General features: G+C 46.7%; 1 pseudogene; it reads left to right on the top strand.

Annotated features, from left to right (window-relative positions):
* Positions 1-25,526: 25,526 nt before the first annotated feature.
* LOC125532743 lies at positions 25,527-67,533 on the top strand (annotated as a pseudogene).
* Positions 67,534-72,089: the final 4,556 nt, after the last annotated feature.

Below are 72,089 nucleotides of genomic sequence, written 5' to 3'. Positions count from 1 at the left end.
TCATGGCCTCAAGCCATTTCGTGGAATCTGGGCTCATCATCGCTTCCTCATAGTTCGTAGATTCGTCATGGTCAAGTAACATGACCTCCAGAACATGATTACCGTACCACTCTGGTGCGGATCTCACTATGGTTTACCTACGAGGTTCGGTAGTAACTTGATCTGAAGTTACATGATCATCATCATTAGCTTCCTCACTAATTGGTGTAGGAGTCACAGAAACAGATTTCTGTGATGAACTACTTTCCAATAAGGGAGCAGGTACAGTTACCTCATCAAGTTCTACTTTGCTCCCACTCACTTCTTTCGAGAGAAACTCCTTCTCTAGAAAGGATCCATTCTCAGCAATGAATAAATTGCCTTTGGATCTTTGATAGAAGGTGTACCCAACATTTTGTTTTGGGTATCCTATGAAGATGCACTTCTCCGATTTGGGTTTGAGCTTATCAGGTTGAAACTTTTCCACATAAGCATTGCAACCTCAAACTTTAAGAAACGACAAGTTTGGTTTCTTGCCAAACCACAGTTCATACGGCGTCGCCTCAACGGATTTAGATGATGCCCTTTTTAATGTGAATGCAACTGTCTCTAATGCATAACCCCAAAACTATAGTGATTAATCGGTAAGAAACATCATAGATTGCACTATATCCCATAATAGTACGGTTATGACGTTCGGACACACCATTATGCTGTGGTGTTCCAGGTGGCACTATTTTGTGAAACTATTCCACATTGTTTTAATTGAAGACCAAACTCGTAACTCAAATATTTGTCTCTGTGATCAGATCGTAGAAACTTTATTTTCTTGTCACGATGATTTTCCACTTCACTCTAAAGTTCTTTGAACTTTTCAAATGTTTTAGACTTATGTTTCATCAAGTAGATATACCCATATCTGCTCAAATCATCTGTGAAGGTCAGAAAATAACGATACCCGCCGCGAGCCTCAACACTCATCAGACTGCTTACATCAGTATGTATTATTTCCAATAAGTCAGTTGCTCGCTCCATTGTTCCGGAGAACGGAGTCTTAGTCATCTTGCCCATGAGGCATGGTTCGCAAGCATCAACTGATTCATAATCAAGTGATTCCAAAAGCCCATCGGCATGGGTTTTCTTCATGCGCTTTACACCAATATGACCCAAACGGCAGTGCCACAAATAAGTTGCACTATCATTATTAACTTTGCATCTTTTGGCTTCAATATTATGAATATGTGTATCACTATGATCGAGATCCAACAAACCAATTTCATTGGGTGTATAACCAAAGAAGGTTTTATTCATGTAAATAGAACAACAATTATTCTCTGATTTTAAATGAATAACCGTATTGCAATAAACACGATCAAATCATATTCATGCTCAACGCAAACGCCATATAACATTTATTTAGGTTTAACACTAATCCCGAAAGTATAGGGAGTGTACGATGATGATCGTATCAATCTTGGAACCACTTCCAACACACATCGTTACTTCACCCTTAACTAGTCTCTATTTATTCTGTAACTCCTATTTCAAGTTACTAATTTTTTAGCAACCTAACAAGTGTCAAATACCCAGGGGCTACTATAAATACTAGTAAGGTACACATCAATAACCTGTATATCAAATATACCCTTGTTCACTTTGCCATCCTTCTTATCCACTAAATATTCAGGGCATTTCCGCTTCCAATGACCAGTCCCTTTGCAGTAGAAGCACTTAGTCTCAGGCTTAGGTCCAGACTTCGGCTTCTTCACTTGAGCAACAACTTGCTTGCCGTTCTTCTTGAAGTTCCCTTTCTTTCCCTTTGCCCTTTTCTTGAAACTAGTGGTCTTGTTAATCATCAACACTTGATGCTCTTTTTTTTTATTTCTACCGATTTCATCATCATGAAAAGCTCGGGAATCATTTACGTCATCCCTTGCATACTATAGTTCATCACGAAGTTCTACTAACTTGGTGATGGTGACTAGAGAATTCTATCAATCACTATTTTATTTGGAAGATTAACTCCCACTTGATTCAAGCGATTGTAGTACCCAGACAATCTGAGCACATGCTCACTGCTTGAGCTATTCTCCTCCATCTTTTAGCTATAGAACTTGTTGGATACTTCATATATCTCAACTCGGGTATTTGCTTGAAATATTAATTTCAACTCGTGGAACATCTCATATGGTCCATGACGTTCAAAACGTCTTTGAAATCCCAATTCTAAGCTGTTAAGCATGGTGCACTAAACTATCAAGTAGTCATCATATTGAGCTAGCCAAACGTTCATAACATCTACATCTGTTCCTGCAATAGGTCAGTCACCTAGCGGTGCATCAAGGACATAATTCTTCTGTGCATCAATGAGGATAAACCTCAGATCACGGACCCAGTCCGTATCATTGCTACTATCATCTTTCAACTTAGTTTTCTCTAGGAACACATATAAAACATAGGGAAGCAATAACGCGAGCTATTGATCTACAACATAGATATGCAAATACTATCAGGACTAAGTTCATGATAAATTAAATTTCAATTAATCATATTACTTAAGAACTCCAACTTAGATAGACATCCCTCTAATCATCTAAGTGATCACGTGATCCATATCAACTAAACCATAACCGATCATCACGTGAAATGGAGTAGTTTTCAATGGTGAACATCATTATGTTGATCATATCTACTATATGATTCACGCTCGACCTTTTGGTCTCTAGTGTTCCGAGGCCATATCTGCATATGCTAGGCTCGTCAAGTTTAACCCGAGTATTTCTGCGTGTGCAAAACTGGCTTGCACCCATTGTAGATGGACGTAGAGCTTATCACACCTGATCATCACGTGGTGTCTGGGCACGATGAACTTTGGCAACGGTGCATACTCAGGGAGAACACTTTTATCTTGAAATTTAGTGAGAGATCATCTTATAATGCTACCGTCATAACTAAGCAAAGTAAGATGTAGAAAAGATAAACATCACATGCAATCAAAATATGTGACATGATATGGCCATCATCATCTTGTGCCTTTGATCTCCATCTCCAAATCATCGTCATGATTTCCATCGTCACTGGCATGACACCATGATCTCCATCATCTTGATCTATATCAATGTGTCGTCACATGGTCATCTCGCCAACTATTGCTCTTGCAACTATTGCTATCGCATAGCGATAAAGTAAAGCAATTATTTGGCGCTTGCATCTTATGCAATAAAGAGACAACCATAAGGCTTCTGCCAGTTGCCGATAACTTTCAACAAAACATGATCATCTTATACAACAACGCATAGCTCATCACGTCTTGACCATATCACATCACAACATGCCCTGCAAAAACAAGTTAGACGTCCTCTACTTTGTTGTTGCAAGTTTTGCGTGGCTGCTACGGGCTGAGCAAGAACCGTTCTTACCTACGCATCAAAACCACAATGATAGTTTGTCAAGTTAGTGTTGTTTTAACCTTCTCAAGGACCGGGCGTAGCCATACTCGGTTCAACTAAAGTTGGAGAAACTGACACCCGCTAGTCACCTGTGTGCATAGCACGGCAGTAAAACCAGTCTCGCTTAAGCGTACGCGTAATGTCGGTCCGGGCCGCTTCATCCAACAATACCGCTAAACCAAAGTGTGGCATGCTGGTAAGCAGTATGACTTATATCACCCACAACTCACTTGTGTCTACTCGTGCATATTACATCAACGCGTAAAACCAGGCTCGAGATGCCACTGTTGGGGAACGTAGTAATTTCAAAAATTCCTACGCACACGCAAGATCATGGTGATGCATAGCAACGAGAGGGGAGAGTGTTGTCCACGTATCGTAGACCGAAAGCGGAAGCGTTAGCACAACGCAGTTGATGTAGTCGTACGTCTTCACGATCCGACCGATCAAGTACCGAACGCACGGCACCTCCGAGTTCTGCACATGTTCAACTCGATGACGTCCCTCGAACTCCGATCCAGCCGAGCTTTGAGGGAGATTTCCATCAGCACAACGGCATGGTGACGATGTTGATGTTCTACCGACGCAGGGCTTCGCCTAAGCACCGCTACAGTATTATCGAGGTGGACTATGGTGGAGGGGGGCACCGCACACGGCTAAGAGATCCAAGGGATCAATTGTTGTGTCTATGGGGTGCCCCCTGGCCACGTATATAAAGGAGTGGAGGAGGGGTGGGGCCGGCCCTCTCTATGGCGCGCCCTAGGGGAGTCCTACTCCCACCGGGAGTAGGATTCCCCCTTTCCTAGTAGAACTAGGAGCCCTTCCAAGTAGTAGGATTAGGAGGGAAGGAAAGGGAAGGGAAAAGGAGAAGGAAGGAAGGGGGCGCCCCCCTCCCTAGTCCAATTCGGACCAGCCCATGGGGAGGGGTGCGGCCACCCTTTGAGGCCTTTCTCTCCTTTCCCGTATGGCCCATTAAGGCCCAATACGAATTCCCTTAACTCCCTGGTACTCCCGAAAATACCCGAATCACTCAGAACCTTTCCGATGTCCGAATATAGTCGTCCAATATATCGATTTTTATGTCTCGACCATTTCGAGACTCCTCGTCATGTCCCTGATCTCATCTGGCACTCCTAACTCCTTCGGTACATCAAAACACATAAACTCATAATATAACCGTCATCGAACTTTAAGCGTGCGGACCCTACGGGTTCGAGAACTATGTAGACATGACCGAGACACGTCTCCGGTCAATAACCAATAGCGGAACCTGGATGCTCATATTGGCTCCTACATATTCTACAAAGATCTTTATCGGTCAAACCGCATAACAACATACGGTGTTCCCTTTGTCATCGGTATGTTACTTGCCCGAGATTCGATCGTCGGTATCTCAATACCTAGTTCAATCTCGTTACCGGCAAGTCTATTTTTACTCGTTCTGTAACACATCATCCCGCAACTAACTCATTAGTTGCAATGCTTGCAAGGCTTATAGTGATGTGCATTACCGAGTGGGCCCAAAGATACCTCTCCGACAATCAGAGTGACAAATCCTAATCTCGAATACGCCAACCCAACAAGTACCTTCGAAGACACCTGTAGAGCACCTTTATAATCACCCAGTTACGTTGTGACGTTTGGTAGCACACAAAGTGTTCCTCCGATAAACGGGAGTTGCATAATCTCATAGTCATAGGAACATGGATAAGTCATGAAGAAAGCAATAGCAACAAACTAAACGATCAAGTGATAAGCTAACGAAATGGGTCAAGTCAATCACATCATTCTCCTAATGATGTGATCCCGTTAATCAAATGACAACTCATGTCTATGGTTAGGAAACATAACCATCTTTGATCAACGAGCTAGTCATGTAGAGGCATACTAGTGACACTCTGTTTGTCTATGTATTCACATATGTATTATGTTTCTGGTTAATACAATTCTAGCATGAATAATAAACATTTATCATGATATAAGGAAATAAATAATAACTTTATTATTGCCTCTAGGGCATATTTCCTTCAATGCGAACTTGGCAATGAGTGCTGTTGATGCGACTGAGTTTTTCAAAGATCAAGAAGACCACGAAGTCGAGAAGTTGTTCTGGTCGCAGTTCAGTGCTCCGACGCGTCCGCTGCTCTTAAATGAGCAAATTGCCGAGTGGGCAAAGCTCCGTAGGTTGTCCGGGCTTGCTACGAGGTCTGTCGTGGATCATATTTGGTCGGAAGGGCCAAATCCAAATAGTTATTTTGGTTTAGTGCAACGATTCCTTGGTGTTGTGCAGCGTATCGATGTTGTAAAGAGGTCAGCGTGCATAGAGGGTGCGCGGTGGCTCTTGCCCGTGTTAAGACATACTGGGCAGAGATGGATTCTGCCGCTATTGCAACCCAGGGTCCGGCCGTAGGCCAGGTCTCGACCAAGCACTATTTAGGAGAAGTCCTAGAAGGCGCTCGGTTAATAGAGGCGCGGTGCTTGAAGAGTATCATGTTCGAGTGACATGTGTCCCAATTGTAAAAACGATATTCTTTGAATTATAAAGGCTATGTTTATACTTTTGCCTGAAAGTATTATGATGCCTCCTGTGTGGCCGTTTTATGTATGTATATAACCTGAAAGTTTGCAGTCGTCGGCTTCAGCCCCCACGCACATAATGCGGGGGTGTTCTGAAAATCACGTATTCACACTTGATCCAACGTCTTGGTCCGTGAAGGAGGTGATAGCGCGGCGAACAAGGCAATCGGAGTATATTGCTTTAACACTTTCACTTAGCCATAGGAGTTTGACAGTGGGGCTACTATATAGCCCCTGGTACCTCCGCGCTTATCCGAATACGGTGCGCGTACATACATGACCGGGAAACCGGTCCTTAGTTAATGCGGAGGAATCGCAAAGATTCTGCTGAGTCATCGAGTGGTTGACCAGTCCCGCGCTTTATCATGACAGTCAGTTTTCGGCTTTCTCTACTGAGGTGCTCGCCCAGATGAACCGAGGCACAATTGCAGTAGTTCTCCCGGTGCCACCTTAGCCGATAGAGCGGAACGTAAGGTAGCAAAACACGAGAGTCGGGCAAACCCAACATTTGACCAAAGACATGATTCGGAGTTGATGCATATAAGGCCAAACTCGCGATGCCGAACACTCCCTAAGGTATTCGGACTTTACAACATATACCGGGCTGAGGAAAGCCCTTGATAATGAACCCTGAATTTCCAGGTACGTGCATTAGTCTGATGTGGCGAAAATGCCAATAATGTCAGCATCCCTCTCAGTTGTGTTAAGTATCCGGAGGGTTTAAAGCAACAAGAGACGGTGAGAAAGGTTTACACAGGGTCTTAATCTAAAAAGAAACCTTTGAGCGGGGCCCTGCTACACGTCTGTGCCTATGTGTTCGTTGTGTCGTGTCCTAGAAGGGTGTAGCACAATTGTCATCTGCAAGAGAGAAAAAACCCAGGTGAAAGCCTACGTGTGGAAAATTGGTTATTATTAATAGGCCATTGAAATTCAATCTATGTAAGGTCAAACCAAACTATAGTCCTTTTTACATGCGGGAAGCCCCTAGCGCCACCTATGGGGGTATATCCATCGACCCAATATCGGGTTTATCTGAACTGTTACAACGAGGGGGTGCCGGACTCGTCTAGCCGTGTCCGCGGTCTTGACGACCGATCATTTATTCTGGTTGGAGGGGTCGTTCAGTGTTCAGCTGCGAAAGCCACCATACATTCCTCCGCATGTAAGGAACGCTCTGAGTTTCCGCTAACTATGATGATGCCACATGGACCGGGCATCTTGAGCTTAAGATAAGCGTAATGCAGTATTGCGTTAAAACGAGCGAAGGCTATTCTTCTGAGTAGTGCTTGATTGCCGCTTCGGAATGGAGCGATGTCGAAGGTTAATTCTTCGCTCGGAAGTTGTCAGGAGAACCGAATACAACCTCTAGTACTATAGAGCCCGTGCAGCGGGCCTCTGGGCCTGGTACTACTCCTTTAAAGGTAGTATTGCTTTGGATGATTCTTGTTGGGTCTGTCCCCATTTTTCGGACGGTGTCTTGATATATCAGATTAAGACTACTGCCGCCGTCCATAAGGACTCGGGTGAGATGGTATCCGTCAATTATTGGGTCTAGTACCAAGGCAGTCGATCCTCCGTGCCGGATACTAGTCGGGTGATCCCTGCGATCAAAAGTGATTGGGCAGGCTGACCAAGGGTTGAACTTGGGGGTAACGGGCTCTACGGTGCATACGTCTCGGAGCGCGCGTGTGCTCCTCCTCTTCATTACGTGAATCATGTTCACTGTTTTGACTTCTGGTGGGAATTTTTTCTGTCCCCCAGTGTTTTGTTGTTGAGGCTCATCCTCGTCTTCACTTGGTGTCTCCCTCCCCTTGTGTTTGGCGTTTAGCTTGCCGGCCTGCTTAAAGACCCAGCTTCTCTGTTGGTGTGATTTGCAGGTTTATCGGAGGTGCCGTGAATCTGACATAGTCTGTCCAGAATCTTGTTTAGGCTGGACGGTCCATCTCTGCTGCCTTTGAATGGCTTTTTCCGTTGACCGGGTCGAGAGCCCCTGAATCCGGAGTTTACCGCCGTGTTGTCTGGGTTGTCTTCGTTGCTTCGACACTTGGGTTTATTGCGTCGTGGTTTTCCATTGCCATCCCTGACTTCGGATGTGCTTGGGTCGCTGGTGCCGCTGTGGGCCAGCCAACTATCCTTGCCCGCGCAAAAGCGGGTCATAAGGCTTGTTAGGGCTGCCATTGTCCTTGGTTTTTCCTGGCCGAGGTGTTTGGCAAGCCATTCATCCCGAACACTATGTTTGAAAGCCGCTAAGGCTTCGACGTCTGGGCAATCGACAATTTGATTCTTCTTAGTTAGGAATCTGTTCCAAAGCTTTCGGGCTGACTCTCCAGGTTGTTGAATTATGTGACTTAAATCGTCTGCATCCGGAGGTCGGACATAGGTCCCCTGAAATTTAGCCCTGAAAGCGTCCTCGAGCTCTTCCCAACTTCCAATTGAGTTTCCGGGGAGGCTTTTCAACAAGTGCCTAGCTATTCCTTTCAACTTTAAGGGCAAGTATTTGATGGCGTGGAGATCATCTCCATGAGCCATGTGGATGTGAAGGACAAAATCCTCAATCCAGACCCCAGGGTCTGTTGTTCCGTCATATGCCTCTATGTTCATGGGTTTGAATCCTTCTGGGAATTCATGATCCAGTACCTCGTCGGTGAAGCATTGGGGGTGCATGGCACCCCTACATTTGGGTGTGTCTGACGGTTGTAGTGTTCGGTTTTGATTCCGAACCATTATTCTGTCAACATAGTCATTTGGACGGCGATGATTCTGTGCCGGAACGCGCTTCCTAGGTCCGTAAATGGAACTGGTCAAACCGGCTTTTTTGTGTAGGTCCTCACGTAGGTCGTGTGCTAACTTGTGTACGTCATCGTTAGCCGCCCAGTCGCGACCACGGGGTGGCCGGTCCAGTTGATCGGCCGTTTTATTTTCCGGCTGAGTTGGCTCTAAGGCCTTATCGTCGAATTCAGGCAATAGCTTGCGCTTTGGATAGCTTTTTGTGTGGCGATTACCGCCGTACTTTTCTTCCGTGTCAAGCACTTTATTCCATCTGCTGTTGAGTGTATTTTGCGCGGTCTTAAGCCTTTGCTTTTGCTCCTTCACGCTCCGCGTGGTTACAATGAGCCTTTTATGAAGGTTCTCTTGTTCCAAGTGTCTTTGAGGGATGATGTGTGCATCGTCGTCCGGACTATTCATATCTCCGGAGACAAGTTCATAAGTTTTACCCTTGGGGTCGTGGTGACCTGACAGCAGCTCCGTACTATGCTCGCCGTCCGCTGGTTCATCCTGCTCCACCACTGGGTTCATGTGGTCGTTGTCTCCTTTGGGGTCGACCAGGGTGTTACTCTTTCTTGCACTGTTATCGCTGTTTTTGCCGGGCGGGATTTGGAGTGGCGCTTACACCGTCGCTTTGGTTGCTTCTCGAGGGAATTGTCCTTCAATGCTTCCTCCCGTTCCTCGTCATCATTTTCTTGGGGTGTATCCACCATGTATATATCATGTGATGAAGTGCTAGTCCAGCGCCCTGCGGGCGGTGGTTCCAGTTCGTTTCCTGCATCGTCGTCCATACCGTCGATGTCTTCGGAGCCGAAATCAAGCATGTCGGTTAAGTCGTCGACAGTGGCTATTAAGTGGGTGGTGGGTGGGGAACGAATTTCTTCGTCGTCCGCTTCCCACTCGAGCCGAACACAGTTCGGCCAAAGGCCTCCTGACAAGGAGAGAGACCGTAATGAGTTTAGCACGTCGCCTAGGGGCGAGTGCTGAAAGATATCCGCGGAGGTGAACTCCATGATCGGTGCCCAATCAGATTGGATGGGCACGGACGCGAGCGGTTCGGAGCCTGTGGCCGGGTGATATGTCTCCAACGTATCTATAATTTTTGATTGCTACATGCTATATTATCTACTGCTTTGGACTATATTGGGCTTTATTTTCCACTTTTATATTATTTTTGGGACTAACCTATTAACCGGAGGCCCAGCCCAGAATTGTTGTTTTTTGCCTATTTCAGTGTTTCGGAGAAACAGAATATCAAACGAAGTCCAAACGGAATAAAATCTTCGGGAACGTGATTTTCTCACCGAACGTGATCGAGGAGACTTGGACCCTACTCCAGGGAGTCAAAGAGGAGGTCACAAGGGTGGGGGGCGCCCCCCCTAGGGCGCGCCCCCCTGCCTCATGGGCCCCTCAGTGCTCCACCGACGTACTTCTTCCTCCTATATATACCTACGTACCCCCAAACGATCAGAAATGGAGTCAAAAACCTAATTCCACCGCCGCAACTTTCTGTATCCACGAGATCCCATCTTGGGGCCTGTTCCGGAGCTCCGCCGGAAGAGGGCCGTCATCACGGAGGGCTTCTACATCATCCTAGCCCCTCCGATGAAGTGTGAGTAGTTTACCTCAGACCTTTGGGTCCATTGTTAGTAGCTAGATGGCTTCTTCTTCTCTCTCTTTGAATCTCAATACAAAGTTCTCCCCCTCTCTTGTGGAGATCTATTCAATGTAATCTTCTTTTTGCGGTGTGTTTTGTTGAGACCGATGAATTGTGGGTTTATGATCAAGTCTATCTATGAATAATATTTGAATCTTCTCTGAATTATTTTATGTATGATTGGTTATCTTTGCAAGTCTCTTCGAATTATCCGTTTGGTTTGGCCAACTAGATTGGTAGTTCTTGCCATGGGAGAAGTTCTTAGCTTTGGGTTCGATCTTGCGGTGTCCTTACCCAGTGACAGAAGGGGCATCAAGGCACGTATTGCATCGTTGCCATCGAGGATAACAAGATGGGGTTTATTTCATATTGCATAAATTTATCTCTCTACATCATGTCATCTTGCTTAAGGCGTTAGTCTATTTTTAACTTAATACTCTATATGCATGCTGGATAGCGGTCGATGAGTGGAGTAATAGTAGTAGATGCAGAATCGTTTTGGTCTACTTGTCACAGACGTGATGCCTATATACATGATCATGCCTAGATATTCTCATAACTATGCTCAATTCTGTCAATTGCTCAACAGTAATTTGTTCACCCACCGTAGAATACTTATGCTCTTGAGAGAAGCCACTAGTGAAACCTATGGCCCCCAGGTCTATTCTCATCATATCAATCTCCATTACTTTAATATTGCTTTGCTTTTTACTTTGCCTTACTTTTTACTTTGCATCTTTATACCAAAAATATTATATCTATCAGATCTCACTCTCGTAAAGTGACCATGAAGGGATTGACAACCCCTAATCGCGTTGGTTGCGAGTAGCTATCGTTTTGTGCAGGTACGAGGGACTTGAGCGTGGCCTCCTACTGGATTGATACCTTGGTTCTCAAAAACTGAGGGAAATACTTACGCTACTCTGCTGCATCATCCCTTCCTCTTCAGGGAAAACCAACGCAAGCTCAAGACGTAGCAAGAAGGATTTCTGGCGCCGTTGCCGGGGAGTCTATGCAAAAAGTCAACATACAAAGTACCCATCGCAATCCCTATCTCTCACATTACATTATTTTCCATTTGCCTCTTGTTTTCCTCTCCCCCACTTCACCCTTGCCGTTTTATTCGACATCTCTCTCTCTCTCTCTATCCTCCCTCTCTATTTGCCTCTTTTTGCCTGCTTGCCTTTTTGTTTGCTCGTGTGTTAGATTGCTTGTTTGTCGCGATGGCTCAAGATAATACTAAATTGTGCGACTTCACCAATACCAATAATAATGATTTCCTTAGCACTCCGATTGCTCCTCTTACCAATGTTGAATCTTGTGAAATTAATACTGCTTTGTTGAATCTTGTTATGAAAGATCAATTCGCCGGCCTTCCTAGTGAAGATGCCACTACTCATCTGAATAGCTTCGTTGATTTATGTGATATGTAAAAGAAAAAAGATGTCGATAATGATGTCGTTAAATTGAAGCTATTTCCTTTTTCGCTTAGAGATCGTGCTAAAGCTTGGTTTTCGTCTTTGCCTAAGAATAGTATTGATTCATGGAACAAGTGCAAAGATGCTTTTATCTCTAAGTATTTTCCTCTGGCTAAGATCATCTCCCTTAGAAACAATATTATGAACTTTAAACAACTTGATCATGAACATGTTGCACAAGCTTGGGAGAGAATGAAATTAATGATACATAATTGCCCTACTCATGGTTTGAATTTGTGGATGATCATACAAATTTTTTATCCGGATTGATTTTTGCTTCTAGAAATCTTTTAGATTCGGCCGCGGGAGGCACTTTTATGGAAATCACTTTAGGAGATGCTACTAAACTCCTAGATAATATTATGGTTAATTATTCTCAATGGCATACTGAAAGATTTTCTAATAAAAAAGTTTATGTGATAGAAGAAATCAATGTGTTGAGTGGAAAGATGGATGAACTTATGAAATTATTTGCTACTAAGCGTGTTTCTTCTAATCCTAATGATATGCCTTTGTCTACTTTGATTGAGAATAACAATGAATCTATGGGTGTGAATTTTGTTGGTAGGAATAATTTTGGTAACAACGCTTATGGAGGGAATTTTAATCATAGGCCATATCCTAGTAATCCTTCTAATAATTATGGGAATTCCTACAACAACTCTTATGGAAATTATAATAAGATGCCCTCTGAATTTGAGAATAGTGTTAAAGAATTTATGAATTCACAAAAGAATTTTAATGCTTTGCTTGAGGAGAAATTTCTTAAAGTTGATGATTTGGCTAGAAACGTTGATAGAATTTCTCTTGAGGTTGATTCTTTAAAGCTTATATCTATTCCTCCTAAACATGATATCAATGAGTCTCTCAAAGCCATGAGAATTTCCATTGATGAGTGCAAGGAAAGAACCGCTAGGATGCGTGCTTCCAAAGATGCCTTTATTAAAGCGTGTTCCTCCAATTCCTATGAAAATCAAGATGAAGATCTAAAAGTTATTGATGTGTCCCCTATTAAATCTTTGTTTTGCAATATGAATCTTGATGAAACTGAATATGATCTTCCTTTACCTAGAAGGCGTTCTAAAAATTCGGAGTATTTAGATCTTAATGATGAAATTGATGAAAGTGGGATTGAAAGAAATAAAAATCTAGATGTTGCTAAACCCACTATATTGGATTTCAAGGAATTTAATTATGAAAGTTGCTCTTTAATTGATTGTATTTCCTTGTTGCAATCCGTGCTAAATTCTCCACATGCTTATAGTCAAAATAAAGCCTTCACCGAACATATTGTTGATGCCTTGATGCAATCTTATGAAGAAAAACTTGAGTTGAAAGTTTCTATCCCTAGAAAACTCTATGATGAGTGGGAACGAACTATTAAAATTAAAACTAAGGATCATGAGTTTTATGCTTTGTGTGATTTGGGTGCTAGTGTCTCTACTATTCCCAAGACTTTGTGTGATTTGCTAGATTTCCGTAATTTTGATGATTGCTCTCTAAACTTGCATCTTGCGGATTCCACTATTAAGAAACCTATGGGAAGGATTAATGATGTTCTTATTGTTGCAAATAGGAATTATGTGCCCGTAGATTTCATTGTTCTTGATATAGATTGCAATCCTTCTTGCCCTATTATTCTTGGTAGACCTTTCCTTAGAACGGTTGGTGTGATTATTGATATGAAGGAAGGGAATATTAGCTTTCAATTTACATTAAAAAAGGGCATGTAACACTTTCCAAGAAAGAAAATAAAATTACCATATGAAACTATCATGAGAGCCACTTATGGATTGCCTACCAAAGATGGCAATACCTAGATCTATCCTCGCTTTTATGCCTAGCTAGGGGCGTTAAACGATAGCGCTTGTTGGGAGGCAACCCAATTTTATTTTTATTCCTTGCTTTTTGCTCATGGTTAGTAATAAATAAATTATTTAGCCTATGTTTTTTGTGTTTTTTGTGTTTAATTAGTGTTTGTGCCAAGTATAACCGTTGGGAAGACTTGGGGAAAGTCGTGTTGAACTTGCTGTAAAAAACAGAAACTTTAGCACTCACGAGAACTGCTGTAATTTTTATTTGAAAAGTGATATTTAGTTAATTCTTTTTGCAGATGATTAATAGATAAATTCCTCACGTCCAGCAATTTATTTTAGAATTTTTGGTGTTCCAGATCTTGCTCTAGCTACAGATTACTACAGACTGTTCTGTTTTTGACAGATTCTGTTTTTCGTGTGTTGTTTGCTTATTTTGATGAATCTATGGCTAATAAAATAGTTTATAATCCATAGAGAAGTTGGAATACAGTAGGTTTAACACCAATATAAATAAAGAATGATTTCATTACAGTACCTTGAAGTGGTCTTTTGTTTTCTTTCGCTAACGGAGCTCACGAGTTTTCTATTTTGAGTTTTGTGTTGTGAAGTTTTCAAGTTTTGGGTGAATTCTTTTGGATCATGGAACAAGGAGTGGCAAGAGCCTAAGCTTGAGTATTCTATAGTCTCACCTAAATAGCTTGGCGTAATCATGGTCATAGCTGTTTCCTGTGTGAAATTGTTATCCGCTCACAATTCCACACAACATACGAGCCGGAAGCATAAAGTGTAAAGCCTGGGGTGCCTAATGTGTTTTGCTTGGAGCGTCTTGTATTATTTCTGTCTTTGTGTCTTAGTATGCCACAATCATCCTTGCTGTACACACCTTTTGAGAGAGCCATACATGAATTAAAATTTGATAGAATGCTCTATATGCTTCACTTATATCTTTTGAGCTAAGTAGTTTTGCTCTATGTGCTTCACTTATATCTTTTGAGCGTTATAATTTTGCTCTATGTGCTTCACTTATATCTTTTGAGCGTTATAATTTTGCTCTATGTGCTTCACTTATATCTTTTAGAGCACGGTGGTGGATTTGTTTTAAAGAAACTATTGATCTCTCATGCTTCACCTAAATTATTTTGAGAGTCTCCTAATAGCATGGTAATTTGCTTAATAATAATATGCTTGGTATTCAAGATTTGTGAAACTTTCTTTTGAGTGTGTTGAATACTAAGAAAAGATTGAAACATGATAATTGTTTTGAGATATGGAGGTGATAATATTAAAGTCATGCTAGTTGAGTAGTTGTGAATTTAAAGAATACTTGTGTTAAAGTTTGTGATTCCCGTAGCATGCACGTATGGTGAACCGTTATGTGATGAAGTCGGAGCATGATTTATTTATTGATTGTCTTCCTTATGAGTGGCACTCGGGGATGAGCGATGGTCTTTTCCTACCAATCTATCACCCTAGGAGCATGCGCGTAATACTTTGCTTTGATAACTTCTAGATTTTTGCAATAAGTATATGAGTTCTTTATGACTAATGTTGAGTCCATGGATTATACGCACTCTCACCTTTCCACCTTTGCTAGCCTCTCTAATACCGCGCACATTTCGCCGGTATCATACACATACCATATACCTTCCTCAAAACAGCCACCATACCTACCTATTATGGCATTTTCATAGCCATTCCGAGATATATTGCCATGCAACTTTCCACCATCTAGTTCATCATGACACATTCATCATTGTCATATTGCTTAGCATGATCATGTAGTTGACATAGTATTTGTGGCAAAGCCACCGTTCATAATTTTTTCATACTTGTCACTCTTGATTCATTGCATATCCCGGTACACCGCCGGAGGCATCCATATAGAGTCATACTTTGTTTTAGAATCGAGTTGTAATCATTGAGTTGTAAATAAATAAAAGTGTGATGATCATCATTCAATAGAGCATTGTCCCAAAAAAGGGAGAAAGGCCAAAGAAAAAAAAAGAAGGCCCAAAAAATAAAAAAATAAAAAGGGGCAATGCTACTATGCCTTTTTCCACACTTGTGCTTCAAAGTAGCACCATGTTCTTCATATAGAGAGTCTCATATGTTATCACTTTCATATACTAGTGGGAATTTTACATTATAGAACTTGGCTTGTATATTCCAATGATGGGCCTCCTCAAGTGTCCTAGGTCTTCGTGAGCAAGCAAGTTGGATGCACACCCACTAGTTTCTTTTGTTGAGCTTTCATACATTTATAGCTCTAGTGCATTCGTTGCATGGCAATCCCTACTCACTCACATTGATATCTATTGATGGGCATCTCCATAGCCCGTTGATATGCCTAGTTGATGTGAGACTATCTTCTCCTTTTTGTCTTCTCCACAACCACCATTCTATTCCACCTATAGTGCTATATCCATGGCTCACGCTCATGTATTGCGTGAAGATTGAAAAAGTTTTGAAAATGTTAGAGTATGAAACAATTGCTTGGCTTGTCATCGGGGTTGTGCATGATTTAAATACTTTGTGTGGTGAAGATGGAGCATAGCCAGACTATATGATTTTGTAGGGATAACTTTCTTTGGCCATGTTATTTTGAGAAGACATAATTGCTTTGTTAGTATGCTTGAAGTATTATTATTTTTATGTCAATATAAACTTTTGTCTTGAATCTTTCTAATCTGAATATTCATACCACAATTAAGAAGATTTGCATTGAAATTATGCCAAGTAGCACTCCGCGTCAAAAATTCTCTTTTTATCATTTACCTACTCGAGGACGAGCAGGAATTAAGCTTGGGGATGCCTGATACGTCTCCAACGTATCTATAATTTTTTATTGCTCCATGCTATATTATCTACTGTTTTGGACTATATTGGGCTTTATTTCCACATTTATATTATTTTTGGGACTAACCTATTAACTGGAGGCCCAGCCCAGAATTGTTGTTTTTTTGCCTATTTCAGTGTTTCGGAGAAACAGAATATCAAACGGAGTCCAAACGGAATAAAATCTTCGGAAACGTGATTTTCTCACTGAACGTGATCCAGGAGACTTGGACCCTACTCCAGGGAGTCAAAGAGGAGGTCACGAGGGTGGGGGGCGCCCCCCCCCCCTAGGGCGCGCCCCCCTGCCTCGTGGGCCCCTTGGTGCTCCACCGATGTACTTCTTCCTCCTATATATACCTACATACCCCCAAACGATCAGAACTGGAGCCAAAAACCTAATTCCACCGCCGCAACTTTCTATATCCACGAGATCCCATCTTGGGGCCTGTTCTGGAGCTCCGCCGGAAGAGGGTCGTCATCACGGAGGGCTTCTACATCATCCTAGCCCCTCCGATGAAGTGTGAGTAGTTTACCTCACACCTTCAGGTCCATAGTTAGTAGCTAGATGGCTTCTTCTCTCTCTTTGAATCTCAATACAAAGTTCTCCCCCTCTCTTGTGGAGATCTATTCGATGTAATCTTCTTTTTGCCGTGTGTTTGTTGAGACCGATGAATTGTGGGTTTATGATCAAGTCTATCTATGAATAATATTTGAATCTTCTCTGAATTATTTTATGTATGATTGGTTATCTTTGCAAGTCTCTTCGAATTATCCGTTTGGTTTGACCAACTAGATTGGTAGTTCTTGCCATGGGAGAAGTGCTTAGCTTTGGGTTCGATCTTGCGGTGTCCTTACCCAGTGACAGAAGGGGCAGCAAGGCACGTATTGCATCGTTTCCATCGAGGATAACAAGATGGGGTTTATTTCATATTGCATGAATTTATCTCTCTATATCATGTCATCTTGCTTAAGGCGTTACTCTGTTTTTAACTTAATACTCTAGATGCATGCTGGATAGCGGTCGATGAGTGGAGTAATAGTAGTAGATGCAAAATCTTTTAGGTCTACTTGTCACGGACGTGATGCCTATATACATGGTCATGCCTAGATATTCTCATAACTATGCTCAATTCTGTCAATTGCTCAATAGTAATTTGTTCACCCACCGTAGAATACTTATGCTCTTGAGAGAAGCCACTAGTGAAACCTATGGCCCCCGGGTCTATTCTCATCATATCAATCTCCATTACTTTAATCTTGCTTTGGTTTTTTACTTTGCATTTACTTTTTACTTTGCATTTACTTTTTACTTTGCATCTTTATACCAAAAATACCAAAAATATTATATCTATCAGATCTCACTCTCGTAAGTGACCGTGAAGGGATTGACAACCCCTAATCGCGTTGGTTGCGAGTAGCTATCGTTTTGTGCAAGTACGAGGGACTTGAGCGTGGCCTCCTACTGGATTGATACCTTGGTTCTCAAAAACTGAGGGACTTGAGCGTGGAACTCTCAATGAAAGCACCAATGTCGGTCTCAAAACCGGCGGATCTCGGGTAGGGGGTCCCGAACTATGCGTCTAAGGCGGATGGTAACAGGAGGCGGGGGACACAATGTTTACCCATGTTCGGGCCCTCTCGATGGAGGTAATACCCTACTTCTTGCTTGATTGATCTTGATGATATGAGTATTACAAGAGTTGATCTACCACGAGATCGAAGAGGCTAAACCCTAGAAGCAAGCCTATGATATGATTGTTGTTGTCCTACGGACTAAAACCCTCTGGTTTATATAGACACCGGAGGGGCTAGGGTTACACAAAGTCGGTTACAAGGGAGGAGATCTACATATCCGAACGGCCAAGCTTGCCTTCCACGCAAAGGAGAGTCCCACCCAGACACGGGACGAAGTCTTCAATCTTGTATCTTCATAGTCCAACAGTCCGGCCAAGGGATATAGTCCGGCTGTCTGAGGACCCCCTAATCCAGGACTCCCTCAATGTGTCCCTCTGATGTGAACCACCAGGGGAAGCTGAGGAATTACATTGTGCTGCTCCCCTCCTTAAAATACTCAACCCCCCTACGGTCATTATTTCCTACTCCCCTCGCCATCTTGCTCAAACCCTAGCGCCATCGCTAGCTTCCGTCATCACCGGAGATGAGCGCTTTGCTACCACGACTTCTCCGTCGTCGTCGTCACGCCGGCCGCGGACATCTTCCTCCCGCCGCCGCCGTAGGTGTCTTCCGCCACCAAGTTAGGCCGTGGAAGATTGGACTGCTCAGCCTCCATCCACAACTCGTCTAGCAGTCTCATCTGTCTTGAGCGGTAATTAAAAGTCTATTTTTACTACATTTTGATCCACTAAAATTTCTATATATTCGGAAAGTTGTTTCTTCACTTCCAAATCTAGATTGTTACTTCTATGCATCTCATGACTCACAAGTACTTTCACTTATAGTTTATCTTGGGGTATGTCTAGGTGAAAAATTTACCTTGGGTTGCTTTATAATTGTTCATATATTTAGACATGACAATTCCAAGGAGTTGGCACAACAAGCATCTAGCTACTATGTTAATCATGGTGTATTGCATTTCTCTCAATAGCCGATCCTTAGTCTCGTCAACATAGGTAAGGTCGAACCGAAGTCCACAGCTTCGGCCAGTAATGAAATTTTTATGTAGGCAAAAGTAAGGATTGGCGAAAGTTTATTGTTTATCTACAAAATCCTAGCAAAAGGGTGAACAATATGGTTCGAAGGATGACCTTGAAATACATATCTATGGAACTTTATCATCGGATTGTTAATGAAGTTGCGAAGGTTTCGCTCAAGTTTGCATCAAGGATTCAAAAAAATGATGGCCGATATATAATTATCGCCCTAAGCATATAAATGGCTGATGGAGTGTTGACATCTTCCTTAGAACCAACACGGTACAAGTTATTTTTTGGCACGCTAGCTTTGCCGAAAAACAGAGGGGCATGTGTTGACGCTCAAAAGTGACACAATCATAAAGAGTAGCTTGAAGCTATGTCAAGATTAATTCAAACTTATTATTGAAAGTCAGCATGGGATGGCTCTCTTCGAGAAGATCAAAATGGATATGAAGATGGTCTAAAATGGAGCTCGGATGCAAAAGTTATGACAAGTTCAGATATGCTCATGTTGACACCAGATTAAAAAATGGCTTGAAACCTAATTAAGATGGCCTTAAATAGAAAAAGTTTCAACATGAAACTAGTGCGTCTCGTTAAAGCGGTTGATTTTGATATAAAAAACGTCTCAATTGGAGTTCGTATGCAAAAGTTAGAGCCGAAAATGTGCGGCTACATCAGGATGGCCGGACACTCCGGGAATGATCATCTAGGTATTGGATTTCTCCGAGGATGGCTGGACACTCCGGAGATGTTTGTCCGGGTTTTGGAATTTTCTACCGCAGACTTCGGAAAACAGCCGAAAACCCCCTCAAGATGGCCTCTGATGAAAAAATGTTCAACATGAGAGTTGTTCGTCTCATCGAAACGGTCAAATTTGCTTTTCGGATCATCTTCATCCGATATCGTTTGTGGCCTGTGGTACCTAAAAACCGAACTGCTGTCTCAGACTTACCTAAGTCCGAGTTCGGTTAATTTTGGAAAGATTTGTACGTGATTTGGAGTCCTTTTGTTGTACAGGAAGTCCAGCCGCCTCATTAATAGATGAGAGGCGACGACCGATTGAACAACAGATAATCGACAAATCAATCTATCATCTTTTACCTTTACTTTTATCTTCTCCCATGTTCTTCTTCTTCCTCGTTCTTCTTCATTGCAGGGCGGCGAACCTCGAGGCCCTAGGGGCGATCAGGTCGACCTACAGCAGCCCATAGCCGCCGCGCGCCCTGACAGCTTCCCTCCCAGGCATATGGGGTTTTGGGTCCTCAAAAGCACCCGCCGGATTGCTTGTGTTCCGTGCTTGCGGACGGGTCTCCTTCGACGTGAGCTGTGGTGCATCACCCTCGGCATTGAAGGTACACGGTGACGTGTTCGTGTAAGAACAGTGTTTCCCACCCTTTGTTTTCAGTTTTCTGTTTTTCCAGAAGCAGGGAAGGAAGGCAACTGGGCTGGCCCAATTGCAGCAGCGGGTGCGTGCGCTACAGGCGCCCGTTAGCAAAATGTCCTTTAATGCAGCGCCAAATATGGTTTGCCCAACCGAAGGGCCCGAGCGAGGCCAGCCCATCACCGCGAGGCCCAGGGGTGGGGGCACCACCGGTCACCGTCGGAGGTTGATGCAGGGACAACCTGGGATGTCTCAAGGCCGAGGCGACGCAGACTTGGAGGGGAGAGGATCCAAGTGCAACTATGAACGGGTGAGAGGGGGATCGATGGCTGGAGGTCACCTGGAGCGGCATCAGGGATCCGGTAGTCAGCGCAGAAGCCGGAGCTCGGACGGTGGGGCATGCCCTGTTGATTCGCCAAGGGGACTAGGCAGGACCCAGGTTGCATCGGCCGGCCACTCCACATGAGCGGCGACGGCAGCCCCTACCCCCGTGCAAGGCTGATCCTTGTCCCGCTGGCAGCCAAACACTCCGACGGGACCGCGAGATGGCGGCGGAGCCGCCATCCTCGATGGTCTGCACCAGGAGGCTACAGGGTGGAGCGGGTGCGGTCGCGGCGCTAGATGGGGAGGTCCACCTCCCGGTCCGCTGCCTCAGCAAGGTCGGCCTAGAGAACCCTCAAGGGCGTCGGCGAGGCTGCCGGAGGGGTCGGTGAGCAGGTGGCGGAGGGGGCGGCGTTGGTGGTCGAAATCAGGGGGCTCGTCGGCGGGGACGGAGGCGAAGCCCCGACGACGTGGCTGGCGTGGGCGCATCGCCCTCGGAGTCGCCAGATCTCATCACTATCTTTTTCCTAGTACCTTATTATTGCCCTTATCATTCGGTTGTCTTGGATTTTGCTCTCGAAAGGATTCCTACCTTTTCCACTTCGGAGATTTCGCCTTCAAATCTCCACCCTCTCACTTGGAAGCTCTACGAGTTTCCGCCCGCCTCTTCCGTCAGATCCCTCTCTACACCAGATTCTTTACAGATTTTATCTTCATGCTCCAGCCTTATCATGGCCTCATGGGCAATGTATGAATGTTGTGTTGAATTTAGAGTAAACAACAAGACATGATACAACCAGAGAAAGTGATAGATATGATATGCCTATGATAGTTCTATAAGGTAGGCACATTTCCTCCGGTTTTTCTTCTGGAAAGTTATGTATAGAATGTGTCTTCTGCTATATGCAATTTTATTCTTTAAAATAAATTAAACAAACAGTTTGTGTTGGTATCCTCACCTTTTTTATCTATTGAAATCCTATTTTACCTGGAATTTATTTGAAATTCCAGGACACTTTATCTGTTGGTATTGCAACTTACACCTGCAACAATACATTATAAATGAGACTGAATCTGGAAAGTTAAGACATTAGACATCTGCCAACAGGTACCAACATGTCATCTTTGTCCGTCTATACCCGCCGTTGATCTGATTTGAAGTTGGTTTGTTATATTCTTTAGTCATGATACATACAATTATAATGGAAATAATTAAAAGTAGCCCTCACTTATGTGAGGTTTAGTGTTAGGAAACTTCTATATACTGCATTAATGATTCGTGTACAAACTATATAGGATGTTAATTGCGTGCCACGATGAACATGAGTAAAAGGGAAAACATGAACGAACTAGTAATTAGATTGAGAATAAATCAGTAATATAAGAGTAGTATTTATTTGTAATTGTCAGGTATTTATTTTTGTACTACTTTGTGGAGGCGTACTATACGGGATCTTCTGGCCGCTCGTCCAAGTCCCCTCGCGTCGCGTCCCCCTAGGCGACGCCAGGGGCCCCTGAACCCTAGCGCCGTAGGCCGCCCCTTGCGCCTCCTTCCGTCCCCGCTGCCGTCGGTGGGGGCCACGCTGGCGGCGGGCCCGGCGCCGAAGGCACCTTGGCGGGTGGATGCTGCGGGATCCCATCTGAGGCGGCAGGGGCGGCACCTCTTGTGGGAGTCTGAAGGCGGCGGCTAGGGCGGCGACCTCATGCCGTGCGGCGGTGGCCGAAGCACCATAGCCGGTGGAGCAGCGGCCCTGAGATGGACGGCGGCGGTGGCAACGCCCCTTCCGCGCGGGGTTGGTTGATCTGTGCGGAGATGGTGACGGCGGTGGCTGCGGATCCAACGCCCCGATTGGATCCGCCGTGGGGTGGCCTTCCGCCGACCAGTAGTGCGTGGAGGGACTGGTGAGGAGATGATGGATCTCCGCCGGATTACCGACGGCGGCATACGTCTTCGTGGCGACGCTCCGCTCGGTTCCAGCCAGCCGTGAGATCGGGACGACATGGCTTCCGGTGAAAATCGCGCTTGACTGCGGTCATGGCGGACGATGGCGGTGTCTCGGACATCGTTCCCTTCTCGAGGCATTGTCGTTGCAGGTCACGTCAACCCGATCAGGAGGTTCCGGGGAAAACCCTAGATTTGGGTCTACCGGATCGGACGATGACGACGTTTTCGATGTCGTTCTCCCTCGTGGGGGCATCGTTTTGGAGCAAGTGCTGGCTGGAGGGGACAAGAGAAGGAGCGGCGTGGCATCTCGCATATCGACAACAGCGGGTCTCAGCGGCATGGAGCAGCGGGGTCTCGCCGGTGGGCGTGTGATGATGGACGAGCGCGGGATGGTGGCGTTGTCTGGCGTCGTGGTGGCGTCGACGGCAGCTAGACCGGGCAAGGTAGATGCAACAGTACAACACTGAAGATGGATTGGCGGCAGGTGGCTGCGGCGGCCTCATACCCGGCAGGCGTCCTGGTTGAAGAGTGCACCGGACTGGTGGGTGCTCCATACCCGGCAGGCGTCCTGGTTGGGACCTCGGGTCTTAGATGTTAGGTTTGGCTGCAAGGTCTGTTTGGTATTAGGCCCGGACTATCAGGAACCCCTTCATCAACTGGATAGGAGTAGCGACAGATGTTTGCCTAGATGTGACTTTAGTCTTACTGTTGTATGACTTTGTAAGATCTTGTTTGAATAATTAATAAAGTGGTTGCATGCATCATCCAGATGCAGAGGACGGAGTTCTCCTACATTTCTAAAAAAAGTCATACATAAATTGGTGCTTCAGCTGTATTTCTTCACATGTTCTACAATTAAGATTCAAAAATTTGGTGGCATCTGATAGTTTATCCGAATTTACCAGTGGTATTTCCTAACTTTTTCTGTCACTCTTATACCTTCACGCTCCCTAAAGTCAAAAAATATTTGCTTACTTCTTAGTTTATAGTTGACGTATCTTTTCCAGATGGACCACCACTTTGTCTAAGTATTTATTTATTTCATATTGCACAATTTGTTACAAACCAGTACTCAACTAATCCCTATTTTTATTTCCTACATGAGACGGTGTTTTCAGGGAATGGTTTCTGCATTTGGCAAAAACTTGATAGCTATTTTATTTGGATCTAAAAAGTGTACCATGCTATCCACGGAACTTACTTTCAAATATAAATAGATATGAACAGTGAACATATCCTCATATACCACACCAACTTATTCACATTAAATGTTCTTTTCATATTTAATTGATGAGAGCTACGTGTGCATCTAGTTATGATAACTCTCCTGCTAAAAGTACTTCCTTTTTTGCTTTGTGGGTTTTTGTTTCCTGTTGGAACTGGCAGAGCGGGTCTTTTTATTTTGCAACTTGCTGAAATTAATCAGTCGAGCAAAGTATGTTTCTAGGGCAGGTTGATCATCCAGGCCACCAAACACCAGTAGACTATTGTCCATAAAACAATTAAGGTGCCATGTGCATGGACCGATGGTCGCCAACTGAACAAGCCACTTGTAGTCGATATTAGCGATTCGGCCATTGATGGTTGCCCATAAATGCATCCAGGGTGTTCTACTGTAAATAATTTTTTGTTGATATAAACTATCAAACTCCTCTCTAATGATACTAAGCTACCTGCAAAGTGTGCTATTTCGTGCATCAAAGGTGGATTGGATGACTTGGTCCTGTTTGTAAGAGGATGTATGTTGTTTCAGCCACTTGAATCCATAGTGTGTGACTGTGTGTGGCATGCGTGTAGATTTCCCTGGATCATATGTCACCTAGAAGGCCACTCGCGGCTCACACGCGTGCCACGATTAACATCGAATCAAATATCATACATGTAAAATGGAACAACCACAACCGTCCACAACTTCTGCACTCATCGGATCTTCAATCGAAGGACACAAAATCAAATAGCGCAACACACGTAATCCAACTAAAAAAATTACACAAGTAGGCGTGATAGTGAAAATTAGCGCAATGAAGCGTGCATCAGCATCTAGTTAACATCCATGAGCCTCGAACTACGAGGCTGTTCGAGTCCCCAGCAGTCCTGCATAGCCTTTGCACTCTATAGAAACCGCGTGTGTAATAACAAAAAAATGGAAATGCGGAGTAGTGTACATCTAGAACATTTATCATGCTATATCCAAATACACCCTGTACTTAACTGCAAATGATCACGAAGGACGCCAACAAGCGTTCCGTTTCCCCTGAATTTGCGCGCATACCTCCATACGGGCACGAGTGTTGTGCTTCAGCATATGTGTACCGACACGTCTTACCCAACCTGGACCACGCAAACCTCTCCTGAGACTGCGTACTCCCGGTGCACAGGGTCCACATCGAACTTGAAAACCTATAGTCGGAACGCTATTGCCATGTGGGACACCTCTTGGCCGCCTGATGAGGAGTTGGGGGCAAGAGAATGGACGGGCCGATGGGGGCATGGGGCTCCGTCCCCTTCTATATCAGGCGCAGGCCCCTCGATCCGTCTCTGATACAGGCATTTCTCCCGCAGAAGAGCCAGAGACTACTCCCCTGCTTCTTGCTTTCCTTGCCCCATCTCTACTGCAAGCATTCCTGCTGCCATTGTTCTGATCCGACCTTGGAGGCTGCGCTGATGGCTGAAGGGAGTCCTTGTTTGGATTGGGACATGGCGGCCTCGGCGGCTGGGAACCACTACACGAGCTCCGGCCATGGCGGAGTTGCACAACACTTCGTCCATATTGATGGTGGTGCTCCAGCCGGGGTGGTTGTCGTCCCGGGTGCTGGATCAAGGGCTTCTGGTGGGATCAGCAAGATGGATCCCCTGGCTTCCCCGGCTACAGGAGCAGCGACGCCCTACGGCAATCACAGCGGCTACTCGAGCGCTGCCACGTGCCAATCTAGTGGCCAGGGGCTGACACGGTTCAAAGGGTCCTGGAGAGTGGAGGAAGACATGTACGTAAATATCCAACCCTAAATTGCAAACCTTTTTCTTTGTCCTTCATCAGTTGCAGCTTCGTCAGTTTCTTTGTGATTGTGCAGGCTGCTCAGGGAGAAGGTGCGGGAATTTGTCCAAGGGAGTTGGGCGGAGGTCGCGTTGTACCTCCCCGGCCGGAGCGGGAAGCAGTGTCGGGAGAGATGGACTAACCAACTTGACCCCAACATTGAGGTGATTTCGCAAGATTTAAATTTCTTAACTCCCTCTACTAGCAGCTTGATTCTGCAGAATTTCAATTATCTATATTGAGTGTGCTTACGGAAAGAAATTCATCATTGCGTTATCTGATTCGTTACCATTCGGAAGTGGGTATTAACTCCCGGATAAATATTTAGTAGTCTTGCATGTCTTTTGTCTATTCAGTATATGTGGCGATTAATTTCTTCATTTAGGCCACTAAATGATCACCTAAGTGATTTTCTGAAGATTTTTTTTGCGGGGAAGTAATTTTCTAAAATTAATAGGGATTGATGTTCCTGCCCACACATTAGCATTTGAAACATGTTGTGTTCAATCCATAAATAAAAAAAATCTCACTTGCACTTACAAATATGGAAATTTACTACTCCCTCCGTGCACAAAGAGAAGATGTTTTGGATATTTCAATATGGACTACATGGACTGAAATAAGTGAACAAACACGCTAAAAAATCTATATACCTATGTGACACCCTCGATTCAATCGTACACTAATCATAAAGGCAAATGTGTACGATCAAGATCAAGGACTCACGGGAAGATATCACAACACAACTCTAGACACAAATTAAAATAATACAAGCTTTATATTACAAGCCAGGGGCCTCGAGGGCTCGAATACATAAGCTCGAAAACACAAGAGTCAGTGGAAGCAACAATATCTGAGTACATACATAAGTTAGACAAGTTTTGCCTTAAGAAGGCTAGCACAAAAGCAACATTGATCGAAAAGGCAAGGCCTCCTGCCTAGGAGCCTCCTAACTACTCCAGGTCGTCAGCGGCCATCACGTAGTAGTAGGAACCCTCGGGGTAGTAGTAGTCATCACTGGTGTCTTCTGGCTCCTGGGATCCGTCATCTGGTCGCAACAATCGGGTATATGGGAAAAGGAGGTAGCAAAGCAACCGTGAGTACTCATCCAAAGTACTCGTAAGACTTACATCAGATCTAAACTAAGTATGCATCTGTATCAAAGGAAATGGGTTGTATCTGTGGACTAAACTGCAGAATGGCAGAAAAGAAGGGGAAAGCCTAGCCTATCGAAGACTAGCATCTTCAAGCATCTTGCCGCATATAGAAGAGTGCAGATCAACATAATGTAAAGTAGTAGTAGTGTTATCAACCTCGGCCAGAGATCCTTTCTCGACTCCCTGCGAGAAAGCAATCCCAGAGCCATACTATCCATTTCTCATCTCAAGTATCCAATTCTAGTTGTATCGATCGGGATACAACTCCAAGTGTCCGTTACCGCAGGACAGGCTATCGATAGATGTTTTCTTCCGTGCAGGGGTGCACCAACTTACCCACGACGCTTGATTAACTCCGGCCGGACACACTTTCCTTTGTCATGCCCGGCCTTGGCCAAACAATACGCCGCAACCCGACCTAGGCTTAATAGAGAGGTTAGCACACCAGACTAAGCCTATGCCCCCAGGGGTCTTGGGCCATCGCCCTGGGAACTCCTGCACATTGCGTGGGTGGCCGGTGAGCAGACCTATCTACCTCCTTAAAAAGGAAGGAGCTTACCAGTCCAACCTGGCGCGCGCCGCTCAGTCGCTGACGTCTAATAAGCTTCGGTTGATGTATACGACGTAGAACGCCCATACAATGCCCACGTGATGGCTAGTGCTATCAGGCCAGAGGCCCCTCGGATCAAATATCCAAATCGTAGTGGATTAGGAACACGCGGTTACAAGCAGAGACTCATGAAAGATGTGACCCCGTTGCCCCGTCTCGAGGACTTGTGGCAAGGGCTAGGAATGCCCGGCCATGCCTCGTAATTATCTCGCGGGCACCCTCCAGGTCAACCCGTCTCCACATCACTCGCGGGTAGCCCTCAGGATCGACCCGCCTTTTCAAGTAACAGTTGTAAATTCCAAGTATCCGTGTGTCCAAACATCAAGGGGAAAACCCGAGGAATCACCCCCGGTGAATTCCACTCGATGTAATCATCAAGGTGAACGTAAGAGGATCCACCCTCGAGGTTCACACTTGAGGGGTTTCACAACAGAGCCGTTTCGGAAGTGGTTAAGGAGGAAATCACCCTCGATGACCACGACCGAATAGCTACGCTACAGAGGTCTCACCAGGAGTGATGTAAGAGGTTCCACCCTCGGCACTCAATGGTAACTTCTGTAGAGTCGTACAACTAGGGGGGTGATTTGCGGTGTCGGGGCCTGGACGTCGATCATGTTGATCGAGTCATCGAATGTAAAGCGGGCAACTGGGACAAGGTGGGGGTCACTGATGGATCACTAACCAACCTATACTAAGAAGTTTAGGATAAGCATGTAAGGTAACAATAAGTAGGTAATAAAAACAGGCTATGCATCAGAGTAGGATCATACAAAAAGCAGTAGCAGTTCTAACGCAAAGCATGAGAGGGAAAGAAATGGTCAATATCGGAACGCTCAAGGAGGGCTTGCTTGCCTGGAAGCTCTGCTGAAAAGGAAGAAGTATCGTCGTCGACGTAGTCGATCACAAGGGCAGCATCGGTCTCGGGGTCTACCGGAGAGAAGAGGGGGAAGAAGCAGTAAATACAGAGCAAACAGAGGTACCATTAAGCATGACATGACGAAAAGCAGAACTAGGGTCGACCTAATGTAGTACTGCACGATATTGGTGAAGGGGGGATTCAACCGGGAATGTTTTCCTGGTTCCAGACCTGTGTCAGACAGATGACCGGAGGGGGAAAGTTCCATGTTCAGATAGTTAGAGGCATCTGACAGGTAACGGACCTCGTGTTCGGATTCATCTCGTCGTTCTAAGCAACTTTCATGTACAAAGTATTTTCATCCGAGCTACGGATTATTTTCTACGATTTTTCAAAGATTTAAACAATATTCTGAATTTGTTATTAATTCGAAATTAAATAGCTATAATGCTATGGGTACCCAGCCCTATGTACACAGATTGTACACAGAGGATGACAGTGGGGCCTAGGGGTCCCAGTCGGCAGGTACAGTCAGCGTTGACTAGGTCAACGTTGACCAGTCAACAGAGTCAAAGGGCCCACATGTCATTGACTCTAGGTGTAGATTACTTAGCCTGAATTATCTTTAAACTAGGGGGACCACATGTCATTGTTACATGGGGGCTTAAAATAATTAAACTAATTTAATTAGGATGATTAGCACAAATCAGGGGATTAGGCCCCCTAATTAAGCAGGGCCGGCCCCACTAGTCAGGGACACGGCCGACCTCTCTGGCTGGCCTCGCACGGGCACAGGGGCGCCGGCGGGCACACAACAGGAGCCATGGCCGGGGCAGCGGTGTGCGCAGGGTGGCTCGCCGGGGCAGCGGCGGACCCGGCCGACATAGAGGGGCGCCGGCGGCAAGGGAAGGCACGCGCGGCGGGCAACAGCGAGCGCTCGCGGGGTTGCAGCAACGACGTAGCAAGGGCGCGTAGCAACAAGCACGAGGCGCTGGTGCAGCGGCGGCAGCGCGGTCGCAACGGGCAAGCGACGGATGCGGCGTTGGCGGGGTCGCGGCGGGCGAAGGGACGGGCGATGCGCTGGCGGGAAGTGGCGCAGGGCTGGGCGTTCGCGGTGACTGCGGCCACTGGCCGGAGACCGAGTGGCTGCGAACGTCGGACTACAGCGGGGAAGACGGAAGGGGGAAGAGGGGAATCGGGGTGGCGCTCCCAGAGGGAGACGGAGGCGCGTCTGGCAGGGCGGAGGAGCTCCGGTGAGGTAGATCGGGCGCGGGGCAGCGGCGCCTGTAGGCGAGGAAGACACGTCGATCCCGGCGATGCAGTGCTTCCCTGCTCGAACTGGTAGAAGTAGCCGAAGGAGACGTCCATGGCGCACCTCCTGGACAACTTTTCAGGCGCCGGGGAAGTCGGTGGCCGCGACGACGACGACGTCCATGACTAGTAGCTCTCGGACAAACTTCCGAATCGAAAGAGAGAGAGAGACCGTGGGATTTGGGGCTAGGGTATTCGTCTACTGGGTCGGGGTGACCTTATCCTCCTTGTGGAGGTGATGGATGCTCGACAAGGCTGCCAGGGAGGCGTGGATGCCGCCCAATCCCCCCGCTCCCACTGTAGCGGGAGGTAGCAAGAGACGTGGAGGTGGGTTGGGCCTCCTCTTGTAGTAGTAGGCCTAAGTGTCTAGCATTTTCTTCATTTTTTTCTTTGAAACTTTCTGTTTTGATTTGTTTTAGATCCGAATAAAATTTGTTACATAAGAAACTTGTCTCATAAATACTTTGTAATATTGTGGAACTATCCACAGGGTTTTAGATTATTTTCGAAAGGCCTTAATTTCAGTTTGAATTTAAATGGACCACTTAAGCGTTGTTGGTCCATTGTTTGATTTTCTAGGGGGGAAATGGGAAGTTAAAAGAGGTTGGTTTCTACATGATAAATACTTAGGGATTATTTTCCAAAACACTAACTATTTTGTTTGCATTTTTGAAAAAGTGTAAATTTGACTTGCAATTTAATTTTGATTTTGAATTCGTTTTCAATCAATGGGCAATTAGCTTAGTAAGTAGGGTGACTTGGCATCATTAGCGTGGAGTTATTGTAGCATGATTCTCGGGGTGTTACAACCTACAATTCAGAAAAATATATTAGAACATATTATATTTGTGAGTGGAGAGAGTAAATGACATGGTGTCTTAGTTTTTAAACCTAGATAGGGTGGGTCTATTATGATAACACCCTTAAGACCTTATTCTGCACCTCAAAATGCTTATTCTGATAACACCGTACTCAACAGCCCCCGACCCACCCACCACCTCCCTCCTGTGACCCTCCCTCCCACACCATCGAACCACCTCTCTTCCCCAACTACCGTACCCCCTTGTCCCCCACTGACACTCCCCAATCCATCCCACCTTCTTCCTGTAGCCCCGCCCCGACGACTTCCTGTAGCCGCCGCGGCCCCCCAACTCCTTCGTCGGCCGACAACGGCTACCGCGCCGCCTCCTAACCCTCGCACCGCCCGCCCCTAGCCTAGGCCGTCGACGCGCTGGCCGTCGCCAGCCCCACCCCCCGTCCTGCCGCCCGCCCCTCCCCTTCGCCCCATCCCAATCGCGTCGCCTCCCCGTCAACAGCTCCTCCGCCCTGCCCTCCCCTTACCCTTGATTCGGTCCACTCGTAGGCCGCGTTGCCGTCGCCGGGACTGAGATGAGCGGCGGCCGTTGCCCCAACGACCAGCTCCTCCAGATGGAGACGAGAACGGGGAGCAGGACACCTAGAGGGACCAGATCCAAAGTGCAGATGAGCGGTCGCCGCCTATCATCACCGGATCCAGCCGACATCGTGCCCCTACCTCCCTGGACTCGCCGGCGCGGCCACCCGACACCAACCCTGGATCCTCCTCCCTCGTGCTCACCCACCGGAGCGCCGCATCCTCCTGACCCCATTTCGTTTTCTCTGTGCAGTTCGGCGGCACGTAGACGTGCAGTGTGGTGGCACAGGGAAGACGACAATGGAGGACGATGGTGTGTGCCTTGTGGTTCGCCGAATCATCGTTTGCAGCTCACTTTTGCTAGTCTGTTTTGCAGCCCACTTTTGCTCGTCCCGACCAGTCGACAGGGCTCCTAGCTGACCACTCAAGATACTTTTGAAGTTCTATGATCGTGGTCATGCATTCTATCACTTTGATTGAGTATGTAAAAATGGGGAAAGAGATGCAACCTAGATTCGAGTTATCTGCAGATTTGGAACATGAGAAAAATGCAGTTCCCTTGTTTCCAAAAAAGCAGCAAAAACGTTGAAGTTTTTTCATACAATTCACTCTGTTGTCGTAGTGCAGTAAAAAACATGAAGGAAATGTAGTGCATTTGGGTAAAAAAAGAAGCCCACTACGAAGGACTCTTCGGTATAGTTCATTTCAAACAAAAATGCATTTAAAAACTTTGTGGTTCCCTTATTGCAGTGCACACGAAAGTAAAATTGCATTGGGAGTTGCAGTGCACTTCGTTGTCGCGTACACACGATGATTTTTCAGTCCGTTTGATGCAGTGTAGTTTCGGTCTGAAGCAGTGCACTTCATTCGTCACGTACACATGACAATTTTCAGTCCGTTTGATGCAGTGCACTTTTGGTCTAAAGCAGTGCACTCATTTGTCTGATGCAGTGCACTTCATTCGTCGCGTACACATGACAATTTTCAGTCTGTCAGATGCAGTGCGGTTTCAGTATGAAGCAGTGTACTCAACTGTCTGATGCAGTGCACACGACAATTTGGGTGTCGCAAAAAACAGGGTGTCCGCATTTCAGTAAAATCGAAACTGCCCTTAAACCGTAAGGAATTAGAGAGAGTGTTCTACATGAAAAAGTTGTGCCACGTCGATATCTTTCCAACGGCGTATCATTTGAATCATTTCGAGTAGAGGTTTGTGAAAAATTCATGAAAAACGGCCGCTACCTCTCGTCGTCAGCCGCATGATTTTCTAAATTAAGTAAAAACCATAAGGAATCTCGAGAACATTTCAACATATGAAAGTTGTGCCTTGTTCATAGCTTTCCAATGGCGTATCACATGCCTTGTTTCAGCAAACAGTTCAAAAACTGGAGCGAAAACAGTACGAAAATTGCTAAGAAGTCAAAAAAATAGAATTTCGCGATTTACTAAATTTAAAATTGCTCTTAAACCGTAACGAATTAGAGAAAATAATAGATATAAAAAAGATCCGCCTCGATGATATATCTTTCCAACGGTGTATCATTTGCTTCATTCCGACGAGCAGTTTAGAAAAAAACGGGAAAAACGCTCGTTGTCACTCGTCGTGCGCCACACCATTTTCAAAACTTCTCTTAAACCGTGAAGATTCTTGAAAAGTGTTCAACATGGCAAAGTTACGCCTAATCCATAGCTTCTCAACGGTATATTACACGTCTCGTTCCGATAAACGATTAAAAAACTAGAGTAAAAGAGGTATCGAAAAAACACCGCGTGCAGTTTTTTCTAACATGAAGTTCGCTAGTCTCTGTATTGCAGCACCCCTGCTACTGAAAGTGCAGTGCATTTGCGTTAAGCATGCAGTGTGGAAGTGTTATCAGAATAGTTATTCTGCTAATATTAGAAGAATAGACCGGCAGTGTGTGTGTGTATGTATATATATACACTATTCAAATCCTGGGATTAGAATAGTTATTTGGATCACGGCTCTATATAGGGCCCGAAGAGGCGTTCACGAACTCCCGAAGCCACGGAGAAAAAAAAGAAAACCCACCCAGTCCCGCACCTCCCGCCCCCCCCCCTTGCCCTTCCCCAAGAACCAGCCACCAGTCCGCCACCGGTCCTAAATCCGGCCGCCGCGCCGCTCCCTACCCGGATTCCGGCCGTCGCGACACCACCTCCCCCGGATCCGGCCACCGGACCGCCTCCTTCCCCCGGATTCGGCCGGGATTGATCCCACCGCCGCCTGCCGCCACCAAGAACCGGCGTGCGACCTCGACGCCGCCTCCCTCCATGAAGCGCCGGTGCCCGACCCCGTCACCTACCTCTGGTACGCCTCCGCTGCCACCTAGGGTGCCCCTGACATCGCCCAGCTCCTCCTCACGCGACGCCCCCTGTGACGCATGCCTCCTCGATGTTCTGCCCCGGACACGGACGCCTCCCTGTCCACCCTCCGGCGACCGAAACTAGCTCTGCCCGCCGTAGTAGAGGACAGGCCCCATTCGTGGCCTCCCCTCCCCTCCGCCCGGGTGCGACCTTCCCTGCGCTCTGGCGCGGCCTGCCCTCCCCTCTGGTGCGACCTGCTCTCTGGTACGGCCCGCCCTCCTCTAGCGCGCCTACACCCTGCTCCGTCGGTGCAACGACCGAGCACCAGACCTCCCTCCTCTCTCCCACTAGGACGACATTACAGGTGGCTAGTGTCTGAAGTTCAGATGTATATTCATGGCCATGGGTGACGTTTTCTGGTGTAGTAGTGTAGCCGTGGCCTACATTTAACAATAGTAGATACGTATGTACTGATCGTGTGCTAGTTGTGACCCAGATTTACTTTGTTCTATCTCCCTTTGAGGAATGAAATTGCAGAGATATATTACTTTTGCTTGGAGCTCTCTGAAAATGTTCTTTGAAATGCTCTATGAAATGTTGTTACTTTTCCTTGCTGCTTCCTTTTACTAGACTGCGCTGAAACAATATTAGTAGTAGTATATTGTCATAGTATACGTTCAGATTTAGACAGAAGAAGTATGGTCATTTCTTCTACTGTCCTTGGGAGTGTATTTCCTCCATACCTCAAAACATGTTCATTTCTGTGATGTATGGCACATTTGCACACCTCTCTTCGTGGCACAAAAATTTAAATTGTGCTTGTCTTGCATATTTGCTTGCATGCTTGTGTGAACAAAGTGAGTAGTACATGTGACCATAGATGATAAATACACATATCCTATAAGCTAAACTAAAGCTTGCTACTTGTGTATGATCAGCTATATACATGTAAACGTCCCCTCGGGCACCTGAAGAGGTAGCCAATATCACCATGTTGTTATGATCTTGTTTGTTTGTATTGTATCTGCAATTTACATTGATCTTGTTGTCAAAGTTGGAAGTTCATAACTTAGAATTCCATTTTTGTTTGTTGTACTCTCAAACCAGTTATTGTACGCAATATCTCAAGTAAAATTCTACTCTCAAAAAGTATTAGTTGTGTCCATAAGAACGCAACATTTTTTCTATTTTCCTTTTCTTTTTTGTATATATAAAATGCATAAAACTTGAGTCGGTCAGGGACATATTATCGAGAAGTTCATGTATAAATGGACTTGTTAACTCTGAAAGTTTAAAATTAATAAAATGGAGAGGTCAAAGAAAATGAAAAACAAAAAAGTTCAAACAATTTCCATGGATTTCGATGGATCTTTCTGATATATAAAGAAAACTAGAAGTTCAAATTAAAATAAATGAGCGGTTCGATGTTTATTACAAACCTAGGAATTTTCTCATTACTAAAAGAAATAAAATGAAGAAGTTCAAATTTTAAAAATGGAGCAGTTTGATATTATATTTTAAAACTCAGATTTTTCTAGTTACTAAAGAAAAAACCAATAAGTTCAATTCAAAATAACGAAGAAGTTCAATTAGAAAAAGCATAGCAGTTTGATATTTACTTAAAAACTCGGATTTTTCTGATTACTAAAGAATAAAACCAACAAGTTCAATTGAAAATAACAAAGAAGTTCGATGTTTCTAACAAAACTCCAATTTTCACATAACTAAAAAAATACACATATAAGTTCAAATAAAAAAGTTAGAGAGGTTCGATGTCTATAAAAAACTCAGACTTTTTCCGTTACTAAAGCGAAAATAGAGAGAAGTTCAAATTGATAATAGCCAGAAGTTCATGTACTGCATGGTGTGCCTTTCGTATGAGAAAAAAATAATAATAAGGCAAAGTCCAAAAAATTTGTTGCTAGAAGTTCAAGTGCTCAGCCCGAGAAATTTTAAAAATTCTTGTGAGATAGGTTGAACAAAAAGACGTGACAGAAGTTCAAGGTGAAAACAACGAGAAGTTCAAGTACTACAATGAATGGATTTCAGGTGAGAATAAAAAGTATAGAAAAATAAAAGCTTAAAAGGTTTGTTGAAAGAAGTTCAAGTGCTCTGTCCGGGGAAGTTCTAAAATTCTTGTGAGAGAGGTTCACCTTGTATTTCCATGTTCGTAAAACACAAAAAAGAAATTGTTTTTTGCCTTTTAAAATAATTCTCTCAATCCACAAAGAAGTTCAGTTATTATTTGGGAGCAATTTGATTTCAAAAAGAAAATAAAAAATTCAAATTATAAAAATGGAAAAAGTTCTTGTACTACATGGTGTATTTAATATGAGAAAAATGAATAAAAAGGCAAGGTCTAAATTTGTTGTTGTTATAAGTTCAAGTCCTCGGTCGGATAAAGTTAAAAAAAATGTGAGAGAGGTTTGTACAAAAGGAATATCATTTGTGTAACACTGACCAATGAATGAGATAATTACAGACAAAAGTACGTCACAGAAGTTCAACGTGAAAACAGCACGAAGTTCAACTACTACACTGAATGAATTTCAGATGAAAAACTTTTAAAATCATCGCGAGTATGAAAAAACGATCAACACGTGAAAGTTGTGTGCTTACAGCAGCTATCCACCGGTATATTACTTGCTCAATTCCGGTGAGTGTATGGAGAGCTACGAGCAAAAAAATCACGTGAAAAATAGAGTGACGCTTAGGTACATGCGCCGAGAAGTTCAAGTTCTTCACGCGGTGCATTTTCGAATAATCTGTTTCGCGATAAAGGCAGAACGAATGATCTTACCGTTTTCGAAATTACATGAAAATGGCTAAGAATCAGAGAAAACCATCAACATGGAAAAGTTTGGCATTTTCCGTAGCTTTTTAGCGGTATATTATTTGCCTCATTCTAATAAAGTTTGTAGAAATTATGAGGAAAATACGGTTTTAGCCATTTTCAAAATTGACTTAAAACCGTAAGGAATTGGGAGAAACAATATATACAAAAGAGTTTCACATTTGTTCAAGCTTTCCAACGCCATATCATTTGCTGCATTCAGACGTAGGGTTAAAAATTAGCTCGAAAATACGAACTCGGTGGAACTTGTATCGTTTTCTAAATTACTTTTAAACCGTTCAAAATTAGAAAAAAAAAATTAACATGAAAAAGTAGCGCATTTTCATAAGCTTTCCAACTCCATATTATTTGCCACAATTGGATTAGCTGTTTAGAAATGGCATCAAAAATACGAACTAAGGTGGAAGGAGCGGTTTTACAGTAGCTTTCCAACGCCATATTATTTGCCTCATTCCGATAAACGGTTTAGAAATGCGATCGAAAATACTATTCACGTTTTTTGTATGAGGAAAAAACGGTTTTCAAAACTACTCTTAAACCACTTACATTTTGCTAAAAATTTATCTTGGGTCATGATACTCATGTCCATATCTTTCCAATGGCATATAGCAAGCCCCATTTGGGCAAAGTTGGCAGAAGTTCAACCTAGCACAAAGGGAAGTTCAGGTCGAACAACTCAGGCAGTAAAATTGCAAAAAACGCGAGTTCATCACGACCCGAGTGCAAAATCCTCCAATGAGCGAGTTTCCTATTTAAAACCGGTATTTAGTTGCTAAAAACATTTCTAGATTACACTAACATCATATAGAACACAACTAAGCAGAATAATTCGCGGGGGGGGGGGGGGCACGGTTGCGAAGATAGCCCGAAGATCGGGTTCGTACAGAGGGAAGTTCACGCGCGTTACTCAGGCAGTTCAGTTTGTGATCATAATATTATTCTGATCCCGTGTATGTGTGTGTGTGTGTGTGTGTATTCTGATCACACTATTCTGATCACAACCTGACCTGCCCCGCTAGTAGTACGTTGAACTTCCTTGTGAACTAGGTTGAACTTCCACCAACGTTGCCCAAATGGGGCTTGTGATATACTGTTGGAAAGCTATGGACCCCAATATCATGACCCAACTTACATTTTTGGCAAAATATAAGCGGTTTAAGAGCAGTTTTGAAAACCGTTTTTTCTTCGCACAAAAAACATGAATCGTATTTTCAATCGCATTTCTAAACCGTTTATCGGAATGATGCATATAATATGGCGTTGGAAAGCTGCTGCAAAACCGCTCCTTCCACATGTTGAAAGTTTTCTCTAATTCCCAATGGTTAAAGAGTAATTTGAAAAAACGTAAAATTTTGTAAACCGAACAGCTGAGTTTGTTTTTTCGATGTCATTTCTAAATGGCTAATCCAATGGAGGCATATGATATGGCGTTGGAAAGCTTATGAAAATGCACTACTTTTTCATCTTGAATGTTTTTTTTCTAATTTTGAATGGTTTAAGAGTAATTTAGAAAATGGTCCAAGTCCTACCAAGTTCGTATTTTCGAGCTAATTTTTTAACCATGCGTCCGAATGCAGCAAATGATATGGCGTTGGAAAGCTTGAACAAATGCGAAACTTTTCGATATATATTGTTTCTCCTAATTCATTACAGTTTTATGTCAGTTTTGAAAATGGCTATAAATGTATTTTCGTCGTAATTTTTACAAACTTTATCTGAATGGGGCAAATAATATACTGCTGAAAAGCTAATGAAAATGCGAAACTTTTTCATGTTGATGGTTTTCTCTGATTCCTAGACGTTTCCAAGTAATTTTGAAAATGGCGAGATCATTCGTTCTGCCTTTATCGCGAAACAGATTCTTTGAAAATGCACCGCGTGAAGAACCTAAACTTCTCGGCAAATGTACCTGAACTTCACTCTGTTTTTCACGTGATTTTTTTGCTCGTAGCTCTCCATCCACTGCTCGTAGTTCTCCATCCACTCACCGGAATTGAGCAAATGACATACCGTTGGAAAGCTGATGTAAACACGCAACTTTCCCGTGTTGATCGTTTTTTCATACTCGTGACGATTTTAAAAGTTTTTCATCTCAAATTCATTCACTATAGTAGTTGAACTTCCTGCTGTTTTCACATTGAACTTCTATGATGTATTTTTCCTTTGTAATTTTCTCATCCATTTCGTCGGTGTTACACAAATGATATTCTTTTTATACAAACTTCTCTCACAATATTTTCTTAACTTTCTCCGATCGAGGACTTGAACTTACACAAATGATATTCCTGTCGTTTTGAAGTAAATTAGAGAAATGACGAGGTCATGATTTCTGCCTTCATTGCGAATGGAAACGCACTGCGTGAAGTAGTTGAACTTCTCGGGTATGTCTGTTTGAACCTCACTTTGTTTTTGACGTGCTGTTTTTTGCACTGCGTGAAGTAGTTGAACTTCTGGGGCATGTCTGTTTGAACTTCACTATGTTTCACTCTTATTGTTTTTTTCTTGTATGAAATACACACCATGTAGTACGTGAACTTCTAGTTATTATCACTTTGAACTTCTCTTTGGTTTGAGAGAATTATTTTAAAACCCAAAAAACAACATATTTTTTTTACGTATTTTGGACATCTAAATACACGGTGAACCTCTCTCACAAGAACTTTTTGAACTTTTCCTCACCGAGCACTTGAACTTCTAGCAACCATTTTTTTTCGTTTATGAGTTGTTTTTAAAAGTGCAAAAAATGGTGTTGTGTTTTTTATTTTTTGAACAAGTAAATCCTAGGTTTTAATAAACTCCGAACTTCTCTATTATTTTAATATGAACTTCACCTTTTTATATTTTTGAGTAAAGAATTGTATTCGATTTTTATACGGAAAAAATCGAACATAGAAATACAAGGTGAATCTCTCCCGCAAGAATTTTTTAACTTCTCCGGACAGAGCACTTGAATTTCTTTCAACAAATCTTTTAAGCTTTTATTTTTCTACACTTTTATTTCTCACCTGAAAATGTATTCTTTGCAGTACTTGAACTTCTCGTTGTTTTCACTATGAACTTCTGTCACATTTTTTTGTATATTTCAAATTACACGCAATTGAAGGTCGGACGTCATGTTTTGCCATTTTAAAACATGTAATTGGAGGTCGGACATCCCGCAATATAAATTTGAACTTCTCCATTTTTTTTAAATGTAGAAACACCATTTTTTATAAAATTTTCAAACTGCTCCATTTTTTATTTTTGAACTTATTGATTTATTCCATAATAACAGGCAAAATCACAGGTTTGTAATAAACATTGAACCACCCTGTTATTTAAATTTGAACTTCAATATATTTTATAGAAATGGTTAAACTTACAAAGCAAAATTATAGTTTTTTCCACTTTCTACGATTTGTTTTTTGTCTCGTGACATTTTTAGGCATTTTTTGCTATTGGTGAAATGGCCTATGCGTTCCTTTTTTAAAATTGATGGTTTTTTTCAGTATGTGGGTACACGTGAACTTAGGAATTTTTGAAACATGAACTTCGCATGCTATTGAAATTCAAGAAAATTACACACAAAAATACACATACACTTTGTGTGCTACGTGCACAACCTATACATCATCAAGTGTAGCACACCAATACATCATCAAGCTAGGTACCAACATACAAAAATAGTGTAACAGGAAAATTCCTTGCAAATTGTTTTTGTACAGTCATTTTTTTTTCAAATTCATCGTCATTTTTAAGCCCTTTTTATAAAATGCCAAAACGACATCATCCTTTTTGTAACATGAAAAATCAGAATTTTTTATAGACATCAAATTGCTCTACTTTTAAAATTCAAAATTGTGTGTGTATTTTTTCATACAAAGGGAATAAGTGAGTTTTCATCCATAAACGCGGAGTTTTTTTAGTAAATGTCGAACTTCTTTGTTATTTCTAAATAAACTTCTTGGTTTATTCGTTAGTAACGGAAAAAATTCAAGTTTTTGTAATAAATATCGAACTGCCTCATTTTTTGAAATTGAACTTCTTGGTTTATTATTTAGTAACGAGGAAAATTTAGGTTTTTCATATACATTGAACTATTCCATTTTTTTAAATTAAGCTTCTTGGTTTTTTCAATTTGGACTCCTTGGTGTTATTCATTTGTAATGGAAGAAATACTAATTTGTAATAAACATCGTAAGAGTTCTTGGTTATTTTGAACTTAATTTCTTGGTTTATTCATTAGTAACGGGAAAAATTAGAGTTTTTGTAATAAATATTAAACTGCTCCCTTTTTTCAATTGAACTTCTTGGTTTATTATTTAGTAACGAGGAAAATCTAGGTTTTTAACTTATGTTTTTTGTATGTATAAACTTCTGATTTATTTAAAAAAATAAAGGAAAAGCATACACATAGCACGAGCACACCGAACGCACCACACACACAAACCACATGGACGCACACACGCCCATCTTATATAAAGAATTGGTTGGTGACACACTGTCGGCTTTCCTAGTTTGCTAAGTTGGTACCATTATCTCAAAATGGTGTTCAGTGGTGATTTTCCTTCTGTGTTGGTAGTAGCGGGACTTCACAAATTCACCAAACATGTTAGTTACTAGAGAGGAAAAAAAATCACGCGTGCGTAGGGAGCAGTGTGTGTGTGTGAGGCGCTACCAGATTGAATGCCACATTGCCGAGATTGGCCATGCACAACTCGTACATTTTCGCTCGCTTTTACATCTTGCATGCATTCGAGAACAAAATTGTGTTGCAAACATATGTCATTTCTTTTAACAAATTTTCTGTGTGCTTGTCCAACCGTGATGAAACCCAGATCAGGATAAAGAGCCCTTGCTCAACTCTCACGTTTGACGGCAAGGGAAAGCAAGGGGAGCTGTCGCGCGAAGGTTCAGGGCCCATCGCTGGCACGTGAGGCCCAGCCGTTGCTCGGGTTTTACACGATAGCTCGTCGGCAGATGGCCCGTATCAGCGACGCATAATGATGAAAGACACCGCTGGCACCCCTTGAAGGTCAGGTAGGCATCCCTGGAAGTTCGGGTATTGGGATGGTGCGGATCCGCGTCGGCGGCGCACGGTTGGTCAGATTCGTGGAGGAGCAAGAGGCTCCGGCCGATGTAGCTGACGGCAACTGCACCGCCGGTATTTTTCTTCTACAAACTTCCAGTCTTCTCATATTACTTGAACCTCTAAAATTATACTTATTGAACTTCGTGTGGTTTTCCGATGAACTCGCCAGCATTTTGTTTGTTGAATTTCGTTTTGGTTTCCAAGGCTTTTTAAACGTACGAAATTTACTGTGTTTTCAATGGATTTCGGATTACAACAAGCACCTATGGAGCATCCGCACTTTGCACAACTAATTTTGACCGTAAGTGCTATTTTTGTGCACTTTAAAAATACATATAACAAGGTGCCAGACTACAGAAAAGACCAAATCCAAAATGCTCCAGTATACTATACAAAACTGAAAGTCAAGTACGGCCAAACATCAAGACCAAAATTCAGAAACCTACAACACTATACCACTACTGAATCTATACGGCCAACTAGTATTAGTATATTCGAACTACCCGTGATGGAGCACCTGGCCGTTAGGAGAATTACAGGCTGCGCGTACCGCAGCACAGCTTGGCACTGCTCCCTCAGCCTAGCTGCATAGCAGCCGTAGGCGACCTCGTGGGCGGCGGCGGCCTCGAGCGCTGGAACCAAGTCGTCTACAGAGCCCACCATGGTCGTGGGACACCATGGAGCCAGCTCGTTTGCAGAGGAGCTCGACGGTGGCCTACTCTAAATCCATACTTTTCATACAACAGACACCATGTCATTTTTTCCTGCTAATCCACATTCCCATGGTAATACGAGGTGCAGTTCAGGTTCAGATGCCCGAATGGACCAATGTCCGATAGTGAGATAGAAATGAACTCTCGCCAGGAATCCACCTAAAGGACGAATGGGAGGGAGGAGCTCATTGTGGATGCGCCGTGCTGGGGGAGAAAACACGAGAGAAGGAGACTGGCTGCTGGTGGCCTGTGGGTCGTGCCACCAGCGGTGGTGGGTGGCGCACCGACCAGATCAGGTTGGACCTGCGCGCGTAGCTCCACTCTTCCGCCTCCACCCAGACGCGCGCGCGGCTCCACTCTGCTGTCAAGCAAGTAGATCGGGCGGGAGCTCCTCTGCTCAGTTGAGGCTGCTCGGAGGTGGGGATAACACCGCCGCCCGCCTGGAACAATGACGACGACACAGCTACTCGAGGCGATGGCGGGATCTTCTTTCCATGGATGGGCATGGCGACGACATCCTGCGGACCTCGGCGGCGGTGGGAAACAAGGAGCACGGGCCGATGGACCTCGACGGCGGCGCCTGGTGGAGGTTCGCACGGGGGTAATAGGGAGGGTATTCGTGAGGAGGTGCAGGGAAGCAGGTGCGGCGCACTTGGGAAGGCGGACGGTGGCGCGCCAAGCAGCGGTGGGGATGGCGGCTGGCGGCGGGCTGAGTGGTTGCGGTGCGGGGAGGGAGGCGATAGGGTGGGAGAGATCCGAGGATAGGGTGGGCCAGGCTTTTTTTTCCTACGGACTGGTTCGGGAGCATCCGCCTCACGTGTATATATAGGCCACTCCGTGATCTAAATAGTTATTTTAATGCCATACTCATAATAGTGTCGTCCTATATATATAGAGAGAGAGGGGGGGGGTTTACATATACATAAACACTATTCTGATCACGGGATCAGAATAAACACTATATATATATATGCGTAAACCCCTCTCTCTCTCTCTCGAGAGGTTTTACGGAGGAGAGGATGAAATGAGAACCTTAGGTTCTTTTTAAGTAGTAGAGAAGAGATTCTTGGTCACTAAGCGATCACCCAATAAAAAACTGTCTTGATTATTTGTCAAATTACTACCTATTTGTGAGTTGCCACAATTTGATATCCCTAAAGTAAGAGTTGATGTTCTAGCCCACAAAGTAGAATTTGAGATGTGGTACTTTCATTAGTTGAATCATATCTAGAAAATAAGTCACATGCTTCCATATATAATGCTCCTAGCATAATCATGTTCCAAAAATTTGATGATGTTTATTTGTGAAATTGCTACTTTTTTGTTACGGTTTTGCTGAATTTGGTAAATAGGAGTGGATGTTGCTGCCCCCATATTATCATTTGAGATATGTGTTTGCGACCTAATGGAGCTCCACTCCACTCCCTCCAGATTGGACTAGCTATGCAAGGTAGGTGCTTTGTCGATGGAGATGTGCACGCCACCAGCCCATGCACCGAGCCCTTTGCTTGCTGCCCTGGGCTCGATGATGAGCTGCGTACGCCATTAACCCATGCACCACCCCCAAGTCCTCTATTTTGGGCCTGATGGAACCCGCATGCCCATCTTCATGCCACGCTTCCCAACCCGATAGTCCTGCAAAGAAACCCAAAGAGTCCGAGCAATAACCCAACCAGGTCGCCCACAACAAGGAGGGAAACACTCGCTAGGGTCACTGACTTTGACATCAACCAACCCAGTCCGCATGCGAGTGCCAATAAAATGGTCATGCACATCGCCTAGCTCATGGAAAGGCTTCTTTGCCAATAAATGTGAGTCATTGGTGAGGGTGAATAGGTCAATCAGGAAGTGAATGCCGCTTTGTGGCGTTGTTCCAGACGAGACCGCTAGACATAGTGACCATGGCACTTCGGGTGCTTTTGCAACTTGATGCGATTTGGCGACAAACATGGAGGTTGTTTTGATGGAGCATGGTGGTGATGGTGGTCGAGAGATGCCATCGTCGATAAGTGAGTATGTCATCGAGACACGCTGATTGCCTTGGTTCATTTGATGATGTAGTTTAGTTCCTATGTTAGACATCAATCATTCGGGGCGCCTGATTATAGTTGTTGTTGTGTGCAGCTACTTATTGTCGCCCTGGAGAGGCACTGTGGACTTCTACCAGAGTTGTGTCCTTGACTGTTCGACTTTGCTCAATGTCAACCTCAGTTTTTTGAATTGGGTTGTGCAGGCTCAATTTCCAAAATAGGAGAGCCACTATCAATGAAACCATTGCTGCCTTTTGATACGTATCCAACGTATCTATAATTTTTGATTGCTCCATGCTATGTTATCTACTGTTTTGGGCAATATTGGGCTTTATTATCCACTTTTATATTATTTTTGGGACTAACCTATTAACCGGAGGCCTAGCCCAGAATTGCTGTTTTTTTTGCCTATTTCAGTGTTTCAAAGAAAAGGAATATCAAACAGAGTCAAAACGGAACGAAATCAACTGGAGAAGTTATTTTTGGAAGGAAAGCTACCGGATGGACTTGGACCCCATGTCGGGAGCCAAGGGAGGTGCTCACGAGGGTGGGGGGCGCCCCCCCAGGGCGCGCCCCCTGCCTCGTGGGGCCCCCGAAGCTCCACCGACGTACTTCATGCACCCATATATACTCACGTACCCTAAAACTTCCAAAACATACAATAGATCAGGAGTTCCGCCGCCAGAAGCCTCCGTAGCCACCGAAAACCAATCTAGACCTGTTCCGGCACCCTGCCGGAGGGGGCAATGCCTCTCCAGTGGCCATCTTCATAATCCCGGCGCTCTCCATGACGAGGAGGGAGTAGTTCTCCCTCAGGGCTGAGGGTATGTACCAGTAGCTATGTGTTTGATCTCTCTCTCTCTCGTGTTCTTGAGGTGATACGATCTTGATGTGTCGCGAGCTTTGCTATTATAGTTGGATCCTATGATGTTTTCTCCCCCCTCTACTCTCTTGTAATGGATTGAGTTTCCCCTTTGAAGTTATCTTATCGGATTGAGTCTTTATAGATTTGAGAACACTTGATGTATGTCTTGCGGTGCGTATCTGTGGTGACAATGGGATATCACGTGATTCACTTGATGTATGTTTTGGTGATCAACTTGCGGGTTCCGCCCACGAACCTATGCATAGGGGTTGGCACACGTTTTCGTCGTGATTCTCCAGTAGAACTTTGGGGCACTCTTTAAGGTTCTATGTGTTGGTTGAATAGATGAATCTGAGATTGTGTGATGCATATCATATAATCATACCCACGGATACTTGAGGTGACATTGGAGTATCTAGGTGACATTATGGTTTTGGTTGATTTGTGTCTTAAGGTGTTATTCTAGTACGAACTCTAGGGCTGTTTGTGACACTTATAGGAATAGCCCAACGGAATTAAGGAGACACAAAAGCTCAAGCTTGGGGATGCCCAAGGCACCCCAAGATAATATCTCATGAAGTCTCAAGCGTCTAAGCTTGGGGATGCCCCGGTTGGCATCCCACCTTTCTTCTTCAACAACTATCGGTTAGTATCGGTTGATCCTAAGTTTTTGCTTCTTCACATGATGTTTGCTATTCTTAGATGTCATTTTATTTTGCTTTGCTTGCTATTTGAATAAATTATCAAGATCTGAAATTATTAAATGTTAGAGACTCTTCACATAGTTGCATAATTATTCAACTACTCATTGATATTCACTTATATCTTTCGGAGTAGTTTGTCATTTTGCTCTAGTGCTTCACTTATATCTTTTAGAGCATGGTGGTAGTTTTATTTTGAAGAAATAGATGAACTCTCATGATTCACTTATATTATTTTGAGAGTCTTAAATAGCATGGTAATTTGCTTAAAATCCTAATATGCTAGGTATTCAAGATTAGCAAAATTTTCTTATGAGTGTTTTGAATACTGAGAGAAGTTTGATTCTTGATGATTGTTTTGAGATATGGAGGTAATAATATAAAAGTCGTGCTAGTTGAGTAGTTGTGAATTTGAGAAGTGCTTGTGTTGAAGTTTGCAAGTCACGTAGCATGCACGTATGGTAAATGTTGTGTAACAAATTTGAAACATGAGGTGTTATTTGATTGTCCTCCTTATGAGTGGCGGTCGGGGACGAGCGATGGTCTTTTCCTACCAATCTATCCCCCTAGGAGCATGCGCGTAGTGCCGAGGTTTTTGATGACTTGTAGATTTTTGCAATAAGTATGTGAGTTCTTTATGACTAATGTTGAGTCCATGGATTATACGCACTCTCACCCTTCCATCCTTGCTAGCCTCTTCGGTACCGTGCATTGCCCTTTCTCACATTGAGAGTTGGTGCAAACTTCGCCGGTGCATCCAAACCCCGTGATATGATATGCTCTATCACACATAAACCTCCTTATATCTTCCTCAAAACAGCCACCATACCTACCTATTATGGTATTTCCATAGCCATTCCGAGATATATTACCATGCAACTTTCCACCATTCCGTTTATCATGACACATTCATCATTGTCATATTGCTTAGCATGATCATGTAGTTGACATAGTATTTGTGGCAAAGCCACCATTCATAATTCTTTCATACATGTCACTCTTGATTCATTGCATATCCCGGTACACCGCCGGAGGCATTCATACAGAGTCATCTTTGTTCTAGTATCGAGTTGTAATCATTGAGTTGTAAATAAATAGAAGTGTGATGATCATCATTATTAGAGCATTGTCCCAAGTGAGGAATAAAAAAAAGAGAAAGGCCATAAAAAAGAGAAGGACCAAAAATAGAGAAGGGCCATAAAAAAGAGAAGGCCCAAAAAAATGAAAATGAGAGAAAAAGAGAGAAGGGACAATGCTACTATCCTTTTGCCACACTTGTGCTTCAAAGTAGCACCATAATCTTCATGATAGAGAGTCTCTTGTTTTGTCACTTTCATATACTAGTGGGAATTTTTCATTATGGAACTTGGCTTGTATATTCCAACAATGGGCCTCCTCAAGCACCCTAGGATCTTCGTGAGCAAGCAAGTTGGATGCACACCCACTAGTTTCTTTTGTTGATCTTTCATACATTTATAGCTCTAGTGCATCCGTTGCATGGCAATCCCTACTCCTTGCATTAACATCAATCGGTGTGCATCTCCATAGCCCATTGATTAGCCTCGTTGATGTGAGACTTTCTCCTTTTTTGTCTTCTCCACATAACCCCCTCATTATATTCTATTCCACCCATAGTGCTATGTCCATGGCTCGCGCTCATGTATTGCGTGAAAGTTTATGAGTTTGAGATTACTAAATTATGAAACAATTGTTCGGCTTGTCATCGGGGTTGTGCATGATGAGAGCATTCTTGTGTGACGAAAATGAAACATGACTAAACTATATGATTTTGTAGGGATGAACTTTCTTTGGCCATGTTATTTTGAGAAGACATAATTTCTTAGTTAGTATGCTTGAAGTATTATCATTTTTATGTCAATATGAACTTTTGTCTTGAATCTTTCGGATCTGAATATTCATACCACAATTAAGAAGAATTACATTGAAATTATGCCAACTAGCATTCCACATCAAAAATTCTTTCTTTTATCATTTACCTACTCGGGGACGAGCAGGAATTAAGCTTGGGGATGCTTGATACGTCTCCAACGTATCTATAACTTTTGATTGCTCCATGCTATGTTATCTACTGTTTTGGGCAATATTGGGCTTTATTATCCACTTTTATATTATTTTTGGGACTAACCTATTAATCGGAGGCCCAACCCAGAATTGTTGTTTTTTTGCCTATTTCAGTGTTTCGAAGAAAAGGAATATCAAACGGAGTCGAAACGGAAGGAAATCAACTGGAGAAGTTATTTTTGGAAGGAAAGGTACCGGATGGACTTGGACCCCACGTCAGGAGCCAAGGGAGGTGCTCACGAGGGTGGGGGGCGCTCCCCCTAGGGCGAGCCCCCTGCCTCGTGGGGCCTCCGAAGCTCCACCGACGTACTTCCTGCACCCATATATACTCACGTACCCCAAAACCTTCCAGAACATACAATAGATCGAGAGTTCCGCCGCCAGAAGCCTCCATAGCCATTGAAAACCAATCTAGACCCATTCTGGCACCCTTCCGGAGGTGGCAATCCCTCTCCGGTGGCCATCTTCATCATCCCGGCGCTCTCCATGATGAGGAGGGAGTAGTTCTCCCTCGGGGCTGAGGGTATGTACCCGTAGCTATGTGTTTGATCTCTCTCTCTCTCTCTCTCTCGTGTTCTTGAGGTGATACGATCTTGATGTATCACGAGCTTTGCTATTATAGTTGGATCCTATGATGTTTTCTCCCCCCTCTACTCTCTTGTCATGGATTGAGTTTCCCCTTTGAAGTTATCTTATCGGATTGAGTCTTTATAGATTTGAGAACACTTGATGTATGTCTTGTCGTGCGTATCTGTGGTGACAATGGGATATCACGTGATTCACTTAATGTATGTTTTGGTGATCAACTTGCGGGTTCCGCCCATGAACCTATGCATAGGGGTTGGCACACGTTTTCGTCATGATTCTCCGGTAGAACTTTGGGGCACTCTTTGAGGTTCTATGTGTTGGTTGAATAGATGAATCTGAGATTGTGTGATGCATATCGTATAATCATACCCACGGATACTTGAGGTGACATTGGAGTATCTAGGTGACATTAGGGTTTTGGTTGATTTGTGTCTTAAGGTGTTATTCTAGTACAAATATGTACACTTGGGAGAAATAAGCAAAGCAACCGAACCATGTCCAAGCTTGATGGCTTCTTTTGCAATGAAGATTGGGATATCACTTTTGACAAGAACATTATGAATGCCCTGTCGGAGTAATGGGCCACGGGTAGGCTAACCCCAGTCCCAGAACCTTTCAAGACATCGGGGCAGGCTGCGCCCCTCAAGACCCCAGGACAAAGAGCCGCCTTCTGAGAAGTCGGCGGCGAGGCAACAGACTGGCCACTCGCGGCCGAGTCCCAGGAACGACTTCAGGATAAGCCGACTCCTGACTGACGACTTCACGAGAAGCCGGCCTTGGGGAGTCGGCCCGCGACTCCGGCAAAACCCCATGCCCTCATCAAGAGGGACAGGACAGGGGAGTGGCTATAGTGAAGACTGCTCCCACCCCTTTCCAAAGGCAGGCATGGCCACAGTACACCGTACCCGCGGAGATCTCCATGCGGTGTGGCACTGTTGCCATGCTGGCCCTGACATCAGCACCGGTGGACCAAATCCTGCGCCCACAACGGCTTGTCTATACGACCTTTGGGCGGTGGGTCCCACCGGCCAGCGGGATCCCAGAAGACGGCAAGTGCGCCACCAGTCGGACCCGTTGGGAGTCGCGCCCCGAGAGTTGGCCAGCTCCTCCCCCGGGGCCCATGTGCCATTAACCAGATGTGAAGGAGAGTGGCAATAGTGATCACCCACCAGGCGGCGGGGCTGTTGCCACGACTCCATGACCAAGCCCGCGTCATTCGAAGCATGACTACAGTAATCAGCAGCCGGCAAGACCCGCCCGCGACGTACGCGGCCTGTCGGCTCCGTACTGAGCCAGTCGGCGGGGCCCACCAGACGGCGGGCCCCAGGAGTCGGCGGATAAGACGGCGGCCAGAGAGACTGGCGGCTGGGCCCGCGTCCAGCCATATTACCATTGTACCCCTGGGGGTAGGCCTATATAAACCCCCCAGGGCACCCATGCAGAGGGTTGGAATCCATAGGCACTAGACCAGATCATATAGGAAGGAGAGAGCTAGCCTTGCCTTCTCCTACCTCTAGGAAACAACTCAAGGAGCAATCGTGTAAACACTTTGCCATAGTGATCATTCAGAGACCCCGCAGAGTAGCAGTAGGGGTATTATCTCCCCGGAGAGCCCTGAAGCTGGGTAAGATTCGCTGGCGTGCATGTCTTCGCCTCATCCCGTTTCCAGGCACCGGCGACGTTCTACTCGCCCCCACGATGATAAGCCATCCTTTGGCATATGTCGCACCCAACCCCCGACATTTGGCGCCCACCGTGGGGCCTGATGCACCGCCGTCCGGAGACCTGCTCTGGATGGGAACCCTTTTCCTCCCTGGCGAGCGCAGCTAGCCAGGCACGCCAGACGGAGTCAGCGCTGACGCGCTACGCGGCGTTGAGATCGCCTGCGCAGCCAGCTGCCTCGCCGAACTTGTCGGCGAGGTTCGCCTCTCCGATGAGCCTGCATCCAACGCAGGCGCGGGCGGCTCCGAGAGCCTCCTCGATCAACTCCACGTCTCCGGCGAGCCTGCCGTGGAGTTGGAGTCTGTAGGTTCCACTGACCCGATGCTGGTCGACTCTGACACCGTGTCGCTCGACGCGTTCCCCACTAATGTGGTGGTCTACGACGAGTCTCTCCCTTGTGTGAAGAGCGGCGGAAGCACCGTCACCGAGGTGCTCGTCATCAGTCATGATGAGCCTCCCGACGGAGGAGCGCATGACCCACTTGGCGTGGCGCTACAAGACCTGACGGTGCCCATTCTGGAAGACGCTGACGCGGAGACGTTGGAGGCGCGCCGCCTTCAGCTCGTCGAAGGCGCGAAGAAGCTGGCTAGCATGAGACGCTTGTCGGAAGCCTACCAGCGAGAGATGGATCGCGCTGTTGGTGGCTCGCCAGCCCTAGCTGGGCCCAGCCGCCTTGGCGCGGTCCAGCAGCGCGGCGTAGCCATCGCCAACCTATTCGGGGCAGGTCGCCCTGTGTATGCTACACCAGCGGAGAACATTCGAGCCGCCCAGGCGGCGGTGGACGAGCTGGACAATTTCGAGGGCGAAGAGCGCCGCCTGATGATGGAGCGAGTCTAGCGGCTCCTCGACGCGGTTGCCGCGCAGAACGAGGCCGGCTGCCGCATGGAGGCGCTGCAGTGGCAAAACGACGACCTTCGCCGAGATCAAGGTGCGACGTCTCGAACGCCGACTGGCGGCGCCCGAGGAAGAGAAGACAAGGATCCAACTGTCAGCCACAGTCGGACTCACATTACCATAGAGCGCGACCGAGACGGCCGCCCGAGAGCAGTAGAACGACGGGATGACTGTCCGCCTCCTCCTCCTCGCAAGGAAAGGCGAGTCTCCCCGCCGCCCGTTGACCATCCGACTCTCGGCGACCGCCTTGGCCGCCGAGAGGGAGTCGTGGAAAACGACGCCCGCCACCGGATCGACCGACTTCACCGATCCCTGGCGCTCGAAGAAGAAGATGAGTTGGGTCCGCCTTGTTTCGGGCCCCGCATTCGAGATGAGCCCTTTCCCAAAGGGTTCACGCTCCCAAGAGACACGCCCAAGTACACCGGCTCTGTGAAGCCGGAAGACTGGCTGGTCGACTATTCCACGGCTGTCAGCATAGCGAACGGCAACAAGCGTGTCGCCGTAAAGTACGTTCCGCTCATGCTCCAGGGAACGGCCCGGACATGGCTGAACAGCCTGAAGCCCCGCAACATCAACAGTTGGGTTGACTTCACCGAAGCATTCGTCCGCAACTTCACTAGCACGTACAAGCGTCCTCCCAAGCCTCGTCAGCTTTCCTTGTGCATGCAAGGCCCCGACGAGTCGACTCGCGATTACCTCACGCGTTGGGCTGAGCTTCGGAACTCCTGCGAGGGCATGCACGAGGTGCAGGCTATCAAGTACTTCACAGCCGGGTGCAGAGAAGGCACCCTCCTCAAGCACAAGCTCCTCTGCGACGAGCCAGAAACCCTCGACGAGCTGCTGATCATAGCAGACAAGTACGCCACAGCCGACTCCTCCATGAAGGCGGAGATTCAAGTTAGCGCAACTGGCAAAGTGGCCCCTCAGGCTCCAAGAACTCCGGCGGGAGACGCTAGTCGGCGGCAACAGCAGAGCGACCACAAGCGCAAGGCCCCGCAGCTGGCTTCCAGCAGCCGGCAGGTCGCGACAGTTGATGCCCAGCAGCCGGATGGGCAGCCTCCACCCAAGCGACAAAAAGGTGGCAAGCCCAACTAGTTGCCAGCCTTCTCCTATGAGCAGACTCTGGATGGTCATTGCAAATTCCATAGCGGAGCGAAGCCGTCAAATCACACCACCCGGAAGTGCCACTGGCTCACCAGGATCGCCAAGGGAGACGGCCTCCTACCTCCCCCGCCTGCTGGGCAGCTGCAACCGCCTCCGCCCCAGCAGCCGGCTGTCAGGCCGGTCGGCGCAGTACAAGATGAATACCCCGAAGAGCACAGAGCCTACGTGGTATTTACCAGCATGGCTCATGATCGACGCAGCAGGCGGCTGCAGCGACAAGAGGTGAATGCAGTAGAATCAGAGACGCCCGAATTCATGCACTGGTCCGAGAAGCCTATCAGCTGGAGCAGGGCTGATCACCCAGAGGTGATGCCGAGTCCGGGCTCCTATGCCTTGGTCTTGGATGCCACCTTTGCCACGGATAGACGAGCCGCTCGTTTCTCGCGATTTCTGATAGACGGAGGCAGCAGCATCAACAGCCTGTACAAGGACACCATGGAGAAATTAGGAATCAAGCAAAGACAGCTTCAAAACAGCCGGACTGTGTTCCACGGCATTGTTCCTGGGTTTTCCTGCTCACCAATCGGCAAGATCCTGATGGACGTCCTCTTTGGAGACAAAGATCACTTCCGTCGAGAGCCAGTTTGGTTTGAGGTGGTGGACCTCGAGAGCCCATACCATGCACTACTTGGCCGACCCGCCCTGGCCAAGTTCATGGCGGTCCCCCACTACGCCTACCTCAAAATGAAGATGCCCAGTTCCAGGGGAATTCTGACCGTAGCCGACGACTACCGGAAGTCATCTGCTTGTGCGGCTGAGAGCAGTCAGCTGGCCGAGTCCCTGGTGATTGCAGCCGAGAAGCGGCTCCTTGAACGGGTTGTGGCGATGGCCGACAAGTAGCCAGAGGTGTCACCTAACCCAAAGGAGTCAGAGGGTGAGGGTTCGTTCAAACCAGAAGGAGACAAAGAAGATACCCTTGGATCCGGAGCACCCGGAGAGGTACGCTGTCGTAGGCGCAAACCTCGACAGCAAATAGGAAGGCGAGCTCGTTGATTTCCTCCGTGAGAATCGGGACACCTTCGCATGGTCCCCCAAAGACATGCTAGGTGTACCGACGGAATTCGCCGAGCACAAATTACATGTCCGATCTGATGCAAAGCCGATCAGGCAGCCCCTGCGCCGCCTATCAGAAGAGAAGAGAAGAGTTGTTGGAGAAGAAGATAGCCCGACTCCTAGCAGCCAGCTTCATTATGGAAGTATTCTTTCCAGAGTGGCTAGCCAACCTGGTCTTGGTACTGAAGAAGAACAAGCAGTGGCGAATGTGTATTGACTACACGAGCCTCAACAAGGCCTGCCCCAAGGACCCGTTTGCTCTGCCAAGAATTGATCAGGTGATAGACTCCACCGCCGGATGCGAGCCATTGAGCTTTTTGGATGCGTATTCAGGATATCACCAGATCAAGCTGAACCCAGCTGACAGACTGAAGACCGCCTTCATCACGCCGTTTGGAGCCTTCTGCTACCTCACCATGTGACGTTCGGCTTGAGGAATGCGGGCCACCTTCAGCGTTGCATGCAGAAGTGCCTCCTCAAGCAGCTTCGGCAGGAACGCCCACGTCTACGTGGACGATGTGGTGGTGAAGACGAAAAGCGTGGAACACTGCTGGAAGACCTCAAGGAGACCTTTGAGAACCTGCGCCAATTCCAGATCAAGCTCAACCCCGAGAAGTGCGTCTTCGGAGTACCAGCCGGCCAACTCCTTGGCTTCCTGGTCTCTGAACGCGGCATAGAATGCAACCCTGTAAAGATCAAGGCCATTGAGAGGATGGAGGTACCCAGCCGACTGCTGGACGTGCAAAAGTTCACCGGCTTGCTTGGCGTCCATCAGCCGATTCATCAGTCGGCTGGGCGAGAAAGCTCTCCCCTTATACCAACTCATGAAGAAGACCACTTTTTTTCGAGTGGAACCACAAGGTGGACGAAGCTTTTTTCCAGTTGAAAAAGATGCTGACTACCACCCGTTCTGGCAGCTCCGACTCCTAAGGAACCTATGCTCCTGTATATCGCCGCCACCAGCCGGGTAGTCAGCACGGTCATTGTAGTAGAACGCAAGGAGGAAGGCAAGGCACTACCTGTCCAGAGACCGGTATATTACCTGAGCGAAGTACTGTCGGCCTCCAAGCAGAACTACCCCCACTACCAGAAGATGTGCTATGGCGTGCACTTGACCGCCAAGAAATTGAAGCCCTACTTTCAAGAGCACCCAATCACTATGGTCTGCACGGCCCCACTTGCCGAGATCATCGGAAGCCGAGATGCTTCTGGCCGAGTGGCCAAGTGGGCCATAGAGCTAGCTCCCTACACCATCCACTACCAGCCCTGCACCGCCATCAAGTCACAAGCGCTGGCCGACTTTCTCGTCGACTGGGCCGAGACCCAGTACCTACCTCCAGCGCCCGACTCCACCCATTGGCGGATGCATTTCGACGGCTCCAAGATGCGCACCGGCTTGGGAGCCGGCATTGTCCTCACTTCTCCTAAAGGCGACAAGCTCAAATACGCACTGCAAATCCATTTTGCCGCCTCCAACAACGTCGCCGAGTATGAGGTGCTCATTCACGGGCTCCGGCTTGCCAAAGAACTCGGCATTCGCCGGATCCTGTGTTATGGCGACTCGGACTTAGTGGTCCAGCAGTCGTCTGGCAACTGGGACGCCAAATATGCTAACATGGTGAGTTACTGTTTCCTCGTGCAGCAACTCAGTGGGTATTTCGAGGGGTGCGAATTCCTCCATGTGCCAAGAAACGACAACGACCAAGCAGACGCCTTGGCACAAATCGGCTCTACCCGCCAAGCAATACCATCCGGCGTCGCCCTTCAACACCTCCTCATGCCGTCTGTCAAGCCTTCACCAGAATCAGACTCCATCTTCGTGCCGGCTCCTCTCGAAGAAGTCGGATCCGACTCCAGTCCCGGCAGACGGTACGGGGATTTCGGCAGATGGTTCCAAAGCCGCCACAGTTGAGGCCGGCCCAGGGACTGCAGAACCCGGCCCGGGGACTTATTTAACCCAGCAAGCGGTTGTTGACTCCACCCCGCCGCCTCCCAGCCCAGCCGCCCTCGTCCAAGTCACAGTTCTGGCAGTCGAAGAAATAGCAGCATCCTCATGGGCCCAGCCCATCCTCAAATTTCTGGTGAGCAAAGAGCTGCCAACTGATGAGACCTTAGCTCGGCAGGTACAACATCGAGCGGTAGCCTACACCATAGTCAACAGAGAGCTGGTCAGGCACAGCGTCACTGGTGTCTACCAGTACTGCGTAGAGCCAGAGCAAGGCCAAGCAATTCTCAAAGACATCCACCAAGGCGAGTGCGGCCACCATGCGGCTTCAAGAGCACTCGTCGCCAAAGCTTTCCGACACGGCTTCTTTTGGCCAATGGCCTTAGAAGAGGCCAAGGAATTGGTCCAAAAATGCAAAGGGTGCCAGAAGTTCCGCTCCAAGCCACATCAGCCGGCTTCTGCACTCAAGACCATCCCCATTGCCTAGCCTTTCGCAGTTTGGGATCTAGACATGGTGGGACCATTCAAGACGGCATGAGGTGGCTTAACTCACTTACTTGTCGCAGTGGACAAGTTCACCAAGTGGATAGAAGCGAAGCCAATCAAGAAACTGAACGGTCCGACTGCCGTGACTTTCGTCTCCGATATCACAATTCGGTACGGCATACCACACAACATCATCACCGACAATGGCACAAATTTTGCCAAAGGCGCTTTGGCCCGTTTCTGTGCAACACAGGGCATCCGACTGGACCTAGCGTCCGTCGCCCATCCACAGTCAAACGGCCAGGTGGAGCGAGCAAATGGCCTCATCCTGTCCGGCATCAAGCCCCGACTGGTCGAGCCTCTGGAGCGTTCGGCTGGCTGCTGGCTCGATGAGTTGTCAGCCGTCATCTGAGTCTGCGCACGACTCCAAACAAGTCAACCGGCTTCACGCCTTTCTTCCTCGTCTATGGTGCTGAAGCCGTCATCCCAACGGACATAGAGTTCGACCCCCGTGAGTCACCATGTACACCGAGGAGGAAGCAGAAGAAGCACGCCAAGAAGGCGTCGATCTGCTGGAAGAGGGCCGACAGTTGGCACTCAGCCGGTCCAGCATCTACCAGCAGAGCCTGCGCCGATACTACAATAGGAAGGTCGAGACGAGATCTTTCCAAGAGGGCGACCTTGTGCTCCGACTGATCCAGCGAATAGCCGGCCATCACAAGTTGTCGGCGCCTTGGGAAGGCCCTTTCATCATCAGCAAAGTACTCGGAAACGACTCCTACTACCTAATTGACGCTCAGAAGCCCCGAGCACGCAAGAGGGACGACTCCGGCAAAGAGACGAAGCGGCCATGGAATGCAAATCTCCTCCGAAGATTTTACAGTTGATACAGTATGTACCACGCTACCTTTTGTATTGAAGTACCAAGACTTCGGCCCCCCCCGAGACGAGCTCGGGGACTGCCCTCTTTTGTCTATATGATAAAAATTATGCCTACGAGTATATTACTCTTTGTTATGCCGCTTGGCACCGGGCTCGACAGGTCGGCCCGGGGACTTGCCACCTTGCACTATGAAATGCTTCCTGTAGCCAGCCAAGTAGTGTGTGGCGCCTAAGCCATCTCCTATCAGAAGCCGCAGCTCGCAGAGCGACTGTACGGTGGGCAGGAGTAAGGTAGAATGGGCGTTCACATGAAAACTGGCTAAGGACTCAAAAGCATAAAACATAGCTTAAGACGGCTTCCAGCCTTCCTTTTTTCTTTTCTTTTCGCAAACCGACTATTAAGCAGTCCGCTCACCGCCTTCTATCCAACTTGCTAAAAAACTCTAAAACGGCTAAGTACTTGCCTTCCCAAAGTAGCCAAGTATTTGATCCAACGGCAGTCCGCAGAGCGGCTGTCCGATTGGCAAGACAGGCAACTATGGGAAAGCGGCAAAGGAAAGGGCCAAAAGAGCAATGAGCAAGAAAAGATAGAATTCGGATAAATATTTACATAACATAGGCCCTTGGCCGAATCTTCGAGTAGAAGTTCAAAATACACCCCGCGGGTCAAATTGTGCGAATTAACAAGTTCTTCAAAGACTACTAAAGCAGATAAAATAAAGATAAGGCGGCAGCGTCAGGCGTTGGGGCGGCCGGCTGGGCAGTCTCGGCTTGATCGCCTCTGGCGGCAGTCGTCTCGGTCGCACGCGGCTTGTTGCTGGAGGTGCGGTCGAGCTGAGGTTGGCCGTCTGCTCCGTCTTCTGGTGCTTCCGTCTCGCCTCCGTCCTCTGCCTCGCCTTCCTCCTCGACGCTGGAGCCGATCACCTCCGCCGAGTCCTCGCCGTAGTCTGGGTTCATCCCAAACCACTCCGGCGGTACCTCCTCGCCGTCTTCAGACCGCTCGGGGACAAAAATGCTGGTGTCGGTGTACTCGGCGATCGCTGCGGCATGCTTGACGAGGGCGCCTTCCGCGGCTGCCAGCTCCGGCTGGGCCTTTGACCGGAGTGTGGCCAGCCGGTTAAGGTCCAGCCCCGGATACCGCGCCTTGACGAACTCCAAGGCCCGGCGCGCTCTAGCTCGGGCCGAGGAACCTTTCCAGGCCTCAAGATGACCAGCCGCGACCTCCAGCCAGTCGGCAGTCCGACTGGGGGTGCGCGGAGCCTACATGTCTGGCCACAGGGCGGCAATCGCCTGGGCGCCGACACGTTGAAGCCGGCGCAGCATCCGGCGAGTCGGCCGAAGGCGAGCCTCGATGCTCAGGATATGCTCATCAAGGGTTCGGGGAGCGTCGGCGGCGATCTCTGCGCCTTCCGCCCTCCGACCTTCACGGTCAGCCTTGATGGCTTGGATGGCAGCCTGCGAATGCCCGCGAAAGAAGTCTGCCAAGACGGAAGAAACGCAGAAGCAAGTCAAAAACCAGGAGTCGACACGACTTATAATCGGTAGCTCGAAGAAAGAAAGTAAAGAAACTCACCATCAACAATGTCTTCAATCTCATGGAAGCCGAAGGCCAGCATTGCCTCTTTGTTAGTCCAGGAGGAGCGCTCACTCGCGAACTCGGCCAGGAGGGCAGCTTCCGCCTCCTTCTGTGTCTTCGTGAGCAGCTCCCTCTGCTCTGCCAATTGTGTGGCCAGCAGATCGCGCTCCGTGGCAAGCTTGTTGCATTCCTCCCCCTTGGCGCGCAACGCGGAGTTGGCTTCGCTCAGCTGCTGTTGAAGAATAGCGTTGGCTTCTGAAGAGAAGCAAGAAAGAAGGCGTTAAGTCATCAATAAAGAAGGTCGCCGGGGAGATCCGGCCCGACTGCTCAGCAGTCGGCCCGAATCTCGGGGACTACAGCCCGCGGGTGCGCTAGCGCGCCCCCGCAAAGAAGAAAAAGGACTCACTCTGGCTCTCCGACAAGTCGGCGGTCCGCTTGCCCAGCTCTTCAACGTTACGGTTGAAGGCAGTAACGCGGAGGTTGTGGTAGTCCCGCGACAAGTATTTCAGACAAAAGTTAGTACTCGGAACTCACCAATTGGAGTTCCGGGCCGCCTGCTTAGCAGCCGGCCCGAAACTCGGGGACTACACCCAGTGGGTGCACTGGCGCGCCCCCACAGAGAGGAACAAGAAAACAAGGACCAAAGAGAAAACATACCCGGACGGCTGCCCGCGATGCCAGGTATGCCTTGGAGCAGTTCTGGATGGCGTCGCCCTCAGCTTGAAGCTTCGTTTGGACGTCCATAAGCGCCTGGTTCAGCGGCCCTGTGCCGCCTCCTCGCACCCACCCAATGGGCGCGGCGCTCGTCGCTTCGGCATCCGGGATCGCCGAGCTGGCGGTGCCGGTCTCCAGGGGGCGTGGCGCCGAGGTCGCCTTCTCAAGACGGCGGCGCGTTGGCGAGCCAACTTGGAGGAGTAGCCTCGCCACGGCCTCGTCTTCGGTCGGCGGCACCGGAGGGTCCGCTGGCTGTTTGCCTTGCGCGCTCCCAGACGGTGGCGGAGGCGGCAGCGGAACGATCACGTCCGGTGTGGAGGAGTCGCCGCCTTCCCTCTCCATGACGGGGTTCTCACCGCCGGCTTCCCCAGTCTGCCCCGTGAACTCCGGAGGCGGCGGCGCAGAATTCAGCGGGGTGACGAACACCGCCGATTGGCGGTGCGTGGCCTCCTCAGCCTGCCGCTTCATCGCGATGGCGGTTTCGGCCTCCGCCAGTTTCTTCTTGGCGGAGGCCTCCGCCTTATCGGCCTCCACCTTCTCCAGGAGGGCGGCCTCTTCCTCGTTGCGCTACTCCCGCGCGTTCCGCTCCGTCGCCTCCCAGAGGTCGGCAGCGGGGTCAATCCGCCGAGTGGTGGCGGACGTCTCCACTGACCTCATGACGGAGGCGGCGACAACCCTCTCAAGAGTGAGGGGAGCCCTGAGGCGAGGGAAGCAAGTAAAAGACTCAGACAAAAGCTACAAAGAAAGAATAAAGCGTTAAGACGGAATACTCACGCGGAGACCAGTGGCGGCTTCTTTACTTCCTTGCAGAAGCGGATGGCCTTCGCGGCCGCCTCGTCCCACTTGGTCGCCGCAGCCGAACTCTTGGGCTTCTTCGGCCGACTGCCGAACAAGGTCGGCACGGCCCTACACTTCTTCCCGCCGCCTGGAGCACCCGGCGCGGCAGAAGAGCCTGCGCCGGGATGGCTGGCTCCTGGCCGGTGGCGGGGGGTGACCTCCTCCTCATCATCAGGCCAGTCCTCTGGACTGGCCCCGAGCCACGGGCCGCCTCCTCCCTCGGCGTCGTCTTCCAAAGCCGCCGCCCCCAGATCAGGGTCGTCGACGTCGCTCTCCGCCCGGTCGGCAAGGAACTCGCGGGCGGACCCCGTGGTGCCGGCTGGTGGATGGAGGAGGGGATTCTGACCAAAGCCGACCGGTCAGGTCGCACAAACAAACTCGGCAAGAAAGAAGACAATTCAAAGAAAGAAAGAAAGAAAGAAAGGGCAGCTCACTGTGGGTGGGGGGTTGGCGCGGGAGTACGGCTCCTTGCCGAACCGCTAGTCCTCCAGGAGCTTGCTGTCTGAGAGGTAGTTCACCATGTAGGCCACCTCCTCGTGAGGCATGTCCTTGGTGCACATCCGACTCGGGTCACGGCGCCCGCTCATTTGGCATATCATGTGGGAGCAGCCTTGGAGCGGGAGAACTCGGCGCACCACGAAGGCGGCCAGCAGGTCCGGACCAGTCAGGCCCTCCGACTGCGTCAGCACTCGGAGTCGTGCGACGGCGCCGGCTCCCGCAAGCATCAGCGACTTGGCCCGGAATGACCAGTTGGGCAGTCTCCTAGCCGGCGGGCCAGCTTCGAAAGCCGGCAGGTTGACCCAATCGCCCCCCGCGAAGACGCTCTTCACGTAGAAGTACGATCACTGCCACATCTTCACCGACTTTATCAGCTTGATGGTGGGGAAGGGGTTGTCGGCCCGCGACCTCCGCACGGCGATGAATGCGCCACACTGAGCCGGCACGCCTGCAGCCTGGGTGCCAAGCTTGGAGTAGAAGAACTCCCCCCTAGAGCCCGAGGGTGGGGAGGACTCCGAGGAAGCCTTCGCACAAGGCCACGAAGGCGGACAGCAGCACCACCGTGTTGGGCGTGAGGTGGTGCGGCTGGAGGCCGTAGAACTCCAGAAAGGAGCGGAAGAAGCTGCTCGCCGGCAGTCCCAATCCGCGCAGGCAGTGCGAGCGGAAGATAACCCGCTCGCCCTCTTCCGGTGCCGGAGAGATCTCCCCCTCGGCGCAAGGCGTACCCACACGTAATCTTCGCCGGGAAGCCGACGAGTCTTGCGGAGGAACTCGATGTGGTCGTCGTGGACTTCTGAGCCATCCCAGGTGCCGGAATGCACCGAGGGAGGCGTGGCGGCAGAAGAAGAACTCATCGTGATCGGATCGCCGCGGCATTCGGCAAAGCTTGGGCGTGTGGCGGTGCGAGGAAGAAGAAGAAGAAGAGCAAGGAGTAGCATGGAGAAGGGGCGCGCGTGCTCCACCACGCCCCCTCCTCCCCCTACTTATAGCCTCATGGGCTGCGAAGCCGAGGGGGCGGTCGTGGGATTTGCTACGCCTACGCCCCCACGACCCCCACGTTTTCACGACTAAAGTTACTGCGCGCAGTAACTTCACGGGAATCCCAACCGTCCGCTCGGGCCACAGAGGATCCGCTCGAGCGCCAAGGCGCGGTAATGGCGGGCCTCGCCTACGGGCCTGTCCCGTCACGCGCGTAGGCTGGCAGACTGGCCCGACCGCGTGTTATCAGGTGACAGGCCCGGAACGGGCGGCGGCCTGGAAGCTTAGCCAGCACGCTACTTGGATCCCGCCACGACGTTCGAAATATTGTGTGAGTCAGAGTTGGGCGAGTCCGACTCCTTCTAGCTGGCCCGGCAGAAGTCAAGCAAGATCCATGTCTCGGGCACCTAGAAAAGAGAAACTGCTGAGGCTCCTCGGCCGATCGTCTACGGCGCCTCATCAGCTTCGGGGACTACTGTCGGAGTAATGGGCCACGGGTAGGCTAACCCGAGTCCCAGAACCTTTCAAGATATCGGGGCAGGCTGCGCCCCTCAAGACCCCAGGACAAAGAGTCGCCTTCTGAGAAGTCGGCGGCGAGGCAACCGACTGGCCACTCGTGGCCGAGTCCCAGGAACGACTTCAGGATAAGCCGACTCCTGACCGACGACTTCCCGAGAAGCCGGCCTTGGGGAGTCGGCCCGCGACTCCAGCAAAACCCTATGCCCTCATCAAGAGGGACAGGACAGGGGAGTGGCTACAGTGAAGACTGCTCCCACCCCTTTCCAAAGGCAGGCATGGCCACAGTACGCCGTACCCGCGGAGATCTCCGCGCGGCGTGGCACTGTTGCCATGCTGGCCCTGACATCAGCACCGGTGGACCGAATCCGGTGCCCATGACGGCTTGTCTGTACGACCTTTGGGCGGCGGGTCCCACCGGCCAGCGGGATCCCAGAAGACGGCAATTGCGCCACCAGTCGGACCCGTTGGGAGTCGGCCCCCGAGAGTCGGCCAGCTCCTCCCCCAGGGCCCATGCGCCATTAACCAGATGTGAGGGAGAGTGGTAATAGTGATCGCCCGCCAGGCGGTCGGGCTGTTGCCACGACTCCATGACCAAACCCGCGTCATTAGAAGCACGGCTACAGTAATCTGCAGTCGGCAAGACCCGCTCGTGGCGGACGCGGCCTGTCGGCTCCGTACCGAGCCAGTCGGCGGGGCCCACCAGACGGTGGGCCCCAGGAGTCGGCGGATAAGACGGCGGCCAGAGAGACTAGCGGCTGGGCCCGTGTCCAGCCAGATTACCATTGTACCCCTGGGGGTAGGCCTATATAAACCCCCCAGGGCACCCATGCAGAGGGTTGGAATCCATAGGCACTAGACCAGATCATATAGGAAGGAGAGAGCTAGCCTTGCCTTCTCCTACCTCTAGGAAACAGCTCAAGGAGCAATCGTGTAAACACTTTGCCATAGTGATCATGCGGAGACCCCGCAGAGCAGCAGTAGGGGTATTATCTCCCCGGAGAGCCCTGAAGCTGGGTAAGATTCGCCGACGTGCATGTCTTCACCTCATCCCGTTTCCAGGCACCGGCGATGTTCTACTCGCCCCCACCATGATAAGCCATCCTTTGGCATATGTCGCACCCAACCCCCGACATGCCCTCTCCCCATCACTTTCGGATCATTGTCTTCTACTCTAGGTCAATGAGACCTAACGCTTTGCATTTTTGGACCAACATGCCCGGATTTCACCATTTTTTCTAAGATGCGTGGATGAGCTCTCTAAGCAAACTAAGCCTTATCAAAGGCTCTTTTCACACAGTTTAAAAGAATTAGTCAAAGGCTTACTTGGAGTAAAAATATTTCCTTCAACGCCAAAGTCCAATTTCACTTGACCTTAGAGATCATTCTTCGGTTGGATGAGGCCTAGGATAATAGGGAGCTAAGTAATGATGAGAAGGTTCTTTGAAAGAGACTTAAAATAAGTGTGGTTGGGTTCATGGTCATGGAGAGAACAAGGAAGAGACAAATCTTGAGGATCAAAAATATTAAAGTCGGAGATGATAACACTTGTTACTGTCACTTGAGGGTGAATGGGCAAGGGAGGAAAAATCGTATACATCATCTCAAACATGGGAGTGACTGGGTGATGGATCATGACTACAGAAAAGCATTATTCACTCATAGTTCTCTATTATAAATAAAAGAGTGCCTAGTGTGCAAAGAACATCAATTGGGCAATGATTCCCATTGCTGGCCATGACCTCTCTTCTCTTGGAGATGCCATCACAAAGAAGGAGGCCCAGGATGTGATCTTTGCCCTACCTAGTGACAAAGCACGCGGTCCGGATGGCTTAACAAAAAATTCTTCAAGGACTGTTGGGATATTATATAGGATGACAACATGCTCATGATCAATAACTTCTTAGACCTCCACGTGGAAAACTTCCATTGGCTAAACTCATCAAATATTACACTCATCCCAAAGAAAGATTGCACCAAGGACATTTCAGATTTTAGTACTATTAGCCTTATCTATGTCATGGCCAAGCTCATTGTCAAAATCCTTGCTCTATGAGGTTGGCTCCGCACATGAATGGTATTGTTTCCATTGCGCAAAGTGATTTCATCAAGAGGATAAGTGTCCATTATAATTTCATGTATGTGTGCGATGTGGCTAGAAGATTTTACCACATCAAGACACCTACACTCCTCATCAAGATCCATATAAAGAAGGCCATAGATTCCATTAGGTGGTATTATTTTATAGACATGTTGAGTCACCATGTCTTCCAAGGCCACTGCCGGGGAAAGATCTCCACTCTCCCCTCCTGATCTTCTTCTCGAGTTTTGCTCAGTGCAATTGTTGAGGGCCTGATCAAGCATGGTCATGGGCTTTGTGAGGGGGCCCCTTTCCCCTTTGCTTTTCGAGCTTGCCATTAACCAGCTGAAGCATATATTGAACAAGGCTACAACCTAAGGAAAGCTTCATCCTCTTAGTTGATGTCACACGGGCATTCATCCTTCCTTTTACACCAACGATGTGGCAGTTTTATGTGCCCCTATTAAGGAACAAGTCCAATTCCTTGCCACTACGCTTGCCTATTTCAGAGATACTAACATCCTTGTCACAAATTGTAGAAGGAGCATTGTTGCACCTATTTGGGGCGATAACATCAACCTTGATGACATCCTTCAGTCCTTCCCAGCAGGCCATTCATCCCTTCTCATATGTTACCTTGGCTTACCCCTCACGGTTAAAGAGTATATAGTTTCCACTTGCAACACTTAGAATATAAAAATGCCAAGAAATTAGAACCTTGGGGAGGAAAACATGTTGCTACTGCAGGCATTCACATGGTGCTCACGGAGGTGTCCATATACCATCTTTCACCACTTGACCTCCCAGTGGAGGTTCTTAGGAACACTGATGGAATGAGGTGTGCCTATATTTGGGCAGGGATAGATAAATTGACCACTGGTAAGTGCGAAATTAATTGGGAGCAAGTTTATAGGCTGAAGGAGTTTGGTAGCCCAGGAATTCTTAATCTTGGAAGTTCACAATCGCGCTCTGCTTATGATGGTTATGGCTTGACCAGCATGACCCGCATAGGGCATGGTGCATTATGGGGATGTCAAGCAACAATGATGATCATGATCCCTTCCCGATGGGCACTAAGGTTATGACTGGCGATGGAAATAAATGCAAATTTTGGGAGTCATCATGGCTAGTGGGGCTGAAGCCTAAACACAATGCGCCAATTTTTTGGGGGATATCTTGCAAGAATGGTGGCAGCATAACAAGGCTTGGAGAGATAATTTTTGGGTTCTATAGATTGACAGTCAAGGAGGCCTAACACTAGAGCACATCAACAATTCATCATTTTGTGGGATAAACCTGCCAATGTCATCATGTAACTAGATGTCCAAGATATAATCATGCGGAAGCTGACTAACAATAGGAACTATATCACCTTGTCGACCTACAAGGCCCGATTGGCTGACCACATCTGATCCAACTTTCTATCCATGTCCTGAAAGGTTTGGGCATCTCCCAATAAGTAGGTTCTTTACTTGGCTAGTCACCCAAAATGGGATTTGGACGACAAATAGGCTACAATGTTGAGAGTGGCAAAATTGCGACGGATTCCCTCTTTGCAACCAACTGTAAGAATCAGCAGCACACCTCCTCTTCAAGTTTTGATTCTCTCTTTGAGTTTGGAACGATGTGATTTCTTGGCTTGGTCTTCATGTTAGTGCGGATCTTTGGCAACATTTTGAGATTGTGAAGACTTGGTGGGAAGGAGTCCACAACAATTCGAAGCCGAGGAAAGCTCTATTTTCTTTACTCCTTTTTGTTAGATGCGAGATTTGGAAGGAAAGGAACCCGTGTGTCTTTCAAAACAAAGCAACACCGGTGGTGATCATTGTTCGCATCATACAAGATGATGCATCGCTGTGGGCTATTGTGGGGGCTAACAATTTGAGTAATGTACTTTCGTGAGAGTAATTTATATCTTTGTGTCGCTTTTGTGGTATCTTACAACCTACTCTTGTTAATAAATAAAAATGGCAAATCTTTTCACTTGATCCAAAAAAGGGAGTCCAAAACTATAAATAAAAAATGACACTTGCACTTGCGATATAATTGATATTGCTAACTGAAATTTTTCTAGAAGTTTTCTAAATCTTAGACACCTCAAATTGCACAACATTGATCCGCAACATTGCAGCACATGCAAAATATGTGTAATTTTAACAGGATTTGTCCAAAATAAATAATTTTTAACAGGATCTCTCCAAAATAAAGAAATCACATAATTTTTTTATGGGTCCATCCGCTCCAAATAATTATTCCCATACTAACTTTTTTCCTTTCCATTTTCTATGAAGCTCATTCCACCATTTTAGTAATTTATGTCAGTCATAGGTTAGTTTGTGAGAGTATATGACGCTTGGTTGTCTGGAAATTTTCAAACCAATAGATTCCTAAGATACTTTAAGATTCCTTATATACTTTGTGATGCGTGCTATGTTTTCTAATCTTCGCAAATTTTATCTTGTTTAAGACTATTGCATTAGTTTTTTTATTGTTTCAAAGTCTAACATAATGTTTCATTATGTACCAGTAAATCTAATCCGAAAAAGGTCATTTTTATTTATTGCTACACAATGAAACATTATAATACACTTTGAAACAAGAAAAAACTTAGAAAAAATTTGGTACTCTAAAAAAACACAAATTTTGCCAACAACAAGAAAAGTTAATATAATTCTCAAAGCAATGGCACATGGTGGTTGGCTTCTAAATAGACAACGCTTTCAATGACATGGGTGTTGTCTTGCTTTAACAAAAGTCAAGTTAGTAAATACTACTTTTCGTGTGTAGTGATGTGTTCAATTGTAATTCAATGGAACGTTATGTCATAATTATTTAACTCACAAATATTTCCCTTGCAGAGGAAAAACTGGACTGAAGCGGAAGACATGAAGCTGATCAAGATGCATCAGACTTGAGGGAACTCCTGGTCGGTGATCGCCCGACTACTCCCCGGTTGGTCAGACAACACTGTCAAGAACCACTGGAATGGCACCAAGCGTAGTCTGAACGTGAAGCGCCATCTCAAGAAGAGGAACAGCGAGCAGCCACCTCCCGGCCAACTCTCCCTTCTTATGGAGTACATCCGCAGCCTTCACCCGCACACCGAATCACCCACAGAGACACCTCCGGTGTCCCCACCATTGTATCATGACCAACAACAAAGTGGGAAAACGGGGATGGCTGATACAGACTCTATCGTCGTCATTGCCCCTTCCGCGCAGGCGCACTCGAGTTACCCTAATCCAACCATGACTGGTATGTACTACCACCCAAACTTGGCTAACATGCAGTATTGGGTGTCGGACTTGAATGTCACCGATGGGAAAAAAGTGGGGTACTGATACTACGTTCCTCCCAACGCACACCTAAACCACCTCCAGTCGTACGGTTTGTCACCGACACAGATAGTTGGCGAGCAAGACATCCAGCAGGCGGCAATGCGAGCATGAACATGTATGCGTTCACCGGACAACATACCCTCCCAGCGAACAACCTGAAGGCGGCGGCAGAGACGCACCACGAGTCCTCCACCAACAACCAACTTGGCAACATGCGTGGTGGAGCTGGCAGCTAGTCCTACTACTATGGCATGGACGCAGCTGGTCCGAGTAGCCCCGCAGGAGGTAGTGGTAGCGGTAATGACCCTGATGGCATCGATATGGTGTAGATGGCCTCAAGAGAGTTTTCCACATAGGACGAGGAGTTGGTCACCCTCAATCGGCTGGCTAGATTCAAGTGAGATGTACATGTCCTGAGAGGATTTCATGTCGAAGGAGAACAATGATATTGTATGTGTGTTGGGTTGGTGTACTTTGTTTGATTTTTAGTATTTTGTAAAGGTACTTTATGTGGTCCATTTGGGGAAGTACATTAATTTGTTCGCGTTTCCTAATCCTTGGGAAATTGTTTTAGTTAATTTCGGTAGAGAAGAGATAGAAAAATGAGGCAAAGGCAAAGGTGAGATGGCCAGCCATGACATCTCTAATCTACCCGAGACATAAATGGTGCTGCTGGCCACAACATCTCCATGGACGACTAACAGAGGGTCGATAGGTTCAGATTGAGAGGAGTGTGGTCACCTACGATATAATATATGGCAGGGTGGGTGCGAATTAGAGGGAAGGCATGAGCATCGGCATATCATACAAGAAAGGGTAGTGAGGCAACGTGTGATAGCGTTGTTAGTTAGGGTAGAGGTGGCGGTGCTACCAAAGGCTGTTAGTGGTGCAACAGTTTTTGCTATTAATGGCGCACAATAGGTGCGTCACTATTAACACGCCACTAGTAACAAATAGTAATGGTGCACCTCTGGTGCTCCACTAATATCCCAGATAATAGTGGCGCACCACATAGTGCGCCATTACTATGCCTAGAAGTGGGCCATTACTATCTGACTTAGTAATGGCGCACCACATAGAAGTGCGCCATTACTAACAATTTTCCCAACAACTAGACCACATATCACATGGGAAACTTATTTTTTTTGACATTTTCATCATTTTATTTTATTTTTTTAAACTGAAAAGGCGGTCCACCGGGGGGGGGGGTGCATTCGGTGGAAGTTTTGGGCCAAGTTAGTAATGGCGCACCACACCCACGGTGCGCCATTACTAGTTTAAAAAAACAAATTCTGAATTTTTTTTTTGAAAAAAACTTAGTAATGGCGCACCAGTTGAAAGTGCGCCATTACTAAGTTTGACCAAGGTTTGACCCAGTCATACACATAGTTATGGCGCACTTTGTAAAGGTGCACCATTACTATGTGAACTTAGTAATGACGCACCTATAAAAAGTGCGCCATTACTATGTGTATGACTGGGTCAAACCTTGGTCAAACATAGTAATTGCGCACTTTTCACCTGGTGCACCATTACTGTTTTGGTTACTAATGGCGCACCTACACATGGTGCGCCATTACTATTTAGTAATGGCGCAGCACATGTATAGTGCACCATTAGTGTCCATATTGGCTATAGCTATTTTTCTAGTAGTGAAGAGACAAATGGGTTAGTTGGAAGAGGAACCCACTAGGGGAGGAAGAAGGATGGCCAACAAATCAATTAAAATAAAAATACGGGCATGGTTAATTAAGCGGTCCTTACTTTGTTGTACTAGTTGAGACACACTTGAAGTTGAGATGACATAGTTGAATAAGTGTGGTTGAATAAATATTGTTGTGTCCCAAACATTGGAGTTCATATTGTGTAGCTAGAATAGATGATGCAGTTTAAAAAGTGCAATTGAAAAACGCGATGTAGTTGAAACATTGTTGTTCAATGGACGATATATGTAGTTGAAACACATGAAAAATATAGTTGAAATAGATGATGAAGTTTTTAAAATGCAGTTGAATCAACTACATAAAGTGTATGCTAGTTTCTTACCAACTAAACATTTATGAGTTAGCATTTTGCTTGTGCATACACTTATAGTGTGCTTGTTTCACAAATTTGGTGAAGCCATGTCATTATTATTTTTCACTTTTTTGCAAAGAGCGGCATCTTGTCGACAATATCCTTTATCTCCTCCACGGTTTCCCTTCCTCTTCATTTTTTCTAGTTCCACTCACTCAAGGGATCGATATGCATTGATGGATTTTCATGTTCTCTTCATCTTCTCCAAACTTGAGTGGTCGATAAAACCATGCATCATAACATATGCTCTCTCTCTCTATCTCTCTCTCTCTCTCTCTTATGTAGGGAATAAGCCATTCCTATCATCTCTCTCTGCAACAGCTTTGTATTTGTGCCACTGACCGTTTCTGTTTCTATGTGTTTTTGCAATTAAACTGTGGTATAAGGGGGTCCAACCCTATCCTTAATTGGCTGAAGTTCATTTATGGAATGCTCCTTATCAAATCATTTGACTAACCATGTGAGACAACAAAAGATAGAAATTTCTATAGCTGGACCCCGGGTCATCCCCACCTCCTTGCTAATGTGTGAATGATGGATCTATGCAAGACCCATGTTACCAGCTAGAGCCAAAGACAAGACGTGAAAAACCTCAAGAAATCAGAACTCAAGTGCGTGAGACCCTCGATCCTAAAAATTTGAAGTCAAGCCAACCACCTGGACATGTGGCCCATTCCATGGAAAGACATCCCGAGTTGATAGAAATTGATTCTAAGGAACAAAGGTCCCTAAAAGTCAAAAGGAAATGAAAGCCCAAACATGTAAGCGACGTAGACCCAAAATCCAAATTCGGGCCTGCCAAATTACTAGTGTAGAGACGTCCTGTAAGTGCATCTAGTGCCACCCCAAGTTGGTTTTGGAGTATTGACGACAAATGTGATTGAGTGACTAATATGTTTGTGAGAATTGCAGGATAACACAGGTAGAAGTCCCTCATTGATTCGGTTTTCCTACCAAAGATGACCCCTAAAAATGTATGAAGACATTGAAGACAATGGTGGTTTGTGAAGAAATTTACGTCGAAGATAATGACGTGTGAAGACATTCACTTTAAGACAATGGAGTGCGAAGACATAGTTTCTTTCTTATTTTCATTTTCTTCTTTCTTGAGTCATAGGAACCACCGAACTATTAAGTGGGGTCCAAGTGAACAAAGTCAGAAGGCTGACGTGTTGCTCAACCGAAATCCTATGTCTTCGAGTGAAGACAGTGAGAGTAAATCTTATCCAGAGTTGGATGAGTCAGCTTTGCTTGTAGCCCAAGTCAAGCTGCCGCGTGTGTTTGAAATCCGACCATTGGACACGTGTCAGTTCCTTAGTGACCCAGGGTCATTTTGGACATAACATGTTAGGTTGCCTCCTAGCTATAAATAGCCCACCCCTACACCATAACTTGGTGGCTGCTCAGAGTTAGTGCACTGCTTTTGTCGTTTGAGAGTGATACGTCTCCAACGTATCTATAATTTTTGATTGCTCCATGCTACTTTATCTACTATTTTGGACTATATTGGGCTTTATTTTCCACTTTTATATTATTTTTGGGACTAACCTATTAACCGGAGGCCCAGCCCAAAATTGCTGTTTTTTGCCTATTTCAGTATTTCGAGGAAACAGAATATCAAACGGAGTCCAAACGGAATGAAACCTTCGGGAACGTGATCTTCTCACCGAACGTGATCCACGAGACTTGGACCCTACTCCAAGAAGTTTCCGGGGAGGTCACGAGGGTGGAGGGCGCCCCCCTGGGTGGGCCCCCTACCTCGTGGGCCCCTCGGAGCTCCACCGACGTACTTCTTCCGCCTATATATCTCCATATACCCTAAAAACATCCGGGAGCAACAATAGATCGGGAGTTCCGCCACCAGAAGCCTCCGTAGCCACCGAAAACCAATCTAGACCCGTTCCGGCACCCTGCCGGAGGGGGCAATCCCTCTCTGGTGGCCTTCGTCATCATCCCGGTGCTCTCCATGATGAGGAGGGAGTAGTCTCCCTCGGGGCTGAGGGTATGTACCAGTAGCTATGTGTTTGATCTCTCTCTCTCTCTCGTGTTCTTGAGGTGATACGATCTTGACGTATCGCGAGCTTTGCTATTATAGTTGGATCCTATGATGTTTTCTCCCCCTCTACTCTCTTGTAATGAATCGAGTTTCCCCTTTGAAGTAATCTTATCGGATTGAGTCTTTAAAGATTTGAGAACACTTGATGTATGTCTTGCCGTGGATATCTGTGGTGACAATGGGATATCACGTGATTCACTTGATGTATGTTTTGGTGATCAACTTGCGGGTTCCGCCCATGAACCTATGCATAGGGGTTGGCACACGTTCTCGTCGTGATTCTCCGGTAGAACTTTGGGGCACTCTTTGAGGTCCTTTGTGTTGGTTGAACAGATGAATCTGAGATTGTGTGATGCATATCGTATAATCATGCCTTTGGATACTTGAGGTGACATTGGAGTATCTAGGTGACATTAGGTTTTTGGTTGATTTGTATCTTAAGGTGTTATTTTAGTACGAACTCTAGGGTTGTTTGTGACACTTATAGGAATAGCCCAACGGATTGATTGGAAAGAATAACTTTGAGGTGGTTTCGTACCCTACCATAATCTCTTCGTTCGTTCTCCGCTATTAGTGACTTTGGAGTGACTCTTTATTGCATGTTGAGGGATAATTTTATGATCCAATTATGTTAGTATTGTTGAGAGGACTTACACTAGTGAAAGTATGAATCCTAGGCCTTATTTCCTATCATTGCAATACCGTTTATGCTCACTTTTATCATTAGTTACCTTGCTGTTTTTATATTTTCAGATTACAAATACATTTATCTACCATCCATATTTCACTTGTATCACCATCTCTTCGCCGAACTAGTGCACCTAT

This window comes from Triticum urartu, chromosome 1 (assembly GCF_003073215.2).
Source record: "Triticum urartu cultivar G1812 chromosome 1, Tu2.1, whole genome shotgun sequence".
NCBI classification, from domain to species: domain Eukaryota; kingdom Viridiplantae; phylum Streptophyta; class Magnoliopsida; order Poales; family Poaceae; genus Triticum; species Triticum urartu.
This window is presented reverse-complemented; position numbering and strand designations above follow the sequence as displayed.